The 72,089-nt window shown below is 49.8% G+C and overlaps 2 protein-coding genes across 2 annotated transcripts in view; both read left to right on the plus strand.

Annotated features, from left to right (window-relative positions):
* The first annotated feature begins 793 nt into the window (after nucleotides 1-793).
* On the plus strand, nucleotides 794-59,763 carry LOC144737222 (pregnancy zone protein-like). Its single transcript, XM_078619943.1, has 36 exons — nucleotides 794-982; nucleotides 2,809-3,037; nucleotides 5,995-6,151; nucleotides 8,625-8,677; nucleotides 9,533-9,553; nucleotides 11,191-11,365; nucleotides 12,153-12,237; nucleotides 15,956-16,076; nucleotides 18,558-18,672; nucleotides 19,355-19,464; nucleotides 19,993-20,166; nucleotides 20,632-20,871; nucleotides 22,348-22,408; nucleotides 22,851-22,993; nucleotides 25,728-25,877; nucleotides 26,653-26,802; nucleotides 28,629-28,746; nucleotides 31,085-31,169; nucleotides 33,161-33,386; nucleotides 35,841-35,967; nucleotides 36,485-36,606; nucleotides 37,032-37,083; nucleotides 37,588-37,674; nucleotides 38,640-38,816; nucleotides 39,600-39,681; nucleotides 40,733-40,892; nucleotides 42,526-42,594; nucleotides 43,861-44,023; nucleotides 45,239-45,498; nucleotides 46,656-46,901; nucleotides 47,674-47,798; nucleotides 48,951-49,041; nucleotides 49,373-49,444; nucleotides 51,562-51,664; nucleotides 52,958-53,040; nucleotides 59,021-59,763. Exons 1-35 carry the CDS (start codon nucleotides 906-908, stop codon nucleotides 53,005-53,007), a joined length of 4,476 nt encoding a protein of 1,491 aa, XP_078476069.1. The 5' UTR covers nucleotides 794-905; the 3' UTR covers nucleotides 53,008-53,040; nucleotides 59,021-59,763.
* Nucleotides 59,764-63,700: 3,937 nt separating this feature from the next.
* The window catches only part of LOC144737260 (uncharacterized), a 9,731-nt gene continuing 1,342 nt past the window's right edge, over nucleotides 63,701-72,089 (plus strand). The window contains exon 1 of the mRNA XM_078619980.1: nucleotides 63,701-64,771. Within this exon, the coding sequence (XP_078476106.1) occupies nucleotides 63,992-64,771 (780 nt within the window). The 5' untranslated portion in view covers nucleotides 63,701-63,991. The remainder of the gene's footprint in view (nucleotides 64,772-72,089) is intronic.

A 72,089-nucleotide genomic window follows, 5' to 3' on the forward strand; every position in this document is an offset into this window, starting at 1 on the left:
GCAGCAGCGTCACAGACTGTAGGGACAAGTGCTGTTAGCGAGCACCTATAAAGGTCGGCATGGCACGTGAGGGGGCGATGTTTACACACCACACCATAGCACTCATTTGAGGCTGAGTCGACCTAGGGGAGGCCCAGGACACGGTTCAGATAATCGTCACCGGTGTTGGCCGTGAGCGGGAATCGAGCACCGGGTTCAAGTTCAAGTTTATTTATGAGGTGTAGCCGTGAGCCATTCGGCTCTTGAATCGGGTGCAACCGCAACAAACAAAAAACAAAAACATGAACAAGAAAACATCTTAAAGTGACTTTGTGCAAACAGAAAATCCAAGAAAAGACAGCAAAATATTGCAGAAAAAGAACCGTACACCAACACTGTGTGCAAAAATCCCAGTGGGATGCAAGTCAAACAACAACAACAACAACCACAAGACAACTTAGATTAAGGCCACCAGTCTAACTCTGTACTACAACAAACAAACATGGCCAAACCAAAAACTTTTCGAAAATCACCAAAATAAAGCCGAGTTTGGAGCGCAGAGAGAGGCTGCCGCTCCCTCCACCTTCCACTCCAGCATCACCACGCCCTGACCCCAGCACCACCCCTCTCTCAGCATCACCATGCCCCCCACCCCAACCACAGCACCACCCCTCTCTCAGCATCACCATGCCCCCCACCCCAACCCCACATCTCTCCAGACTCTCCCCGCTTCTCCCTCCACCCTCCCTTCACCCCGAACTCCCCACGTATAAAAGCCTCTCGCCCTCTCCCAAATTTACGTCTCGACCGATCAACTGGACCGAGGTTCGCGCTCGAGACACGCGCCGACTCACAACCCACCCACGGCAACCCAACCCAACACACTGACCCACTGACCCACTCACCCACTCACCCACGCAAGAGCCATGGGTATGGCTGGGCACGCGTTCCTACTCCTCTGTGCCCTGGCCGCTGTCGTGAGCGCGGATGAGGAGACCTCCGGGTGAGTTGAGGGATGGAGTGACGTTGCTGCTGCTGCGGCAGTAGGTCAAGCTGTGTGTGTCTGTGTGTGTTTTGTGTTGTATGTGGGGAGCGGTGGTGCAGCGGTTAGCGCGCTGCGCTATGAACCTGGCGACCCGGGTTCGATTCCCGCTCACGGCTAACACCAGTGACGATTATCTGAACCGGTCCTGGGCCTCCCCTAGGTCGACTCAGCCTTAAATGAGTACCCTGTGCGGTGTGTAAACATCGCCACTGATGGAGACAAAGGCGGTCGGGCGTGGTGTTGGCCACCCACCCCCTCGTGTGCCGTGCCGGCCTTCATAGGTGCTCGCTAACAGCACTTGCCCCTACAGTCTGTTAAGGCTATACGGGGGATCTTTGTCTTTGTGTTGTACGGGGGAGCGGTAGTGTAGTAGCGGTCAGCGCTACGCTGCACTATGAACCCGGCGACCCGAGTTCGATTCCCGCTCACGGCCAACACCAGTGGCGATTTTATCTCGACTCAGCCTCAAATGAGCACCTGGTGCATTGTCTAAACATCGCCACGAGCGAGACAAAGGCGGCCGGGCGTGGTGCTGGCCACCCACCTCCTCGCGTGCCGTGTCGGCCTTCATAGGTGCTCACTAACAGCACTTGCCCCAACAGTCTGTTCAGGCTATACGGGGGATATTTGTCTTGTGTTGTGCGGGCAGTGTGGAGCGCCGGGTGGCTAAAGCACAGCAAGTTGGCATGGTAGGGGGCACAGGTGGTGCCATCGGCCACTCATCTCAGTCAGTCGACCCCGTGGCACCTGCTGGGTCTGCCCCGTGACCTCTTGGTGCACCTAGCCTGGCACAGTAGGGGGGCACAGGTGGTGCATTGGCCACTCATCTCAGTCAGTCGACCCCGTGGCACCTGCTGGGTCTGCACCGTGAACTCCTGGTGCACCTAGCCTGGCACAGTAGGGGGGCACAGGTGGTGCATTGGCCACTCATCTCAGTCAGTCGACCCGGTGGCACCTCCTGGGTCTGTCCCGTGACCTCCTGCCAGCGGGCGTTCGACACTTTACGTGGCCTCAACGTGCACCTAGCCTGGCACATGCGCCTTGGTGATGTAACCGTAATTTCAGATTTTAGTTCCTTGTCCTTCGGCGCCCCTCTGATTAGCACAGTTGGCTACTCATGGTGTGACAGAAGCTCAACACACGTTAGCACAATCAAATCGTCTATGGTTGGTCCGCTAGGCACTAGCTGGTGTCTGTGTAAGTGGCAATAGCCGGTGTCTGTGTGAGTGGCGCTAGGCACTAGCCGGTGTCTGTGTGAGTGGCGCTAGGCACTAGCTGGTGTCTGTGTGAGTGGCGCTAGGCACTAGCTGGTGTCTGTGTGAGTGATGCTAGGCACTAGCTGGTGTCTGTGTGAGTGACGCTAGCTGGTGTCTGTGTGAGTGACGCTAATCACTAGCCGTTGTCCGTGCGCGTGACGCTAGGCACTATCTGGTGTCTGTGTGAGTGATGCTAGGCACTAGCTGGTGTCTGTGTGAGTGACGCTAGCTGGTGTCTGTGTGAGTGACGCTAGGCACTAGCTGGTGTCTGTGTGAGTGACGCTAGCTGGTGTCTGTGTGAGTGACGCTAGGCACTAGCTGGTGTCTGTGTGAGTGACGCTAGCTGGTGTCTGTGTGAGTGACGCTAGGCACTAGCTGGTGTCTGTGTGAGTGACGCTAGGCACTAGCTGGTGTCTGTGTGAGTGACGCTAGGCACTAGCTGGTGTCTGTGTGAGTGGCGCTAGGCACTAGCTGGTGTCTGTGTGAGTGACGCTAATCACCAGCCGTTGTCCGTGCGCGTGGCGCTAGGCACTATCTGGTGTTCGTGCCGTCCGAGCTGCACGCGCTCTCATCGGAGCGGCTCTGCGTCTCGCTGCTGGGCGTGACCGGGGAGGTGACGTTTCGGGCGACGCTCCACTACAAGGAATCGTATTACACGAGACGGGTGGTGCAGAGGCACACCGTTGTGGGAAGGGGCAAGACGGGTGTGCTCTATCCGAGCGACGGAGGTGACCTCCACCACTGCTTCTCCATCACGGTGAGGACACCCACTATGCGACGCCCCTCTTCATTTCTTAATATCTGCATTTTCAATAAATATGCTAATTTCTTGATATGCAAATTCTTACTCTGTGATATCTGTCTGCTAATATGTCTGTCTATAGTTTTCTGGTTAGATTTTATGTCGCTATTTCATTATACCTGATGATGATTGCTTGTGTTGCAATCGAAACGTCGTATTCTATTATTTAATTTAATTTATTATTTTAGTTTTAGACGTGACTTAACCGAAAGAAACAAATATTAATTTTGATGTTTTACCTACGTGACTTTACCCAAAAAACCTAAGAATATGATTCCTTGCAGTCACGAAAGCTTCAAATCTAGAACTTTGTTTCAAAAGTCGTTGTCAGAAAGAAAAAAATGTGAAATCTGGAAAAGCGATCAGAGATAACCCTACAACGTCACAACGGGTCCCTGACGATAGCTCCACATCTCTGTTATGATTAACAGCTGCTTATCGCGACTTAACATCATTTAACATGATTATTATTATTTGACAAACATTTAACAGGAAACATTTTAATACGTAACATCAAACATCCGTGGCGCCTCCCACAGCTCCTGCTAATACTGCATGAATGAGACAATATGTGCTTATACAATTAATAATGAAATAAATCATATATTAACAATATGCAAACGACAGAAGTAATGTTTAACACGTAGGTTTTTTCGACCAATATTATTCATGATAAACGTTTTTGGATTAGATCGCGTTATTTATGAATGTGTCGTAACCCTCCACCACCCAACACGGCCAATCAGCAAAGAAGTGTTACGTTGACAAAAAACAAATAGTTCACTACTTTAGCCCACCGGTGTGTTGAAGAGTGAATCCACAACATTTACAAACACAACTGTCGGAAGTGGCAGAACATGCTTGCCAACACGGACACTCAATTGATTTCCATTGAAATTGAGAGAAAAAGAAATAACTTTAATCGCTCTGACAGCTACAGGCTTAGTGAGCGGCCTGGAAGCGTATTATTAAATAATACATATTACAATTCCTTACAGGGGAAACACATACTAATTAACTGATTACTAACGTAGCATATAATTACAAAAACACACATTACAACTCATTACTAATCAGAACAACTGACTGATTACCAATCTCTTATATAATTGCAATACCCCCCAACCCGCCTAAAATCGTTGCATCCTGAATGAGTTAAATGATGACGTCACCTTGCTGCTCTATTTAAGAACGGGAGCAAGTGAGGGCTTCACCATTCTGGCAAATTGCCCGATGATGCCGGATGTAATTACCAGCGAAACGTCGTGCTACTCAAAAACTGTAAATCACAACGGTCGGATGGCTGCTAGACTTCTGTGCAGCCTATGGGCTTGTGATTACTAACACTCCGTTCCGGTGTAACAGGCTAAAATAACCCCTGTCCTAGGCTAAACTATACCCGGGGGTTTAAATTAGACTGGGCCAGACCATATCCCTCCAGGCCAGACTATGCCCCATGTGAATGTTCAAAGGCAATTATCCATACAGAGAACAGCCGACAACGAACTTCAATTGATATCTAAAAAGCGTATAAATGGAAGTAAGAATCTCAATTTGATCAATTGAAGCATTTTTAGAAACAGTCGAAGCCAGTGAAGTCGAATACGCGCGCAGTTCCATTGTGGTGTTGTCGGAAGTCACGGAATAAGGTTAGGAACTAAGAACTACAGGACTAACTTGGACCAAGATGTCAATGAATATGTAAACACCTCTGGCATCTCTCGTGATAGAGTCTGGGCAACAGATGCCGAGATCATGGCCACAGCGAATTCATGTGTATATCGCTCAACACGATTACTATCATGGGGGTATGATTTGGCCTAGAGGGGCATAATTTGGCCTAGGCCATAATATACCCCAGAGTGTAAATTGGCCTAGGCCATAATATACCCGGGTATAATCTAGCCGAGGCCGTTTTAACCCCGGGTATACTACGGACTGTGGGTATACTACGGCCTGTTACACCGGCAACGGAGCATCCACACAACATCATGGATGCACTCCGGGTCCAACCAAGAACATCTGCTGGACTATATAGTGACGGAACAGCAGACGCGGGCCCATTTCCTTGAGAATAGAACCTACCGTGGAGCTGATATGCCCACTGACTATCCGCTTGTCATATGTAAGATGCGCCTGTCATTCTTTCACTCCGGTGGTGGGTGTACACCCAGGACCCCATTCTAACCCACAGTGGCCTGGTCTCAGCTAGCTGATGAAAGTTGCAAGTGGGAATTTCATCATCGCTTGCGGCTGGGGTTGGCATCGTCCCCCACGCATCCTGATGTCGAGAGGAAATGGGTGAGGTTTAGGGCAGTGGCTCATACAGCTGCAATGGCTGCTGTGGGTACACAGTCTAAGCCTCGCCAGAGACCCTGGCTGATGGAGGAGGTGTTTCGGCTAGCTGAGAAAAATTGACAGGCCCACTCACAACGTCTACAGCATCCCACATTGGAGAATGCGGAGGTTTGCCGCGGCCTTCACTTGGCGCTGCAAGGATGAGTGGTGGTCGTGTGTTGCTGAGGACCGCAGTGCCAAGAGGGAAGAATGAGTAGATCAGCAGCAGGTCACGTGGTTGACGACGGCTATGACGGTGACGACGACGATCGCCATGACGACGACGATGATGACGACGATCGCCATGACGACGACGATGACGATCGCTATGACGACAACGATGATGACGACAATGGCCGCGACGACGACGATGACGATGACGACGACGACGACGATGATGACGACGATCGCCATGACGACGACGATGACGACGACAATCGCCATGACAACGACGGTGACGACGACGATCGCCGCGACGACGACGATCGCTGCGACGACAACGGCCGCCTGCAAGTCGAACGGCGAGGGACGACCCCCTTGACGTCGATGCCTCCGGCGCTCGCGGCGCCGCGCAGGTCCCCGACGTCCAGGGGACGACGTACGCCAACCTCGTGGTGCGGGCGGCCGGCGAGGGGCTCAACTTCACCAAGACGCACTCGGTGGTGGTGAAGAAGGCCAAGGACGTCGTCTTCGTGCAGACGGACAAGCCCGTCTACAAGCCCGGCCAGAGCGGTGAGCGGGAAGGCCGCCCTCCACCCTTCTTTCCCGAACAGTCTGTTCAGGCTATACGGGGGGCCTTTGTCTGTGTATAGGTACTGCTACTCGCTACTGACAGCACTTGCCCCAACAGTCTGTTCGAGGCTACACAGTGTTTAATAATGAAGTGTATATTGTAGTGTCTAGTGGAGTGTATAATAGTGTGGTGTATAGTGTAGTGTACAATAGTGTGGTGTATAGTGTAGTGTACAATAGTGTGGGGTATAGTGTAGTGTATAATAGAGTAGATAATAGTGTAGTGTATACTACAGTAGTGTATGCTACTGTAGTATATAATAGTGTTTAGCAGTGTAGTGTATAGTAGTGTAGTGTATTATAGTAGAGTGTTGTGTATAGTGCATAATAGTGTAGTGTATATTATAGTGTATAGTTTAGTGTATTATAGTGTAGTGTCTAGTGTAGTGTAGAATAGTGTAGTGTATTGTGCAGTGTATAGTAGTGTAGTGTATAAAGTGTAGTGGATAATAGTGTAGTGTATAGTGCTGTGTATAGTAGTGTAGTGTATAAAGTGTAGTGGATAATAGTATAGTGTATAGCACAGTGTATAATAGTGTAGTGTATACTACTGTAGTGTATACTGCTGAAGTGTATAATAGTGTTTAGTAGTGTATAGTAGTGTAGTGTATAGTGTAGTGTATTACAGTGGAGTGTAGTGTAGAGTGTAGTGTAGAGTATAGTGTATAATAGGGTAGCGGAGTGTATAATAGTGTAGTGGCTCTTAACCCCACAGATGCGCGTACAAAGGGGGTCACCATCGTCATTTAATCTGGCAGGGAGGCGGGGGGCGTTATCCGGTACGTCTCACGAACGCTCGGTTCGCGATGAAAAAAAAGTAACAACCCCCACACAGCGTGGACGCGCAATGTCCAGCGGGTCGATGACATTTCGGAATTTTTTGCGTGCGCCAAGAAAAAATTGTCACGTCGGCACGCGCCACGCGAGGTCGTCACAGAGACCCGCACAGAGACCCACAGACTCACACAGAGACTCACACAGAGACCCACAGACTCTCAGAGACTCTCACAGAGACTCACACAGAGACCCACAGACTCACACAGAGACTCACACAGAGACCCACAGACTCCCACACAGACCCACAGACTCACGCAAAGACTCACACAGAGACCCACAGACTCCCACACAGACCCACAAACTCACGCAGAGACTCACACAGAGACCCACAGACTCACACAGAGACCCACAGACTCACACAGAGACCCACAGACTCACACAGAGACTCACACAGAGACCCACAGACTCTCAGAGACTCTCACAGAGACTCACACAGAGACCCACAGACTCACACAGAGACTCACACAGAGACCCACAGACTCCCACACAGACCCACAGACTCACGCAAAGACTCACACAGAGACCCACAGACTCCCACACAGACCCACAAACTCACGCAGAGACTCACACAGAGACCCACAGACTCACACAGAGACCCACAGACTCACACAGAGACTCACACAGAGACCCACAGACTCCCACACAGATCCACAGACTCACGCAGAGACTCACACAGAGACCCACAGACTCACACAGAGACCCACAGACTCACACAGAGACCCACAGACTCACACAGAGACTCACACAGAGACCCACAGACTCCCACACAGACCCACAGACCCACACAGAGACTCACACAGAGACCCACAGACTCCCACACAGACCCACAGACTCACGCAGAGACTCACACAGAGACCCACAGACTCACACAGAGACCCACAGACTCACACAGAGACTCACACAGAGACCCACAGACTCCCACACAGACCCACAGACCCACACAGAGACTCGCACAGAGACCCACAGACTCCCACACAGACCCACAGACCCACACAGAGACTCGCACAGAGACCCACAGACTCCCACACAGACCCACAGACTCACGCAGAGACTCACACAGAGACCCACAGACTCACACAGAGACCCACAGACTCACACAGAGACTCACACAGAGACCCACAGACTCCCACACAGACCCACAGACTCACGCATACTCGCACAGAGACCCACAGACTCCCACACAGACCCACAGACCCACACAGAGACTCGCACAGAGACCCACAGACTCACGCAGAGACGACTCACAGAGACCCACAGACTCACACAGAGACCCATAGACTCGCACACAAAACCCACAGACTCACACAGAGACCCATATACTATTCACACAGAGACCCACATACTCACATAGGGACCCATAGACTCACACAGAGACTCACACCGAGACCCATATACTCGCACAGAGACCCATAGACTCGCACAAAGACCCACAGACTCACACAGAAACCCACAAACTCGCACAGAGACTCACACAGAGGTCTTCATATGTGCTGCTCGCTAACAGCACTTGCCCCAACAGTCTGTTCACTCTATACGGGGGATCTTTGTCGTTGTTTGTGTGTCTCTGTGTGTGCAGTTAAATTCAGAGTGGTCACCTTGGATGAGAATTTTGGAACCGTCTTTAAAACGGTAAGAAACCGTCTCTAAGAGTATCTAAGCCAAGTGGTTCTTATAACCTTGACTGCGCATTGTATCCATTTGGTTCACAATTGTAAATGTGAGCGGGAATCGAACTCGGGTCGCCAGGTTCGTAGCACAGTGCGTTCGCTAACTGCTATACCACCGCTCCCCACACACACACAGATACACAAAGATCCAAAGACAAAGATCCCCCGTATAGCCTTAACAGACTTTAGGGGCAAGTGCTGTTAGCGTGCACCTATGAAGGCCGTAACGGTACACGAGGGGGTGGGTGGCCAGCACCACGCCCGACCGCCAGATACACACACACAGATACACAGACACAGACAGACGCACACAGAAACACACACGCAGACACACACACAGACAGACAGATACACGCTAACACACACGCCGATCACACAGCATCACACACACGCAGACACACACAAAGTCACAGACAGACACACAGATGCACGCTAACACACATGCTGACACACATGCAAATACACATACACCTACACACACACATACACACAGACACACAAACACACACCCATGACGACTCGAGGCCACGTGTGTAGATAACGCCTTGTAATATTTAACCGAGCATTGCCGTTTTAAAGTAACTCGCCATTTCCACGCCTGACCCAGGGGTGGGTTCTGTAAACACCTGGGGGAAGATCCACCAGCTTTGGATCAAGCAGAGCCCGCCCCTGCTGGTGATGATGCTGATGAGGAATTGAATGTTGAAACCGGACCTTGTGTGTAACCATCTGGGAGCACTTCCACCAGCGTTGGTTCGAGTAAAATATGTGTGACCGTTACTAACCAATCGTGCTATGTTTTTCGTTTCTTTTGCAGTACGCTCTCATATATATCGAGGTAAGATGCCACAATGGATACCAATGTAATGTGAGGACATATCCGGCTCACTGACGTATCACAACTCGTCATGATGATTGGCTCTGCCGGTCCTGGTCCATAGCCAATGGGGGGAAGCCTAGGGGCGTGGCCCTGACGTAATGGGAAGGTGACAGCTGTAAGTAGAGGATTGGTTCTGCTGGCTTTGGCCACAGCCAATGGGGAATGAGTCGGGGGCGTGGTCCCGGGAGCCTACGAAGGAGCCTGGAATATTCCATGGAGGCTACCCATGATTGGTGGAAACGTACCACGTGACCCGGGTATTAAATAGGGGTGGAGACGAACGACACGTGGTCAGAACGGGGACGAACAGAGAAAGGGGGCCACGCGGGAACGGGGCTCCGGGTTGCCATGTGGCGGTGTGTCTCTCTCTCTATCTATCCCTCTCACGCTGCCTGTCAGCAGCGTGAAGGAAAGCTGTAATGCAAGTTGAATAAAAGACTGGATTCCAGAAGTCGCCTCAACGACCTTTATTACACCTATATTACTATTATAGTTTATTATTATTATCTGTGAAAGCGCTGTGCAGGGACTCATTTACTTAAGAACGAGGTAGGTTCCAGATGTTTGTTCGTAACTACATTTGTTCATAAGTCCCACATTACTCCTGTCGATTGGAAACATGGTGTACAGCATTTACACTCAACACGATGAATGGCTTTAAAAGTTGTATAATCTCCTGTAGATGTAGATGCCACTGGTGTCTTCACTTTATGCGGATGTAGATGCCTTCATGTTCTGCAGATGTAGATGCCACTGGTTCTTCACCTTCTGCAGATGTAGATGCCACTGGTTCTTCACAATCTGTAGATATAGATGCCACTGCTGTCGTCACGTTATGCAGATGTAGATGCCACTGGTTCTTCACATTATGCAGATGTAGATGCCACTGGTTCTTCATGTTCTACAGATGTAGATGCCACTGGTTCTTCACGTTCTGCAGATGTACTGTAGATGCCACTGGTTCTTAAGGTTCTGCAGACGTAGATGCCACTGGTTCTTCACGTTCAACTACTATCATCCCAACCACCGTCACCACCACCACCACCACCACCGTCACCACCACCATAACCCCAACCGGCAACCGCCACCACCACCACCAGCACCACCATCACCCCAACCGACACCAACACCACCACCACCACCACCACCCCAACCACCATTACCATCACCCCAACCGCCACCACCACCACCCCCACCATCACTCCAACTGCCACCACCCCAACCACCCCAACCACCACCACAACCACCACCACCATCACCCCAACCGCCAACCGCCACCACCACCACCATCACCCCAACCGCCACCACCACCACCATCACCACAACCACCACCACAACCACCACCAACACCACCACCCCAACCGCCACCACCAGCACCACAAACACCACCACCATCACCCCAACCGACACCAACACCACCACCACCACCACCACCCCAACCACCACCACCACCATAACCCCAACCACCAACCACCACCACCCCAACCGCCACCACCACCACCGCCACCCCAACCACCAACCCCAGCCACCACCACCACCATCACCACAACCATCACCACCACCAGCACCACCTGAGTGTGTGCACGTCACCGCAGGACCCGCAGAGGAACCGCATCGCGCAGTGGAGGGACGCGAGCGGCCGGGCGGGCATCGTGCAGCTGGAGCTGGGCATGCCCTCCGAGCCGCCGCTGGGCACCTACAACGTGGCGGTGGTGGAGCAGCGCGGCGGAGACTCCGTCGCCTCGCACACCTTCACCGTGGAGGAGTACGGTAGGGAGAAAGGGGGAGGGGAGGCGGACGGTGGGCAGGAGGTCGATGTACGTTCAGTCAAAATGTCACATGGGGGCGGATAGGGGGTTGCCTCTGTGTGAGGAGTCTGTGGGTGTCTGTGCGTCTGTGGGTGTCTGTGTGTGTCTGTGGGCCTCCGTGTGAGTCTGTGGGTGTCTCTGTGGTGAGTCTGTGGGTCTCTGTATGAGGAGTCTGTGGGTCTCTGTATGAGGAGTCTGTGGGTGTCTGTGTGAGGAGGCTGTGAGTGTCTGCGTGAGTCTGTGGGTCTCCGTATGAGGAGTTTGTCTGTCTATGTGTGAGAAGTCTGTGGGTGTTTTTGTGAGGAGTCTGTGGGTCTCTGTGTGAGGAGTCTGTGGGTCTCTGTGTGAGTCTGTGGGTGTCTGTATGAGGAGGATGTGGGTCTCTGTATGATGAGTCTGTGGGTCTCCGTATGAGGAGTTTGTCTGTCTATGTGTGAGGAGTCTGTGGGTCTCTGTGTCATGAGTCTGTGGGTCTCTGTGTGAGTCTGTGGGTGTCTATGTGAGGAGTCTGTGTGATTCTATGGGTCTCTGTGTGAGTCTGTGGGTCTCTGTGTGAGTCTGTGGGTGTCTGTATGAGGAGGATGTGGGTCTCTGTGTGAATCCGTGAGTCTCTGTGTGGCAACGGGGAGGCCATCATCCAGCAGTGGATTGACAAGAGAGATGTACGTGTGCACAGTGTATTTTATTGCACCATGTACATGATGATGATGATCGCTACGTGATTATTGTTGTTTCCATTCTGATTGCAGTGCTCCCAACTTTCGAGGTCTCCATTCAGACGCCATCCTACCTGAACTATCTGGATGAGAGTGTCACTCTGAAAGTTTGTGGCAGGTATGCACTGAGCTGAGTTTCTCTCTGGGTTGGTTCACAATGGCAGTGTCAGAGACATTGAGCAAATATTCACGAAAACCTGAGTTTGAGCCCTGGGTCTGGGTGTTTTTCAGGGTTGGTTCACAATGGCTTTGTTAGAGACATTGGGCCAGTATGTATGATAACTTGCGTTTGATCCCTGCATCTGGGTGTCTCTCTCTCTGGGTTGGTTTACATTGACCATGTTTGAGACATTGAGCCAGTATTTATGAGATCCTGGGTTTGTGCCCTTGGTCTGGGTGTCTTTTTATGGGGGTTCATAATGTCCATGTTAGAGACATTTAGCCAGTAATAGGAGATCCTGGGTTTGAGCCGTGGGTCTGAGTGGGTTCATAATGGCCATGTTAGAGGTATTGAGCCAGTACTTATGAGTTGCTGCGTGAGACACTTGAGTATTTTATTAAATGAATGTAGATTTTGTGTGACCCTGGTGAGAATTCACGAGGCCAAGACGAGAACCGCATTAGGCTGAGTAGTCACCAACGTGACAACACAAAACTCCCTCCCTCCCTCCCTCCTTCCTTCCCTCCCTCCTTTTTTTTAACGATCAGACGAGAAAGATGCTCGGTCTTTCGGCACTTTTCTTCGTTCATCATCTCGTTTTTTTGCTTGCTTATGTGCCCCCTTTTTTAAAATCAAAGATATAACGCGGGTTTCCCGTGTAACATAAGTCCCATTATGTGCTATTGTGTCCATAGACACCAACAAGAAAAATAAATCACCCTCAAAAACCCATTACCAGATCCCCTGCTTTCGTCACATTAGACAAAGCACCCTTGGTAGCACAACGCTTCGAGAAAGATGCGACACACCCCGTCAACTGAGCGTACCGAAATTCCAGCCAAATTCTGGCAGAAACCAGGGCCTTGAAGATGCGGCAGTGGCTGGGAAAGCCGCTCCTTTCGATTGCGCATTTCCTGGCCCTATAGATGGCCAGATTGGCGTTGTTCATGATAAAGTTTGTCAACCCCTCTATATCCTTGGTTCCCTCGTTCCCCCTATATCCAAAAATAAGAATTGTGGGTGAGAAATGAAGATTGAATTTCAGTAGAATATTGCGTAACAGCTTATTGAGTGATTCTAGGCTTTTGCAGTTGACGTATTGGTGCGCTACTGTTTCGAGCTCACCACAGAATCCGCATTCAGGATTTGTGTCTGTGAAAAGTGCCAGAAATGTGTTCGTGGTCACAGTCCCATGGGCAATGCTCCAGCTAAGATCACCATGGCGCTTGTATGACGGATTTGCATAAAACAGCTCCCAATGAGGCCTCAACCGATCACTGCAGTGCATCGTGTCCCTCCAAGCGTAGCCTTTGGGTAACGTTATTATTTGTCGGTGGTGGAAATCGACCATTTGGGCATACAGCTTTTTCCGGTCTACACCTGAGAAGCACCCCTCCTGGTCATTCCCCGAGGTGTGCCCCCCCGTGCTGCTGTGAGGAAGAGCGGTGAGTGTGCTCCTGTGCTGGGACGACGGTCAGTGTTGGTGGCACTGGGCCACTGCCGGCCGACTCGTCACCAACACTCACGGCAGGCACGCTGCTCCCCACTGTTGTTGAGAAGGACCTCCGTACCCCATTCACAAGTTTTGCGGCGAGTCTCACCGAGTGCATTTTGGTCATAGCAGTTATCTCGGTGGGGAGAAGCCACCGTCCCCTCGTGCCTGGTCTCACCAAATCGCCCACCCTCGTGGGACGTGCGTCCACCATGCGTTTTTCCATGGCAGGGCCCACAAGAGAGGGTAGTGCCATGTTGGGGTTACGTAACAGCGGCTCGTGAGCGAATTCTGATGCTGACCGGTGTGTATTCAGCCGGGCGGTGACAAGGAAACCTCAAGTATGTAGGATACTCCTGTAGAAGTGGGGAATCTGTGCGAGTGGAATACCTATAATGCCCATGAAGAAAAGCTGCTTGCTGCACTGATGGCCCCCGAGGTTGTTGAGAAGAAAAGATGCTGTGGAACACCACATGGGTGATGGGGTCATGTGGAGAAACCTCAGTACGGCTTGTAGGCGAAATTAAGAAAGTTGGCTCCGTACACACACCAGACCTTGCCCGCCCTCCCGCAGTGGCAAGGCCAAGATACCAGCAGCCACACGGTGCTTCCTCTACGACCAGAAGAAGGCAGCTATCAGTCTCTGAAGTTTTGCTATCAGGTATGCGGGTGGAGTGAGTGAAAAGAAGCGGTGCCACAAGGTGGACGCAACCAACTGGTTCACCACCAGGGATTTTCCCTTTAAACGTGAGAGATTTGCACAGGCGCCTCCAAGGCTCCAGTCATTTCCTCACCTTCTCTTCCAGGAAATCCCAATTTTCCTGCAGTGGTTTTTCTCCAGGCCCAAGGAGCACGCTGAGATGGTGCAGACACTCTTTGCTCCACGTTATTGTTTTGGCCAACTCGGGGTGCTGGGCTTCATCCCACTTCCCAACAAGCAGCCCACTGCACTTCTCCCAGTTCATCCTGGAGGAGGACGCACGAGAGAAAAAACAAAAGAACGAAAAAAAACGGAATAAGTATAACCCGTAAAAACAAAGTTTTTCACTATAAATCCTTTATATGCGTGGCAGCGAACTTAATATAAAGGATTTAAAAATATATTCGCCTGTGGAGGACGCGGGGATCGATCCCGCGACCTTTGGCATGGGAAGCGAGGGCGCTACCAACTGCGCTACTCCGCCACGGCCTGTGGAGGGGTTACGCTCTGGGCTCTTATACTGTGACGTTCAGCCAAAGCGATGAATGAGTTCTATTTGAATATATGTAAAATATTTTTTTTTTGCCTAAAAAGTGTAAATTTTTGGGAATTTTTTTTCACGAACATTAATTGTCTGTCACAACGGGTCTGTGTGGAAAATGTCAGCTCGATTGGATCACGGAAAGTGGGTTAAAAAACGAGCGAAAGATTTGCACGGTTCTAAGCAAGCAAGCAAGCACGCAAGCACGCAAGCACGCAAGCAAGCAAGCAAGCACGCAAGCACGCAAGCGAACTTAATATAAAGGATTTAAAAAAGACAATTCTTTTTTACAAAACTCAAAGATTGTTTGAGGAAGAAAGGAATTCAAATTCGAAATGACAACAAAGAAAAGCGTGATTATGAAATCAACTATCAAATAAAAGTGGAGAATTGTGTGGAGAACAAAGACACCAATACACTGCAGTTTGCGCAGCTGCGCCCTGAACAGTGAAAACAACAGAAAGAACAAATAAGGAAAAAAAAGGATTTCTAATGGTAGGTTTTTACCCTTTTAACTGGTACAAAACTGACACCTTTATTCAAGGCATCATGCTTGCAATGACTAAAGGTGTCAGTTTTGTACCAGTTAAAAGGGTAAAAACCTACCATTATATTTTGCCACTGGTAAAAGAGATCTCATAGTGTAAAGGATTTCTAAATTAACAAACAAACTGATCACAAATGTGTACGAAGAAAGACATTGTTGGTGGAAATAAATCTCGAAAAAAATTGTGAGAAAAATAAAGTTTTAGAGATAAGGCCAGGAGCTCTGGGTTAAACAAGTCTCTCTCCCTCCCTCCCTCCCTCCTCCTCCCCCAGTGTAAAATAAAGATTCCGCACCTCAATATATAATCGGAACCATTTCATTTAAGCTGCCGTGCCGGGTGCGGGAATTGTTTTTTTTTTACAATTTTGTCATTTAGGCTTTTCTACATTTCCACAGATACACGTATGGGAAGCCAGTGCACGGTGCTGTGAATGCAAGCGTGTGCATTGAGGGTCAGTCCAGGATGTGGTTTCGGGAAAGGTGCATCGCTCCAGTCTGCAACGAGTTCTTCATGAAAGTAAGCGAGTTGGGGGTGCGGAGGAGGTTGGCTGTGTCTTGCTGTCGAGTAGCGTTTAGCCCGCGACGAACCCGGCGACCCAAGTTTGATTCCCGCTAACGGCAACTAATCAATGGAGACCGGTTTCTCCTGGAATCAATTATATAAAAATAAAAAAATCTTGAAAAATGTCACTGATTAATCCATTTCGGCCACTGGACAATGGTGGGAAGAAAAAAAAACTACTGGCACATCCGGTAGAAGAAAAGAGCTTCATAGCTTCTCAGATTTCCTCCGGTAGAAAATTAATGCGGGGCACTCCTTAACGTTCGCGGATAGATACGCTCCTGGAAAGGGATGCGCGTGGCTCCAATGTCGCGTTACGTCAAAAGCAATTTTCCCATAAAAAAATTGATGGTGAAGGGTTTAGGGGATTTCACTAACAACTCGCACACATTTTCGCCGATATTATCCTAACCTATATCAATACAGCACATATGCAATATAACACTCGGTCCTTCATTCTTAACAACTTGCTACAGCACCCTCTCATTCATTATCCCTCCACCACCTGCCGACTTTTGCTACAGCTCCCTCTCATTATTTATCCCTTCACAACCTGTACTCTCTCTCATTTATCTTGGCACCTATTTTTTATTTATAAATCTGCAGCATCTCCGCGAAATGCCCTTTCCTCCATCGATTAGCCCCCCGGCTTGTAACTCCGCCCGACTTGCGTTGTAGAGACGAAGGAGGTGTAGACACGGCGAGGTCGCCGTACGGTGGCGCAGCGGCACTTGCAATACCGCTGGCAATGCCGCTGGCAATGCCCCTGGCAATGCCACTGGCAATGCCCTGGCAATGCCACTGGCAATGCCGCTGGCAATGCCGCTGGCAATGCCCCTGGCAATGCCGCTGGCAATGCCGCTGGCAATGCCGCTGGCAATGCCACTGGCAATACCACTGGAAATGCCGCTGGCAATGCCGCTGGCAATGCCGCTGGCAATGCCATTGGCAATGCCCCTGGCAATGCCCCTGGCAATGCCGCTGGCAATGCCGCTGGCAATGCCGCTGGCAATGCCCCTGGCAATGCCCTGGCAATGCCACTGGCAATGCCGCTGGCAATGCCACTGGCAATGCCCCTGGCAATGCCCTGGCAATGCCCCTGGCAATGCCCCTGGCAATGCCGCTGGCAATGCTATTGGCAATGCCCCTGGCAATGCCACTGGCAATGCCCCTGGCAATGCCGCTGGCAATGCCGCTGGCAATGCCGCTGGAAATGCTATTGGCAATGCCCCTGGCAATGCCCCTGGCAATGCCGCTGGCAATGCCGCTGGCAATGCCCCTGGCAATGCCCTGGCAATGCCACTGGCAATGCCGCTGGCAATGCCACTGGCAATGCCCCTGGCAATGCCCTGGCAATGCCCCTGGCAATGCCCCTGGCAATGCCCCTGGCAATGCCGCTGGCAATGCTATTGGCAATGCCCCTGGCAATGCCACTGGCAATGCCCCTGGCAATGCCGCTGGCAATGCCGCTGGCAATGCCGCTGGCAATGCCCCTGGCAATGCCGCTGGCAATGCCGCTGGCAATGCCGCTGGCAATGCCGCTGGCAATGCCGCTGGCAATGCCCCTGGCAATGCCCCTGGCAATGCCACTGGCAATGCCAGTGGCAATACCACTGGCAATGCCACTGGCAATGCCTCTGGCAATGCTATTGGCAATGCTATTGGCAATGCTATTGGCAATGCCACTGGCAATGCCACTGGCAATGCCGCTGGAAATGCCACTGGCAATGCCACTGGGACGCGGCGATTGGCTCGGCTGGTGCCTACGTCGCGTTGCCACGGGTCACGTTACTCCCGACAATTTCTCCGCTTAAATTTCGATCGAAAGCTTTTGTGACTGCAGCATGGATTCATCTTCTCGGTTCTTTCGGTGAAGTCACGTAGAAGGGAAATAATAAAATAATAAAAATAAAACCTAATAAAATACAATTCTCACGACATTTCGGCCACAACGCAAGCAGCCGTCCTCAGGTGAAAAACAGCTCTGTTAGAAATAAATAAAATGGAGAAGAAACGTTACCCGGAGCCACTGAAAGACGTTTGCAATGGAGAGAACACAGCCGCTGAGAGAAGGCGGTTAAGGGATGATCAATGAGAGGGTACCGTAGGAGGAGAGGACAGACGGTTGATATTTCAGGACGTGGAGGCAGATATAAATGTGGAGCGTCACCTGCCATAGATGCGCTTGCCTGGGACAAAGACAGCTACGCTGGAGCTCTTACTCGTCAAGAGTTGCGAAACACCCCCCCCCCCTCCGGTAAACTGTTAATGAAAGGGTCTTACCGTCCTCTTCAACACCTCGTCGGGGCTTCTTTACAAAAAGGTCTCAACGCAAAGCGAAGCATTATTCGAAAGTGGGCGCGCCGCAGAAGCGCGTGAAACCGCGGATCGCCTTGCATTCTGTATCTGACCCATTGCGAACTTCCGATACGCCAGGTGGGGAAGGATGGATGCGTGGAGTGGCAAGTGGACAATGCCAAGCCAAGCAACGCCTCCTGTCAAAGGAGGCACACTTTGAAAGTCGTGGCTGTGCTGGAGGAGGAGGGAACAGGTATCTTTCTTTTTGCCGATCTTATTTTGTTTGCATGATATTTTTCCTCGGTGGCTAGGAGATGTTGACTAACCTCGCCTGCTATGCAAAGGAGGCCGTCGGTTCGATCCGCCGACCCTGAAGATGCCTGTTGTATATTTGGAGTTTGGCACATCTGTCTCTCTCCCCACAGTGGTCGCATGGATTGTGTGAGTGAGTGGGTGGGTTAGTGTGTGAGATTGGTGGGTGAATGAGTGAGCGGCTTGGTGAGTGAGTGGACGGATGAGTGAGTGGGTAACTCAGGTTTTTCTTAGACTGAGAATAGGTTTCCCCTTTTTTTCTGGCAACAAAACAGGTGTTAAGATGTTAAAACACCAAACTGAAACCTTTTACAAGGAATCATGTCTGCATTAACCACAATACTTGTCTCAAACGGTGTTAGACTGGAGGACGCCTCCTCTGGTCTAACACCATATGAGACTAGGCTTGAAAGAAAGCTGTCTCTGGTGTGGACCAATCAGTTTCAAAGACAATGCATATATTATCAGAGTATGTTTTTTTATTTGCATTCTGACCACAAGTATTGTGGTTAATGCAGACATTGATTCCTTGTGAAAGGTTTCAGTTTGGTGTTTTAACATCTTAACACCTGTTTTGTTGCTCTTTTTTTGCACCCCCCCCCCCCCCACCACCGCCTGCACAGGAATGAAAATGCAACAGAAGGCAGAGAAGAACTTTGAGACGGACATAACCCGGATTTCGTTCGTCGACATGCCCTCGTCTTACCGATACGGGCTTCCATTTGTGGGAAAGGTAACCTGAGCAGAGCACATCCCAGCAGAACTGCGGTGTATTATGACCCATCATTACGCCTTCATCCCCCTCATTGTCGTTAGAAGTCGCCCTACGAGCTTGTAAACAACCGGGCCCCCAATATTGCATTTGCAAAGGGAATCTTTCTCTGTCTCTCCCTGAGTTGTTAGTTTACCTTTAAAATTACTCGTGTAACTACTGCCTGTCGTCGCGTGATGGGTTCGTTTGAAAATTAAATTTGGTGACGGAAATGTAAATATTGGGTTTGAATTGTAAGACAATTTGACAGTCATCTACACGAAAAGTTTCACTCGAGATTTTATTTGTTGTTGATGAATCCGCACTTTGGTGTCGTTGGTCGGAAATTTTTGTTGCTTCTGAAAAAGAGCTACATATGTCAGTGGGCCTTACCTGGTAAAATAGTAAAAGAAAAATCCTAAAATAAAAATTGGCCTCGTTTTAGTGGTACCACGTCAGATAATCGCCACCTTTGCCGGGAGTCGAACTCGTCCATCCATGTTTCCACAGGTGAAGGTGGAGAGGCCTGATGGCAGTCCGGTCCCACACAAACTCGTCAGCCTGACTGTGAAGCAAAACAACGCCGGTCCTCCCGGAAGCCAGCACCACACCGGGGCAGACGGAACGTTCACTTTCACCATAGACACGGGCGACTTCAATAGGTCCGACACGATCTACCTGGAGGTGAATCACGGACCCACGGTGTTTCCAGTAGGACGTCGATCTGAAGATCGACGTCCTCTAAGAACTCCGAGAGGTCAAGGCTCTGTTCCTGGGGTGATGGGGCTATTGCCACTGTGCAGCTCCCAGGCATTGTAACCTGAAGGCCTGGATTTCACTGAGGCCTAGGTTACTTGAAAGCCTTAGTTACATAAGGCATGGGTTTCATTAATGCCTGGGTTATATGAAGGCCTTAATTACATAAGGCCTGAGTTTAATTAAGTCATGGGAAACATGAAAGCCTTAGGTACATAAGTACTGGGTTTCGTTAATGCCTCTGTTACATAAAGGACTTAGTTACATGAAGGCATTAATGATACATTCTGTAGAATTTTCCCAATTTGTGTTGTATTGCTTGAAGAGACACATCCGTATGTGTCACCCCCACCCCACCAACCCCACCCCACCCCACCACAATGAACCCCGCAGGCCACAGACCCCGAGTTCAACTCGGGTGCCCATCCGGGTGTGACATACCAGCACGGTTACAGAACCATCAGGGCGTTCTTCTCGCCCAGCGACAGCTTCCTCCAGCTGGACCGCGTCGCTCACACGCTCGAGTGCGGCTCTGCCGTCTCTCTGCGCCTGCTTTTGGTGCTGAAAGAGAACAGGAACAGCGCCGGTGACGGCCACGGGGGAGGAGTTGTGCATCCTGTTATTAATGTTCTGGTGAGCGCCGTCGCTTCCGTCTCTCTGCCTGCGAATCTCTTTTTTCACCGTCGTAATGGCGGAGGTCACTCGCGCGCTCACCCGCAGAAGCAGCGAATCACCCACAGAGTAGCTCGCTTACTAACCCACTCACCCACACAGTGACTCCCTCACTAACCCACTCACTCACTCACCCCCTCACTCACCCACACATCGACTCACTCACTCACCTATGGACTCACTGACACGTGACCAATGGACGAGTTTTTTCAAGACAGGTAGCTTTGTTATCATGGGGGCAATTTGGACAAATGATGAGCGGCACGCCACGGCCTTGTCATTTCGAATCACGTCCGGTGGGGATCTTTAACATCCGCCATGAACCGCGCACCACGTGGTATTCCACGGTCAAAGCACCCAACACTGTCAAAATTAGGACGGCCACTGGATTCCTATGTCATCTTTAACTTGAAGTCCTTCCACCACCGCCGCCCCGCACCTTCGATGAACACGGTTGGCTACGTACGGTGCAAAATAAGTTCAACATACACACAGAATGGTTGGCTACGTACGGTGCAAAGGAAGTTCAACATACACATATAGCACAGTTGGCTACGTATGGTGCAAAGGAAGTTCAACGTACATATGTAATGATGCCTTGACACACTCCTCTTAAGATGGCACTTTATTGAAGACGCGTTCACTTAACATCAGGCGGAGATCCCACTGCAACGGCCCCTAGTCTCCCTAAAATATCAACATGAGGCCACGCTCCCCTTCTCGATCATTCCTGTCATTACCTCCCGTGGCCACCAGTCCATTCGTACTGCAGGCTGATTCCCCTGTCATTACCTCCCGTTGCCACCAGTCAATTCGCACTGCAGGCTGACTCTGCTGTCATTACCTCCCGTGGCCACCAGTCCATTCGCACTGCAGGCTGATTCCCCTGTCATTACTTCCCGTTGCCACCAGTCCATTCGCACTGCAGGCTGATTCCCCTGTCATTACTTCCCGTTGCCACCAGTCCATTTGCACTGCAGGCTGATTCCCCTGTCATTACCTCCCGTTGCCATCAATCAATTTGCACGGCAGGCTGACTCCGCTGTCATTACCTCTCGTGGCCACTAGTCCATTTATACCGCAGGCTGACTCCCCTGTCATTACCTCTCGTGGCCACTAGTCCATTTATACCGCAGGCTGACTCCCCTGTCATTACCTCCCGTGGCCACTAGTCCATTTATACCGCAGGCTGACTCCCCTGTCATTACCTCCCGTGGCCACTAGTCCCCTCACACCACATACAGGCACTATTGTCATTACACATACATGGCACGGTTGGCTACGTACAGTGCAAAAACAGTTCAACATACACACGCAAGTGCCGAAATACAGGTGTGCTTTGATAACCCATCTCTTTAAAGTAAAAAAATAGTTAAAATAGTAGTAAGTATGCATTGAGGTGATATTGTTGGCATTGTTGTTTCTATTGTTGTTCAGGTCATGTCAAGAGGAAATATCCTGCACACGGAGTCCTTCACCATGGACAACGTGTACCTGGGTACGATAATTAATGACACCACCTGCATTCTGATACACTGTGGATTACACAGGGAGGTGGCAAGGGTTAACAATGGCCATCTATGTGTATCTGTGTAAGTCTGTGTGTGTCTGTGTGTCTGTGTAAGTCTGTGTATGTCTGTGTATGTATTCCAAACTGGAGCTAGACATATGTGCACTGAGCAGGTACAAAAACTTCTCCACTTTCTTTCTCTTTCCACAACTTATGGGCGAGTACACGGGATGGAGTATTTTGATGGCGTAAGATACCCAGGCAGGTACTTTTATGGGGCTGACGGTGAATCCCAACCCTCTTAGTGGACCTGCCAGGGAGCATTCGAAACTTCACGCAATAGACTTAACGCGCATAGCGGTTGTTGTTGGTGCGTGTGTACGTGCGTGTTTGTGTGTGTGTGTACGTGCGTGTTTGTGTGCGCGCGCAGGCAAAGCGCATTCCCATCACTTTCAGCTCAAGGTTAAACACAGCTTCGCACCGACGGCCCGACTCCTCGCCTGGATGGTCTTCAACAACGAGACGGTGGCTGACACGCTCGCCCTGTCCGTGCACAAGTGCTTCCTCAACAAGGTACGCCACACTGGCGGCCATGATGGCGAGGAGTTGTTGACCACCTCGCCTAGTATGCAGGAGGTCATGGGTTCGATGCCGACCCCGAAGATGCCTGCTGCTGTATGCTGGGAGTCCGCGTGTCTCTCTCGCATCATTAACATGGTGGCTAGGAGATGTTGACCACCTCGCCTGGTATATAGGAGGTCGTAGGTCACATGACGGCCTTAGTTACACGAAGGCCTTAATCACATAACGCCTGGGTTTCATTAAGGTCTGAGTTACATAAAGGCCTTAGTTACATGAAAGCCTTAGTTACATAAGGCCCGGGTTACATGAAGTTCTGGTTTTCATTAAGGGCTGGGTTACATAAAGGCTTTAATTACATTATACCTGGGGTATATGTAGGGGTTGTGTCTCTCTCACCGTGGTCACGTGAATTTTTCTACGGGCTCCTCCGTTTTTTTCCCCCTCCACATTCAAAAAGTAACGTCATGCGTTTAGAAGCAGCTGCCGTAACATTTGCACGTGGTGACAATAAGCCGTCAACTTCGCTGAAGCTATCATTTGTGATAGCTTCAACCGTCGCTTCTGAAAAAGAGGCTCCATGGCAGCTCAGTAGTTGGAGCTTTCCACCCGGTAGACAGAGACGACCCGGTTTCCCACGTGACTTTAGCTCGCGCTAGTCTGCTCAGAATGACTCTTGAGCTGGGGCGGTTTCTTCATTAGGGCGATTGGGCGACGCACCACCAATCTCAGCCGTTACTGTGCCTCTGGATATAGTCCAATCAGCGTCATGTCACGTTCTGTGGAGTACCGCCTCTTTTTGGGCGATTTTACTCTGGCTGAGAATCGCCCCGAGTGGCCCTATAGACTTACATTCAAAGATGTTTTTTTTCGAACGGCGGGCGCTGCAATGCATTCTCTATGGCTTCCGGGAGGGCTCGCACTAACGTGCTTACGTCATCATACGTGCTACCGTCATCATACGTAAGCACGTTTCAGTCAACAATATTATTTGTCGCCACCTAGTGGAATGTTTAATAAAAGAAACTGAGTGGATTGTAATAATAGTGAGATAGAAACAAACAAGATGTATTGTAATAGTCACTTTATTTTTCATTAATATTAAAGAAGTGAAGTTGCCTTTACATGCTTAAGCTGTTAATTTATCCATTGCATGGGTGGACCTTATCCTTATCAATCATCCAGACATTTGCCCCCCCTGAGAGATTTTGCAGGAGCCGCCACTGCTCTTGAGTGGACGATGTTTAGCGCTTCAAAACCCGAGCTCGGCATGGCCGATGAAAGGTCGGCACAACGCATCCGGCGCAAGTGACGTTTCTACTCTAGCCTGTGGGGAGTTTCCAGGAACGCTTTGCGATGTCGTGAAACTAAACTGTTTCTATTTTGCCAGGTATGAAGCCCCACCTGCATCTATGTATAACATACCAGTCAACCCAAACGGTTCACCCCGTATTATTGTACACGGAATTGAGTTTTCAGGTCTATACGGCGTACAGCCGTTTCAATACGGGCACTATATTTTAGTTTGGCTGTTTATGTTGGTCCCTTGTGATGGGACTTTGTAGGCTAAACGTTGGTATTTATACGGGCACAGGGTGATCAACAATGTCTAAATTGGTCTTTAACAAGGTAGGGCACTGATCAGGGGTTGGCAGGTATGTAGTAGTGTAGTGTATAGTAGTGTAGAGTTTATTGTTTATGGTAGTCTGAATTGGTCTGTAATAATGTAGGCATTGATAAGGGGTTGACAGGTATGTGTAGAGGTCTTTTCCAGGAGCGACCTGGCCATCACAAATTTACAGCAGCAACCAAATACCTCTAAACACGTAGAGACGTTGATTCTAAATGTTGAGGGAAAAACTGGAGGACCCGGAGAAAAATCCACGCGGCCACGGGGAAAGACTGCAATCCAGGATCTCCTGTATACCAGGCGAGGTAGTTAACATCTCCTAGCCACCGTAATGGTGATGATGAGAGAGTGAGAGACACGCAAACTCCAAATATACAGCAGCAGGCATTGTCACGGTCAGGTTCGAACCCACGACCTCCTGCGTACCAGGCGAGGTAGTTAACATCTCATAGCCACAGTGGCTAAATACGGCCGATGAAAGGGAAAAAAAAACATCGGCAAGTGACGTTGCTACCGATTCTACTCGTAGTCTATGGGGAAAACAGGGGGTGGGGGGTTCCCAGGAACAGCATTGTGACGTCATAAAGGCGGGGGGGGGGGGGGGTAGGGGAGGGGGAGGGGCCTCCCATTCTGCTGCAGTGGATTGGACGTGTTACCGAGTGGCGAGCGGTGGTGCAGCGGTTAGCGGTACGCTGCGCTACGAACTCCGGCGACTCGAGTTCGATTTCCTCTCACGGCCAACGCCAATGACGATTATCTGAACTGGTCCTGGGCCTCCCCTAGGTCGACTCAGCCCAAAATTAGTACCTGGTACGGTGTGTAGTAAACATTGCAAATGGGGGAGACAAAGGCGGCCGGACGTGGTGCTGGCCACCCACGCCCTCGAGTGCCGTGCCGGCCTTCATCAGTGCTCGCGAACAGCACTTGCCCCTACAGTCTGTTAAGCTGTTAAGGCTATACGGGGGGGGGGATCTCTGTCTTTGTGTGTGTGCGTGCGTGTGCATGCATGTGTGTGCGTGTGCGTACGTGCGTGCGTGTGTGTGTGTGTGCGCGTGTGCGTGCGTGTGCGTACGTGTGTGCGTGTGTCCGCGTGCGCAGGTGTCTGTGGGATTTGAGCACGAGCAGGAACTTCCGGGAGCCATGTCCACTCTGTCGATCCGTGCGTCTCCCGGCTCTCTGTGCGCGCTGCGCGTCGTCGACAAGAGCGTCCTCCTCCTCAAGCCCGAAGCTCAGCTGTCGGCCGAGTCGGTAAGGCGGGCAACACTAACAACCATAATAACAACAATAACAACTAAAACAATATAATAACAACGGTAATAATAAAAACAACAACAACAAAAAAATAACAACAAAATAAGAATAATAACAACAATAACAACAACAATAATAATTTTCGATGTAAAGCTTTCGTGACTGCAGGGATTCATCTTCTTGGTTCTTTCGGTAATGTCACGTAGAAGGGAAGTAATAAAATTCAAACAATAAATAAATATGCAAATACAAAAAATATAAAAAAAATAAAGTAAAAATACATAAAAATAAAATATTGTATTATGTTTTATTTTTATTTTTTTATTATTTCCCTTCTACGTGACTTTGCCGAAAGAACCAAGAAGAACAACAATAATAATAACAGTAAAAACAATAACAATTTTAACAACAATAACAATAATGACAATGATAGTAACAACAATGACAACAATACAAACCTAGTAAACTTAGAAATATAATCCAATACAACAAAGAGAGTCGGCTAACATAACAGTCAACACTCCTACCTGGTTGATTACGTTCTTCCAAAGATTGCTAAATTTGAGAGAGAGACAAAACACAGACACGGAGACACAGCCAGACACACAAGTAGAGAGAGATAACACAGAGATACATAGAAAGAGACACACACAAAGGCACACAGAGAAACAATGCCTCTGTGTCGAGGCTGCAAATATTACGGGGACAAAGAAAGTCAACTCTGTCTTCTCGCCGCATCTCTGTCTGCTCTCGCGGCGATTTGTCCCGACAGATTTTCCAAAGGCTTCAGGTGCAGGACCTCACTTACTACTTCGACGGAATCGAGGGGTGGGATTGCAGCTCGGAACATGATCGACGGCGCAAACGATCGTACGGTGCATGGATGGATGATTTCCAAAATAGCGTGCATCGGCTGTTCAAGGTGTGTGCTCCACAACGCCCACAACACCACCACCAACAAGAACAATAACTACAGCGTGACCACCAGTAACATCATAACCACCACCAACATCAGAATCACCACTATCATCATCTCCACCACTACCACCATTTCCACCACCACCACCACCAACACCATCACCACTACCACCATCTCCACCACCACCACCACCACTATCTTCATCTCTACCACCACCACAATCCTCACCTCCACCACCAGTGCTGTACCCTGGATGTGGTACAGCAAAGTGTCTGTGTGTGTCAATGGGTGAGTGTGTGTCACTTGCAGCTGGGGTTGGCATCGTCCCCCACTCCTCCTGATGTTGAGGGTAAATGTGCGAGGTTTAGGAGTGTTACTCATGCAGCTGCATTGGCTGCTTTGGGTACACGGTCCAGACCTCCCCAGAGACCCTGGCTGACAGAGGAGGTGTTCAGGATGGTTGAGAAAATGCGACAGGCCCACTCTCATCGTCTACAGCATCCCACGTCAGAGAATGAGGAGGCTTACCGCAGCCTTCGCTCGGAGGTTCGGAGAGCCGTGAGGCCCTGCAAGGATGGGAGGTGGTCGGGGGTTGCTGAGGAGATGGAGTCTGCCTCAGTGGCCCGCGATCACAAATCCCTATTTAACTCCATCATGATCATTAAGGACTTTCATGAAGGTGAGCGGGCCCGGGTAAAACTACGTGGTCGGGAGTCGGAGCATTTCCCTGTACACCTTGGGGTGCGACAGGGATGTCCTCTGGCTCCCATATTATTTAACATCTATTTTGACCACGTAGTTCGTGAAGCCTTCAATAGCTGTACCAGGTGAATTTCCATTTGGTACAGATATGATGGGAGGCTGATCGATGCCCGGGTGCGGTCAAGGGATGGCTCCCTATTGGTCAACCACGTTATGTATGCTGATGATTTTGTAATTGCTGCTCATTCAGAGGAGGAGTTAGAGACGCTTCTGCTTAAACTGGAGCATGCCACCAAAACTAAGCACCTGCCTCGGTATTTTTTACCATCGGACACTCCGCCCCCACAACTCCCAATCGGTGATGGGGCAGTTGTGTCGAGAGTGGAGAGTTTCCCATACCTGGGCAGTGTGCTCATGACCGGCTCCGGTTTGGCAGCGGAGGTTTCACTCCGAATCAGTCGAGCGGCAATATCTTTTCATCGGTTGCGTAATGCTGTGTGGAAGCTGCCTGGTCTGTCGCTCCGCAGGAAGCTTCAGGTCTTCTCGGCCACAGTCATTCCCTCCCTTCTCTACGCTTGCGAAACGTGTACCCCCCTAACAGAGCATCTTCGCCAGTTAGAAACATTTAGGCTGGCCTGCCTTCGATCCATCTTGGGTTTAACCTGGCTGGATTGTGTGAGGAGCTCACAAATCCTTGAAAGATCTGGGCCAAGTCCCATCAGTGAGCTTCTCTGGCATGCCTAAACAGCTTTTGTTTGGCTGGATCGAGGGGGATAAATGGGCGCAGCACGGGCTAGAGATGAGATGGAGTGATGTGGTACATGAGGACGTGGAGCTGAGTGGACTTGCCGATGACTGGTACCAGCGGTGTCAAGATCAGCCTCAGTGGAGGAGGCTCGTGAAGGACGCTACTGGGCAGTTGGAGGCAGTCGTCCTCCAATAACAACAGAGGGTGGAGGTGCGACACTCCCAAAAGTGAGTGGAGCGCCGGGTGGCTAAAGCACAGCATCTTGGCACAGTAGGGGGCACAGGTGGTGCATCGCCCAGTCATCTCAGTCAGTCGACTGATAATAATCATGATTATAATTACCATCACTACCGCAACCGTTATCTTCTTCAACTCACAGGGCATGGGCCTGGTGGTTCTGACCGACACTACCGTGAAGGGGTCGATGGATTGCCTACAGCGGGTGTACACTCAACATTCCATCGTCTATAACACAAAGGATGAGCTCATGGAGCAAGGTACCAATCTCAGATGTCCACCACCCACCACGACCACCGCCGCCACCACCACCACCATCACCGTCTCCACCACCACCACTATCATTGTCTCCACCACCACCACCACTATCACCACCATTATCACCATTATCACCATCACCACTACCACCACTAATCTCCACCACCACCATGTTGTATTTATTGTTATTAAAATAAATATTAAATAAGAAATTTGATTAAAAAAAATAAAAATGTACAAATTGCAACAAAAAATATGTTCATGTGTGTAAATAAGTGTGATTAACAACAAATGTGTGTTAAGTGTAATTAATGACACGTGTCTTAACAAAAAGTTACGTGTGTGTGTGTGTGATTATGTGTGTGTGATTATGTGTGTGCGTGTGTGTGTCATCTCGTGTTCAATTAGTATGTGGTGCGATTATCATTATTGTCTCTCTCGTTGCCTAGGAGCATGCTTCACCAATTGTGATAATATCAATGATTCTCGCTTTCATCTCAACATTTATGATTCTCTGCCTCTACATTCATGATTTTTTGCTTTCACAATTATGATGTATAACTGTGTCAGGTTTTGGGATTCAGATCTCACCGCGGGATACAGTTCATCATTACGACGATGAGCACTCGTAAACCTATACTCTTAGTTTTTTCGGTAAAGTCACGTAGGTAAAAAAATGAAATGAAAATTTATAAAAAATAAAATAATAAAAATCACGACGTTTCGGAGGCAACACAAGTCTCCGTCATCAGGTGGGACCGTCACAGCCAGATTAATTTCAATCTCATTTTTTTTACCTACGTGACTTTACCGAAAAAACTAAGAGTATGAATCCTTGCAGTCACGAAAGCTTCAAATCTACTCGTAAACCTGTTTTATTTATCTCAGCAACTTTAATCTCAACCTACCCCAACATCAAACTCTTATCATCGGGATAGGGACGGCGGAGCCCGTGCAAAAATACGCACCAAGTCAATCCATACTTGACGATCACAAAAGCATCAATGGTCAAACCTCGCGATCACGTGGCTAAACCATAACAATGGGCAGCACCTCAGAGTGGCGATATCCACGCAGAATGCGTTCTCGTCGAATGCGTTTCGAATAGTTCGAAAGCGTCGACGGTCTGACCTCGCGAGCACGCGGTTCAAATGAAACAATGGGGTCGTCTCGTGACTTAAAAGCTTTCGTGACTGTAGGAATTCATATTCTTTGGGTCTTTCGGTAAAGTCACGTAGATAGCGTAAATATAGAAATGCTGTGTCGTTAAAACCCGCCACCACCCGACACAGCCAACTAGTAAGGGTTGTCACGTGAACTGAGCGTGCCAATTCGTCACTAGTACAGCACTCGTGTATAGTAGTGTAGTGTATAGTAGTGTAGTGTATGGTAGTGTATAGTGTAGTGTATGGTAGTGTATAGTAGTGTAGTGTATAGTAGTGTAGTGTATAGTAGTGTAGTGTATAGTAGTGTAGTGTATAGTAGTGTAGTGTATAGTAGTGTAGTGTATAGTAGTGTATAGTAGTGTAGTGTATAGTAGTGTAGTGTATGGTAGTGTATAGTGTAGTGTATAGTAGTGTAGTGTATAGTGTAGTGTTCTAGTACAGCACACCGGTGTGTTGGAGAGCCCAGCCTCAACATTTACAAACTGAGTACGACGTTTCGCCAGTATTTACAACTAGCTTCTTCAGGCGACAGCCAGATTTGTGTCGGGTGGTGGTGGGTTTTAACGACACATTTATATATTTACGCGATCGAACCCAAAACAAACTCTATTATGGATGATATTGGTCGCTAAAAACCCGCGTGTTAAACTCACGTAGATAGGTTCAAAGAAAATAAATTAAAACTACGACATTTCGAACCTATCTACGTGACGTTACTGAAAGACCCAAACAATAGGCCGTCTCGTTCATATCCGGCCGGGTACGGGTACCCGTTTGTGACCCTGGTGCGGCCGGGTACGGGTATCAAAACCCGTTCGCGACCTCTGATCACGGCCTGTCACCAACGTGTTCCTTCTTTTGCTGCTGCATGAGTTGGGTTCATTCCTGGGAAGCGAAATATGTGGCGGCTTCAAGGCCCTCCCCGGCTCCGGTTATATAAATCAGGGAAGGGGGGAATGATTCGGGATAGGAGGGAAGGAAGGGAGGGAATGAAGGAAGGAGGAAAAGAATGAGGGAAGGAATAAAGGAAGTGTAGCCGGTGTTCCTTCTGTGAATCGTGTTCCTTATGTGACTTGTGTTTTTATGTAACTTGTGTTCCTCATGTAAATCGTGTAGCTTGTCTACCTTATGTACCATGGTGTTGCTTGCGTTGCCTGTCGGTTAAACTGCACAGATGACATAGAGGGTTCCAAGATGGTGAAGGAGATCGTCAGAGAATATTTCCCAGAAACGTGGATCTGGGATCTCTACCCAGTCAGGTGAGACCAGGATCACCACCACCACTAACCACCATCGCCAACACCACCCCCACCACCACCATCGCCGCCGCCACCACCACCACCATCAATCACCATCGCTCACACCACCACCACCATCGCCGCCACCATCACCACCATCAACCACCATCGCCACCAATGACACCATCACCACCACCATCGCCGCCGCCACCACCACCACCACCATCAATCACCATCGCCCACACCACCACCACCATCGCCGCCACCATCACCACCATCAACCACCATCGCCACCAATGACACCACCATCACCACCAATGCCACCTCCACCAACCACCATTGCCACCACCACCACCGCCACTATCTCCACCAATGACATCACCATTGCCACCAATGACATCACCATCGCCACCAATGACACCACCATCACCACCAACGCCACCTCCACCAACCGCCATCACCACCACCTTTGTCGTCCCCCATCAATGCCAACAACCGTCGTCGTTGCCACCACCAACATTGCCACCACCGCCACCACTACCATCGCTACCACCACCATCACCACCATCACCACCACCAATACCATCGCTACCACCACCATCACCACCACTACCACCGCTACCACCACTACCACCACCGCCACCATCGCCGCCACCAGACCAGGTTCCGCCACTCGCTCGCCCCGCCAACCCTCACCGCCTCCGCTTTGACGAACGCTCGGTGTAGTGACACCAAGACACGGGAGTCTTCAGCAGGAGGCAGGGGTCCTGATTATCCTGGAGGCCCACTCATTCACCCATCCACTCACTCACCCACTCACTCATTCACCTACTCACACCCACTCATTCACCCATCCACTCACTCACTCACTCACCCATCCACTCACTCACTCACCCACTCACTCACTCACTCACCCACTCACTCATTCACCTACTCACACCCACTCATTCACCCATCCACTCACTCACTCACTCACCCACTCACTCACTCACTCACTCACTCACTCACTCACTCACTCACTCACTCACTCACTCACCCAACCACTCACTCACTCACCCACTCACTCACTCATTCACCCACTCACTCACTCACTCACTCACTCACTCACCCACTCTCTCACCCACTCATTCACCTACTCGCCCACTCACTCGCTCATTCACCTACTCACCCACTCACTCACTCACTCACCCACTCACTCATCCACTCACTCACTCACTCACTCACCTACTCACCCACTCACTCACTCACCCACTCACTCACTCACTCACCCACTCACTCACCCACTCACTCACCTACCCACCCACCCACCCACTCACTCACCCACTCACTCACCCATCCACTCACTCACTCACCCATCCACTCACTCACTCACCCACTCACTCATTCACCTACTCACACCCACTCATTCACCCATCCACTCACTCACTCACTCACCCACTCAATCACTCACTCACTCACCCAACCACTCACTCACTCACCCACTCACTCATTCACCCACTCACTCACTCACTCACTCACCCACTCTCTCACCCACTCATTCACCTACTCGCCCACTCACTCGCTCATTCACCTACTCACCCACTAACTCACTCACCCACTCACTCATCCACTCACTCACTCACCCACTCACTCATTCACTCACTCACTCACTCACCCACCCACTACCTCACCCACTCACTCCCTCACTCACCCACTTACTCAACCACTGACTCATCCATCCACTCACCCAGCCACCCCTCACTCACTCATTCACCTTCTCACTCACCTACCCACCCACCCACTCACTCACCTGCTGACCCACTCACTGACTCATTCATCCACTCACTCAGCCAAGCCCCCGCACTCTCATTCACCCACCCAATCTCTGGCCAGGAGCTTTGCCCCCAGCTGATGGTTAACTGGCCAGCCTCCCCCGAGTCTCCGAACACCTCATATTAATGTCACCATCACCCCCCCCCCCATCCTAACGCTGCCACCCTCCGCCGCCCCCCCTCCCCGCCCGCCCCCCCAAGTGAATCTGGCTTGGAGCAGGTGGCGGTAAAGGTGCCAGACTCCATCACCGAGTGGAAGGCCTCGGCATTCTGCTCGTCGCCGGCGGGCTTCGGCCTCTCCGAGGTCTCCTCGCTCCGAGTCTTCACCCCGTTCTTCGTCGAACCCGTGCTGCCCTACTCTGTGGTGCGCGGCGAGACCTTCCCGCTCGCCATCAGCGTCCACAACTACTTGCACAGCTGCCTCAAGGTGACCGGCACCTCTCCTGCTGCTGCTGCTGCTGGTGGTGGTGGTGGTGATATTCCACTCCGGTGGTGGGTGTCCATCTAGGACCCCCATTCAAACGCACAGTGGCCTGGTCTCAGCTTGCCGATGAAAGTTGCAAGCGAAAAATTCATCATCGCAGGCCTGAGATCTCGTTTGTTCTTCGTGCTTTCAGAGTCCCTGATCCTCTGCTCACGATCATTAAGTACCTTCATGATGGTGATAATAACAGTCTGGACCACTGGATGGGTTCCGCAGGATTGTAAGGATGCCCTGGTGGTCCCCCTCTTTAAGAAGGGGAACCCCACATACTGTAACAACTACAGGGACATCTCACTCCTCAGTGTACCCAGAACGGTCCTGGCAAGAATTATCCAACATCGCCTTGCCAGGAATGCTGAGGAGAGCCTTGTGGAGTCCCAATGCGGTTCCAGGAAAGGGCGGTCCTGCACAGATGCCATATTTTCTGTCCATTTGCTACAGCAGAGGTGTAGGTAATTCCAACAAGACCTACATCTCTGCTTTATTGACCTGGTCAAGCCTATGATACCATCAGTAGGCCTGAGATCTGGTTTGTTCTTCGTGCTTTCAGAGTCCCTGATCCTCTGCTCACGATCGTTAAGGACCTTCATGATAGTGAGCGGGCCCGGGTAAAACTATGTGCCCTGGAGTCAGAGCCATTCCCTGTACACCTTGGGGTGCGACAGGGATTTGAACTGGCTCCAACATTAATTAGCATCTATTTTGACCGCGTAGTTCGTGAAGCCTTCAATAGCTGTACCGGAGGAATTTCCATCTGGTACAGATACAATGGGAGGCTGGTCGATGCCTGGGTGCGGTCAAGGGATGGCTCCCTATTGCTCAACCAGGTTATATATGCTGATGATCTGGTAATTGCTACTCACTCAGAGGAGGAGTTGGAGGCGCTGCTGCTGAACCTGGAGCTTTGCACCAAGAGGGTGGGGCCTTACCATCGGCCCCACCAAAACGAAGCACATGCCTGGGTATTTCGTACCATCGGACACATTATCCCCACAACTCCCAATTGGTGATGGGGCAGTTGTGGAGAGAGTGGAGAGTTTCCAATACCTTGGCAGTGTGCTCATGACCGGCTCCAGTTTAACAGCAGAGGTCTCACTCCGAATCAGTTGAGCGGCATTATCTTTTCATCGGTTGCGTAACGCTGTGTGGAAGCTACCTGGTCTCTCAATCCACACGAAGCTTCAGGGCTTCTCGGCCACAGTCATTCCCTCCCTTTTCTACGCTTGCGAAACGTGGACCCCCCTAATGGAACATCTTCGCCGGTTAGAAATATTTAGGCTGGCCTGTCTACGATCTATGCTGGGTTTAACCAGGCTGGACTGTGTGAGGAGCTCACAAATCCTTGAAAGATATGGACAAAGTCCCATCGGTGAGCTCCTCCGGCAGGCAAGGCTGCGTTGGCTGGGTCATGTAGCCCGGCCCGCATGCCCAGCAACCGCATACCTAAACATCTTTTGTTCGGCCAAATCGATGGGGCTAAACGGGCATGGCACGGGCTAGAGAAAAGATGAAGTGATGTGGTACAGGAGGACGTGGAGCTGAGTGGACTTGCTGATGATCGGTACCAGCGGTGTCAAGATCGGCCTCTGTGGAGGAGGCTCGTGAAGGACGCTACTGGGCAGTTGGAGGCAGTCGCCCTCCAACAACAACGGAGGGCAGAGGAGCGTTGCTCACAACAATTAGCGGAGCGCCGGGTGGCTAAAGTACAGCAACTTGGCAGAGTAGGGGACACAGGTGGTGCATCAGATAGTCGTCTCAGTCAGTCGACCCGTGGCATCTGGGTTTGCCCCGTGACCTCCTGCCAGCGGGCGTTCGACACTTCACGTGGCCTCAAGGTGCACATGGCCTGGCACATGCGTCGTGGTGACGTGACCGCCACTTAGTGGCGAATGGCGGTTGTTGTTGTTGGTGATGGAGATGGTGGAAGTGGTGGTGGAGGTAATGGTGGAGGTGGTGATGGTGACAGTGAAATTGATGGTGGAGGTGGTGATGCTGGCGGTGGCGGTGATGTTGGTGTATTTCGATTCTCAACCAACATCGGTTTAGGTCGAGGTACACCGATTGTGTTCTTGCACAGGTCGACGTTGACCAATTTCTCTTGTAGCCCCGCCCACCACCCCCACGTTCCATTCCCTGGTTACCACATTCAGATAAGCCCCTCCCCCCTTAACTTGTATTTAAGGGCTGGTCTTTTGGAATTTGTCCTCACTTGATGCAGTAAATTCAGCTGTGACGGTCCCACCTGATGACGGAGACTCGTGTTGCCTCCGAAACGTCGTCGTGATTTATTTTGCTATTTTATTTCCATTATTACTTTTATCAACTTAAAATTTTTTTTACCTACGTGACCTTAGCGAAAAAACCTAAGAGTAGGCGTGGATATTGTTGCTGCTACAGATCGAGGTGACGCTGCTGGACTCGGAGCACTTTGCGGTGTCCGCGGGAGGCCCCCGTGGCGCCGCGAGCTGCGTGTGTCCCGACAGGAAGGGCCTCTTCAGCTTCCTCATCGAGCCGCTCGCCCTGGGTGAGGCCCCAACTCGCACACTCTATCTCTACCCCTACCTCTACCACTACCCCTTCCGCGACTACTACCACTTCTCCTACCTCTACCACTACCTCTACCACTACCCCTACCACTACCACTACCCTGGGTGAGGCCCCAACTCGCACCCTCTACCCCTACCACGACTCCTACCCCTACCCCTGCCACTACCACTACCACTACTCTTACCACGACTACTACCACTACCTCTACCCCTACCTCTACCACTACCCCTACCACGACTCCTACCACTACCCCTGCCACTACCACTACCTCTACTCCTAACTCTACCCCTACCACTACCCTGGGTGAGCCCCCAACTCTCTACCTCTACTCCGTGCTGGGGTATCGATGGAGCCAGTGGCACTGAGTTGAGCTCCCTCCCTCTCCTCCCTCCCTCCCTGCCCCCTTGTCCTCCCCCCTCTTCTCCTCCTCCACCCCTCCCCTCCACCCTTCCCCACCTCGCCTGTCTCTCGTCCCACTGGGGGCGCGGTGCCAGGCACGGTGAACGTGAGCGTGAGGGCGGCGGCGGTGCGCAGCGCTGAGCCCTGCGGGAACGAGGTGGTGGTGGTGCCGGAAGAGCGGGCCGTGGACACGGTGGTGCGGAGCGTCATCGTCGAGGTGATTTCGTCATCGTCACCATCGTCACCATCGTCATCATCGTCGCCATCGTCGCCATCATCCCCGTCGTCACCATCATCATCGCCATCATCATCGCCATTGTCATCATCATCGTCATCACCATCGTCATCACCATCGTCACCATCACCACCATCGTCACCATAGTCACTATCGTCGTCATCACCATCGTCATCATCACCACCATCATCACCATCACCACCATCGTCACCATAGTCACTATCGTCGTCATCACCATCGTCATCATTGTCCAGGTGACATCACCGCCACCACCATCAGTGACGTCATCAGGAGCATTGTTTTCGTTATCAATGTGGTTGTTGATGTGGTTGTTGTTGATGATGTTGTTGTTGTTGATGTGGTTGTTGACACGGTTGTTGTTGTGGTGGTTGTTGTTGTTGTTTCAGCCGGAGGGGATTCCAAAAGAGCTTGCATACAGCTCTCTCCTGTGCCCCAAATGTGAGTCTCCTGTGGGACCACTCACACATCCCACTCATGGAGCTCCTCCCTGAGACCACTCACACAGTCCCACTCATGGAGCTCCTCCCTGGGACCACTCCAACAGTCCAACTCATGGAGCTCCTCCCTGGGACCACTCACACAGTCCCACTCATGGAGCTCCTCCCTGGGACCACTCCAACAGTCCAACTCATGGAGCTCCTCCCTGGGACCACTCACACAGTCCCACTCATGGAGCTCCCCCTGCAACCACTACCACCACTGCCACCGTCACCACCACTACCGCCACTACCGCCACCACCGTCACCACCACCGTCACCGCCACCACCACTGTCAACGCCACCCCCACTACCGCAACCACCGTCACCACCACCACCGTCACCACCACTGTCACCACCACCTCTGTCACCGCCACCGCCACCGCCACTACCGCCACCACCGCCACCACCGCCACCACCGCCACTTTTGTTTTGATTTGTCTCTGCCGCGTCGTCTCCTTCCCAGCGCCAGCGTCCGAGCGCTTCGTCTTCAACATGTCCCTGCCGGCCAACGTGATCCTGGGCTCTGCCCGGGCGTACGCCACGATCGCCGGTGAGTCTCACACTCGGCCCCGGTCTGGCGCTGCCATCAGCGATTTAAACACTCCGGCCCCTGGCAGAAGTCAGGGGCCGGATTTATCCAATAGGGCACAGCAGGGCCCATTCACTCACCCACTCACCCACTCACTCATTTACTCACGCACTCATGCACTCACCCACTCACTCACTCATTCACTCACCCACTCACTCACTTACTCATTCACTCACCCACCAACTAACTTACTCCCTCACTCACTCACCCACCAACTAACTTACCCCCCCACTAATTCACCCACTCACTCACTCACTCACCCACTCACCCACTCACTCATTTACTCACGCACTCATGCACTCACCCACTCACTCACTCATTCACTCACCCACTCACTCACTTACTCATTCACTCACCCACCAACTAACTTACTCCCTCACTCACTCACCCACCAACTAACTTACCCCCGCACTCACTCACCCACGCAATCACTCACTAACCCACTCACCCACTCACTCGCTCACCCACTACGGCTAGGATATGTTAACTTTCTCACCTTGTATGCAGGAGGTCGTGGGTTCGATCCCGAACCTGACGCCTGCTGCTGTATATTTGTAGCTGGCCTTCCTCTCTCTCCCCCACGTGGTCGCGTGGACTTTTTCTTCGGGTCCCCCGGTTTTCTTTTCCATCCACATTTAGTATCAGCAGCACACGCTGAGACCATTTGGCTGCTGCTGCTGCTGCTGTAAATTTTGACGTAATGACGACTGATAGAGGCCCCCTCTTCATTGGGCTATCATTTGTGACAGCCACGTCGCTCATGAAAAAGCAGCCCACATAGCGACTCAGTGGGGCCTTGGCTGTTAAATAAAAACTTCGTACGTTTTACGTTTATAATAGCGCGGTTGGCTACGTACGGTGCGAAAGAAGTTCAACACACACACAGGGTAGCAAGGATGACTTGAGCCTTCCTCGTCGCCCTCCAGGGGACATCATGGGCTCGGCGCTTCAGAACTTGGACAAGCTCCTCACCCTACCGACGGGATGCGGAGAGCAGAACATGGTCAAGTTCGCGCCCAACATTTACATCCAGGAGTACCTGCAGAACTCCGGGCAGCTGACCGACGCGGTCCGAGAAAAGGCGCTCAACTTTCTACGAGTTGGTAAGTGTCAGATCAGTGTGTCTGTCTGTCACTTTCTAGAGATCCCATCAGAGACCAGTCAGTCTGTCAGTGTCTAGACACCCATCAGAGACCAGTCAGTCTGTCAGTGTCTAGAGTTACCCATCAGAGACCAGTCTGTCAGTGTCTAGAGATACCCATCAGAGACCACTCTGTCTGTCACTTTCTAGAGACTCATCAGAGACCACTCTCTGTCACTCTCTAGAGACACATCAGAGACCACTCTGTCTGTTACTCTCTAGAGACGCATCAGAGATCACTCTGTCGATCACTGTCTAGAGATCCCATCAGAGACCGGTCTTTCACCTGCAAAGCACAAAATCGGATAATTCATAAAAAAAGTTTTTACTTTCGTTAATCAATGGATACGTTCCGCTACTGAGCGCGTCGCTATTATTTTCCATTGTACTCGTTCGCGTGAACATGCCAATCTCTCACTTCGACGCAGCTGGTGTGCGTGCGTGCGGCGACGGGACTCCTTTCCATCTCTGACCCCGCCTACTTACCGTTGGGTGACACCCACCTCAAATCTATATATAACCTCTTGTTGCAGCAGGTCTCTCCTGTTCATCAGTTCTACTGCTGTATCTTTCCACCTGATGACGATTGCTTGTGTTGCGATCGACACGTCGTGACCTATTATTTATTTTTCTACCCACGTGACTTTATCGAAAGAACCAAAGAGTATGGATTCCAGCCGTCACGCAAAACTTCAAATCAAGATTGTTGCTTTTATTGTTGCCTCTGCGCTGTTCAACTTCGCAGGGTACCAACGGCAGCTGACCTACAAACGTGACGACCATTCCTACAGCGCGTTCGGAAAGAGCGACGATGATGGAAACACATGGTACGGTGTCATCGGTCACCAAGGAGACATTGCTAAATCATCTCTAATCGATTCACGCGTTATCAGGGGCAGATGTGGTAATTGTACTCACCCCTAGCATCGTTATTCTACTCACCCCTAGCGTCGTTACTCTACTCACCCCTAGCATCGTTACTCTACTCACCCCTAGCGTCGTTATTCTACTCACCCCTAGCATCGTCATTCTACTCACCCCTAGCGTCGTTACTCTACTCACCCCTAGCGTCGTTATTCTACTCACCCCTAGCATCGTCATTCTACTCAGCCCTAGCGTCGTTACTCTACTCACCCCTAGCATCGTTACTTTACTCACCCCTAGCGTCGTTATTCTACTCACCCCTAGCATCGTCATTCTACTCACCCCTAGCGTCGTTACTCTACTCACCCCTAGCATCGTCATTCTACTCACCCCTAGCATCGTCATTCTACTCACCCCTAGCATCGTCATTCTACTCACCCCTAGCATCGTCATTCTACTCACCCCTAGCGTCGTCATTCTACTCACCCCTAGTGTCGTCATTCTACTCACCCCTAGCATCGTTATTCTACTCACCCCTAGCATCGTCATTCTACTCACCCCTAGCGTCGTCATTCTACTCACCCCTAGCATCGTTATTCTACTCACCCCTAGCGTCGTTATTCTACTCACCCCTAGCGTCGTTATTCTACTCACCCCTAGCATCGTCATTCTACTCACCCCTAGCGTCGTTATTCTACTCACCCCTAGCATCGTCATTCTACTCACCCCTAGCGTCGTAATTCTACTCACCCCTAGCATCGTTATTCTACTCACCCCTAGTGTCGTCATTCTACTCACCCCTAGCATCGTTATTCTACTCACCCTTAGCATCGTCATTCTACTCACCCCTAGCATCGTCATTCTACTCACCCCTAGCATCGTCATTCTACTCACCCCTAGTGTCGTCATTTTACTCACCCCTAGCGTCGTCATTCTACTCACCCCTAGCATCGTTATTCTACTCACCCCTAGCATCGTTATTCTACTCACCCCCTTCGCTATTTGTGCCCCCAGGCTCACGGCGTTTGTGCTCAAGTCCTTTGTGAGAGCCTCCAAGCACATCGCCGTATCCGAGGGCCACATCACCGGGCCGTTTTCCTGGCTCGTAGAGCACCAAAACGCCTCCACTGGCTGCTTCATCAGCGTCGGACGGCTCTTCAACAACGCCATGAAGGTGCCGCTTTTGACACCAGAATCGGAATGCTCGTTGTTCCCACTGGAGCTGTAGAGATGTCCAGATTCCGGGGGCCAACGGGGTCAGAACATCACAATGATGAGCGCAATACACAAATGTAAGAAGTAGTACAAATTCTTTGGGTCTTTCGGTAAAGTCACGTAGATAGGTTCAAATTTATAAAAATTAAATGAACAAAAACCACGACGTTTCGATCACAACACAAGCGATCGTGATCCGGAGGAAAAAAGAGGGGGAAAGCTGCTGAAGCAGGCTGTTTTAAAGGTTTAAAATGGGTGCAGCTCAAGGGTCATAAACAAAGTGGGCGGAGCTAGTGATGTTAATGTGAGAAATGTGCATGTTAATGTAAGATCGGAGAGTGGCCTGCACGATGTGGACGTGGAGGTAGCTATGTTAATGTCAGAGATTAGCATGTTAATATGAGATGGGAGATATTACGGTGGCCATCTTGCATTAGTGAATTCACGGTGGCCATCTTGCATGAGTGACTTCACGGTGGCCATCTTGCATGAGTGACTTCACGGTGGCCATCTTGCATGAGTGACTTCACGGTGGCCATATTTCATTAGTGACTTCACGGTGGCCATCTTGCATGAGTGACTTCACGATGGCCATCTTGCATTAGTGACTTCAAGGTCGCCATCTATCAAAGGTGACTTCACGGTGGCCATCTTGAATGGGTGACATCACGGTGGCCATCTTGCATTAGTGACATCACCTTAGCCATCTTGCATTAGTGATTTCACGGTGGCCATCTTGCATTAGTGACATCACCGTGGCCATCTTGCATGAGTGACGTCACGGTGGCCATCTTGCATGAGTGATATCACGGCGGCCATGTTGCATGGGTGACGTCGCGGCGGCCATCTTGCAGGTGAATTGTCTTCCTGGCAGCTGATTGTTTCCTGCACACTCTTTAGAGTTGTGTGGCCTGGGGAAGGGGGGGATGTTCCTATTTGTAGTCCCAATTGAGTAATGTGGAGATGTTTTTATCTTCAGTAATACCAGTTACATTTTATGCACGGGGGTTTCGTTGTTGTTATCTATGGGAATAAACTGTAGAACGTGGAGGAAACTCGTGTTGAACAGGGGTGGGAGGGGAGACTTTGAGACTCCTGAGTTGTTATTCAAACCCAGACACCTTTCACTGTGAAGCACACAAGCTCTACCACTGCATCACCCCTACCGAGCCAACACTCTACCCCTACCGCTAACACTCTACCCCTACCACTACCACTCTACCCCTACCACTAACACTATACCCCTACCACTCACACTCTACCCCTACCACTACCGCTCTACCCCTACCACTAACACTATACCCCTACCACTCACACTCTACCCCTACCACTACCGCTCTACCCCTACCACTAACACTCTACCCCTAACACTCTACCCCGAACACTCTACCCCTGACACTGACACTCTACCCCTAACACTCTTCCCCTAACACTCTACCCCGACCACTAACTACCCTACACCTAACACTCTACCCTTTCCCCTCTACCCCTTTCCCTACCCCTCCGTCTCTACCCCTAACACACTACACCGAGCACTCTGCCAAAACAGTCTGTTAAGGCTTCGCGGGGCATTTTTGTCTTTGTCTTGCCAGGGAGGAGTGTCGGACGATGTCTCGCTCACGGCCTACGTCACCGCCGCTCTCCTCGAGTCCAACATCTCCGTGAGTTCCTCGACAGAGGAGAAAACCACGTGCACGCCTCGAGCGTCATCGCTCTCTCTACACGAAGGGGTCTCAGTGGTAGCTCTGTGATATCCGCTTCTGCGGGTTCCGTTCTGCGTGGAGCAGAGACGTCACTTGAATGAGAGGAAGGGAACTCAGAGGTAGCTCTTTGAAATCCGCTTCTGCGGGTTCCGTTCTGCGCGGAGCAGATACGTCACTTGAATGAGAGGAAGGGAACTCAGAGGTAGCTCTTTGAAATCCGCTTCTGCGGGTTCCGTTCTGCGCGGAGCAGATACGTCACTTGAATGAGAGGAAGGGAACTCAGAGGTAGCTCTTTGAAATCCGCTTCTGCGGGTTCCGTTCTGCGCGGAGCAGATACGTCACTTGAATGAGAGGAAGGGAACTCAGAGGTAGCTCTTTGAAATCCGCTTCTGCGGGTTCCGTTCTGCGTGGAGCAGAGACGTCACGTGAATTAGAGGAAGGGAACTCAGAGGTAGCTCTTTGAAATCCGCTTCTGCGGGTTCCGTTCTGCGCGGAGCAGATACGTCACTTGAATGAGAGGAAGGGACCTCAGAGGTAGCTTTGTGATATCTGCTTCCGCGGGTTCCGTTATGGGAAATGTAATTTTTTCCTGGATGGGCTCTTCTCTGGAACTGGAGGCCACCGAAAGCATTGGAGGGAATTTAAACTACTTTTATTTCACCAGGTAAGGCCCCAACTGACCTCGTTCCCAGAAGCAACCTGGTCATCACAAATGATAGATCAACGAAGTGGCTTATCACGTGGACATTTATGAGCAACCAAGTACTCTGAACGTGTCATGTCGATTCTAAATGTGGATGGAAACACCGGGGGACCCAAAGAAATGCTCACGCAACCACGGAGAGCGAGAGAGAGACACACAAACTCCAATTATAAAGCAGGAGTAAAGTTTCAGGGATCGAACCCACGACCTCCTGTAGACCAGGCGAGCTAGTCAACATCTCCTTGCCACCGTGATGGTGATGAGAGAGAGAGAAGCAAACTCCAAATATACAGCAGCAGGCATCAGGGTTGGGGATCGAACCCACGACCTCCTGTATACCAGGCGAGGTAGTTAACATCTCCCAGGCACTGTGTAATGAGAGGCTACACGGTGGTGGTGGTGGTGGGGCCACTGGGCCCCCCCCACCCCCCCTTTAACCCTTCATCTCCCGTACCCCCCTTCATCCCCACCCCCACCCCCCGCCCACCCCCCTCTATTTATCCCCCCCGTCCCCTTGGCAGGGCCCTGTCGTGGAGCGAGCTCTGGGCTGTCTCCGTCCCCACCTGCTCGAGTCCAGCAACCCGCACCTGCTGGCGCTCGCCTCCTACGCCTTCAGCCTGTCCGCAGACGGCGCCACGGCACAGGCGCTGCGAGACGCCCTGCAGTCACGCGCCGTCACCAAAGGCAAGTTGGGGGTGGTGCGGGGGGAGTAGAGATACAGGGGCAGTGATGGTAGGGGTTGGGTAGTGATACAGGGGCAGTGATGGTAGGGGTTGGGGTAGGGGTAGTGATAGGGATGGTGATAGGGGTAGAGATATAGGGGCAGTGATGTAGGGTTTGGAGTTAGGGTAGTGATAGGGATAGTGATAGGGGTAGAGATATAGGGGGAGTGATGATAGGGGTTGGGGTAGGGGTAGTGATAGGGGTAGAGATGCAGGGGCAGTGATGGTAGGGGTTGTGGTAGGGGTAGTGATAGGGGTAGAGATGCAGGGGCAGTAATGGTAGGGTTTGGAGTAAGGGTAGTGATAGGGATAGTGATAGGGGTAGAGATATAGGGGGAGTGATGGTAGGGGTTGGGGTAGGGGTAGTGATAGGGGTAGAGATGCAGGGGCAGTGATGGTAGGGGTAGTGATAGGGGTAGAGATGCAGGGGCAGTGATGGTAGGGTTTGGAGTAAGGGTAGTGATAGGGATAGTGATAGGGGTAGAGATATAGGGGGAGTGATGGTAGGGGTTGGGGTAGGGGTAGTGATAGGAGTAGAGATTCAGGGGCAGTGATGGTAGGGGTTGGGGTAGGGGTAGTGATAGGGGTAGAGATGCAGGGGCAGTGATGGTAGGGGTTGGGGTAGTGATAGTGATAGGGGTAGAGATGCAGGGGCAGTGATGGTAAATGTGGAGGGGAAAACAGGAGGATCTGGAGACACATCCATTGTCAGGGTCGGGATCAAACCCACGACTTCCTGCATATCCGGCGAGGTAGTTAACATCTCACGACAGGGAGATAGACAGAACATGCAAACTGCAAATATACAGCAGGCGTCAGGAACGGGATCGAGCCCATGACCTCCTCCATACCCTGCGAGGTAGTTATCATCTTCTAGCCACCATGGTGATGATGATGAGAGAGAGAGAGAGAGAGAGACGCAAACTCCAAATATTACAACAGGCATCGTCAGGTTCGAGATCGAACCCACGACCTCCTGTATACCCGGCGAGAGAGTTAACATCTCCTAGCCACCGTGATGATGATGCGAGAGAGATACGCAAACTCCAAATATACAGCAGCAGCAGGCATCGTCAGGTTCGGGATCAAACCCCCCACGACCTCCCGCATACCAAGGCGAGGTATTCAACATCTCCGAGCCGACTGACCTGACGATCGTCGTCGCCCCCTGCGCCAGGTGGACTCATGCACTGGAAAGAGGCCAATAAGAAAGACGACAAGGACGACGAGGACGAGCAGGACGAAGAGTGGGGCTTCAATTTCCGACGGTCCTATCGCGGGGCCACGTCGGCCGCCGTGGAAACGACGGCGTACGCGCTGCTGAGCCGCCTGGCGGTGCCCGGGCAACTCGCCTCCTCGGCGATGAGCTCCAACATCGGCATCGTGCAGTGGCTGAGCAAGCAGCGGAACGCCTACGGGGGGTTCTCATCCACGCAGGCGAGAGGCGGTCGCCACGCTGCTCGTCGTCCTCACGCTCATTGTCACGCCCTCCACCGCGGCCGTCACAGCGCTTGTCACCGTGCCCATCACCGCACCCGTCACCGCACCCGTCACCGCACCCGTCACCGCACCCGTCACCGTGCCCATCACCGCGGCCGTCACCGCGCTTGTCACTCCGCCCGTCATCATCACGCTTGTCGTGGTGTTCATGGCCACGGTGGAGGTGGTGGTGGTGGTGATGGTTGATGATGACGACGGTGATGGTGATGGTGATTGATGGCGATCATGTTTGATGATAATTGATCTTCATGATTGATGATGGTGGTAATCGATGGTGATGATTGATAATGATGATCATGATGATGATGATCACCAAGACAGGGTAAGATCTGCTTATATGCTGGTGTCCTTGCATGTAAGCAGATCTTTCTGTCCTCTGACCCCATTGGTCACCTCCTGAATCAGATCCTCCTACTGCTGGTGGGTCTACAGATCTTGAGTTAGATCTTCTTGCTGCTGGTGGGTCTACAGATCTTGAGTTAGATTTTCTTGCTACTGGTGGGTCTACAGATCTTGAGTTAGATCTCCTTGCTGCTGGTGGGTCTATAGATCTTGAGTTAGATCTCCTTGCTGCTGGTGGGTCTATAGATCTTGAGTTAGATCTTCTTGCTACTGGTGGGTCTACAGATCTTGAGTTAGATCTCCTTGCTGTTGGTGGGTCTACAGATCTTGAGTTAGATCTCCTTGCTACTGGTGGGTCTACAGATCTTGAGTTAGATCTTCTTGCTACTGGTGGGTCTACAGACCTTGAGTTAGATCTTCTTGCTGCTGGTGGGTCTATAGATCTTGAGTTAGATCTCCTTGCTACTGGTGGGTCTACAGACCTTGAGTTAGATCTCCTTGCTACTGGTGGGTCTATAGATCTTGAGTTAGATCTTCTTGCTGCTGGTGGGTCTACAGACATTGAGTTAGATAACCTTGCTACTGGTGGGTCTATAGATCTTGAGTTAGATAACCTTGCTACTGGTGGGTCTACAGACATTGAGTTAGATAACCTTGCTACTGGTGGGTCTACAGACCTGGAGTTAGATCTTCTTGCCATCGTGTTGAGCTCTTGGCCCTCCCTCCCTCCGTCTTTGCCCAACCCCAAGCAGGACACAGTAGTTGGCCTGCAAGCCCTGTCAGCCTTTGCCGCCCTGATGCACGGTGGTGGTGGCGGTGGTGGTGGCGGTATCAAGGCGGTCGTGCTGGACTCAGCTCACACTTTGCTCCGGGAGGTCTCCATCGACTCCACCAACGCCCTCATCCTGCACCAGGTGCAGCTGCCTCCTCCTGTTCCTGCTCCCGTGGTGTCCTCCTGCACCGTGGAGGCCACAGGCCAGGGCTGCGTGCTCTTCCAGGTGAGGGGGCGGGTGGGGCCCACACCACGGGGGCTAGGAGATGTTAACTACCTCGCCTGGTCTGCAGGAGGTCGCGGGCTCGATCACGACCCTGACGATGCCTGTATTTGATGAGTTGTTAACTCGGAATCCGATGAGCAATAAAAAATGCAGTTTTTTCACAGATGTCCCAGTAAGGGGCACACGGGGGTAAGAACGTTAACAACAACAACAACAACACAGTGCAAAGTACAAACAAGTTAAACGCATCACCCAATCGCACACAAATACAACGCTAAATCATCCCCATCCTACCAGGCAGAGCCCACTGAGGTTTTCACTTATTGTTCAAAAGCGACCAGGCCACTAATTATATCTCGACAAAAGTGGCTCATCCTTTGGACATTTATAGCAGCAAAATAATCAAAATAATCTCAATGCATGTTTCTAAATGTGGAGGGAAGGACCTGGAGAAAAAAAATCCACATGACCATGGGGAAAGAGAGAGAGAGACACGCACACTCTAATTTTCCAGCAGTCGTCAGGGTTGGGATCGAACCCCCGACCTCCTGTGTATACCAGGCGAGAGGCGGGTTCGACCGAGGGGCACAGTTAGTCTGGTATAGGCATTGCTACTCGCTACTACTAACAGCACTTGCCCCAACAGTCTGTTAGAGGCTACACGGGGGATCTTTGTCTGTGTATAGGCGCTGCTACTCGCTACTACTAACAGCACTTGCCCCAACAGTCTGTTAGAGGCTACACGGGGGATCTTTGTCTGTTGTCGCTGCAGGTCTCTCTAAAGTACAACGAACCCCCTAAAGATTCGAAGCCCAAGTTCAGTCTCTCCGTGGCCACCAACCCGGCAAATTGCTCCAAGGCAGCACGCAAGGGCTTCCAAATCAACGTGGAAGTCAGGTGGTCATTGCATGGGGTTCACGATGGCCGTGTCAGGGGACACTGCACCCAGCATAGCTTAGAGCCGGGATTCAAGCAACGCTGAGTCTATGGGCAGTGTTGAGTCTATGGGCAGTGCTGAGTCTATAGGCAGTGCTGAGTCTATGAGCAATGCAGAGTATATGAGTCTATAGGCAGTGCTTAGTCTATGGTCAGTGCTGAGTTTATGAGTCTATGAGCAGTGCTGAGTTTATGAGTCTATAGGCAGTGCTTAGTCTATGGTCAGTGCTGAGTTTATGAGTCTATGAGCAGTGCTGAGTCCATGAGTCTATAGGCAGTGCAGAGTCTATGGGTAGTGCTGAGTCTATGAGACTCTAGGTAGTGCAGAGTCTATGAGTCTATAGGTAGTGCTGAGTCTATGAGTCTATAGGTAGTGCTGAGTCTATGAGTCTATAGGCAGTGCTGAGTCTATGAGTCTATAGGTAGTGCTGAGTCTATGAGTCTATGGGCAGTGCTGAGTCTGTGAGTCTATAGGCAGTGCTGAGTCTATGAGTCTATAGGTAGTGCAGAGTCTCTGAGTCTATAGGCAGTGCTGAGTCTATGAGTCTATAGGCAGTGCTGAGTCTCTGAGTCTATAGGCAGTGCTGAGTCTATGAGTCTATAGGTAGTGCTGAGTCTCTGAGTCTATAGGCAGTGCTGAGTCTCTGAGTCTATAGGCAGTGCTGAGTCTATGAGTCTATGGGTAGTGCAGAGTCTCTGAGTCTGCTGGCACTGCTGCTTAATGCACCGCGGACGTCGATCCGAGAGATGGAGGCCTAAAAAGCGCGGGAGCCAAACATCGCCGGCAATGAGCGTCGCCAGGTGATGCTCATCCCCCTCCTTCCTCCCCCCCCTCCCCCCCTGCCTCCCTGCGTTCCTCCCTCCTCCTCCCTCCTCCTCCCTCCTCCTCCCTCCTCCTCCTCATTCTCTCTCCTCCTCATTCTCTCTCCTCCTCCTCCCTCCTCCTCCCTCCTCCTCCCTCCTCCTCCCTCCCTCCCTCCTCCTCCCTACTCCTCCCTCCTCCTCCTCCCTCCTCCTCATTCTCTCTCCTCCTCCTCCTCCTCCTCATTCTCTCTCCTCCTCCTCCTCCTCTCTCCTCCTCATGATTTGTATTCTCCCTCCCTCCTCCTCCAGCTACCACGGCGAGCGAGGCGAGTCGAACATGGCCCTCGTGGAGGTGAAGATGATCTCCGGGTACAGCGCGGTGAAGTCTTCTCTTAAAGAGGTTGGTGTGTCTCCATCGTCGTCATCATCGTCATCGTCGTCGTCATCATTGGCCATCAGCAGCCGTGGTCAATCTGCTTCTGGATGAAAGCTCTTCCACTAACTGTCAGCCACCACCACTTGCGGTGGAACAATCCACCGGCTCCGATCTTACATCACATCACCACTCCAATGTCACATGACATCACACCACTCCAATGTTACATGACATCACCCTCTCAATGTCACATCACATCACCACTCCAATGTTACATCACATCACATCACCGCTCCAATGTCACATCACATCACTGCTCCAATGTCTCCTGCCCCGCGTGTTGTCTCTAACACAGCTGCAGAGTCTCTACGACTTCGTGAAGAAGGTCGAGGTGGATGCAAGCCGCGTGGTCATTTACCTGGACAAGGTGAGCGGCTGGGGAACTCCAGCTCGAGTGGTGGTGCTGGTGGTGTCTTGGTGTGGTCTGGGAGCCCTCCCCACCTCATCCCACCTCCTCCCCCTCATCCCCCCTCCCCCTCATCCCCCTTCCTACCTCTCCTCCCCCTCCTTCTGCCCCCTCCCTCTTCCCCCCCTCATCCCCCTCCTCTCTCCCCCCCCTCCTCCTCCCCCCCTCCTCCCCCTCCTCCCCCCTCCTCCCCCTCCTCCCCCTCCTCCTCCCCCTCCTCCCCCTCCTCCCCCTCCTCCTCCCCCTCCTCCCCCTCCTCCCCCTCCTCCTCCCCCTCCTCCTCGCCCCCTCTTCCCTCTCCTCCTCCTCCCCCCCACCTCCTCCTCCTCCCCCCCCTCCTTCCCTTCCTCCCTTTCCCCCACCTCCTCCCTCTCCCCCTCCCTCCTCCTCCCCCTCCTCCTCCCTCCTCCTCCTCCTCCTCCCCCTCCTCCTCCTCCTCCAGTCTAAATACAGATTCTGAGTCGTCATCCCCTAACAAGGGATGCGAACCTTCTGATTGGCAGCCACCAAGAATCAGAATCTTGGTTTCGTCCCTGGAGAAATCCGATGAGCTGTGAAGCTCTTTGTCTCACATGTCCAGCAGGGTCCTATAAGAAACTATGAAACTATAAAACTTATTTTCATTTCACCAGTTGTAAGGCCCCATTGGGCTGCTCTTTTGTCAGAAGCTACCCCTGGCTATTACGAATTATAGCCGATCAAGTAGGTGGCGGCGTTATCGTCATCATCATCGTCGTCGTCGTCGTTCTCATCGTGTGCAAATGTATAGCGGCAGACAAATACTCTAAACGCGTGGCGATGTTCATTCGAAATGTGGAGGGGAAAAAACCGGAGGACCCGGAGAAAAATCTCACGACCACGGGGAGGGAGAGAGAGACAGAGACAGACAAGCAGACTCAGCAGCAGGCGTTAAGGTCGGAATCGCACCCACGACCTCTTGTATACAAGGCGAGGTAGTTAACATCTCCTAGCCACCGTGATGATGATGATACTGAGAGAGAGAGAGACACGCAAACTGCAAATATACAGCAGGCATCGTCAGGGTGGGGATTAAACCCACGACCTTATGTACACCAGGCGAGGTAGTTAACATCTCCTAGCCACCGTGATGATGATGATACTGAGAGAGAGAGAGACGCAAACTCCAAACATACAGCAGGCATCGTCAGGGTGGGGATTAAACCCACGACCTCCTGTACACCAGGCGAGGTAGTTAACATCTCCTAGCCACCGTGATGTCCAGTAGAGGGCGCTGTAGTGCTGAGCCATCTGAATCGATACTATTCCAAACCTTCACTGCAACGCTACCACACAACAACATTACTACAACAACGTTGCCACAACAACGTTGCCACAACAACATTGCCACACAACGTTGCCACAACAACGCTGCCACACAACAACGTTGCAACACACCAACGTTGCCACAACAACATTGCCACAACAACGCTACCACACAACAACGTTACTACAACAACGTTGACACAACAACATTGCCACAACAACATTGCCACAACGCTGCCACAACAACGCTGCCACACAACAACGTTACTACAACAACGTTGCCACAACAATGTTGCAACACAACAACATTGCCACACAACAACGTTGCCACACAACAACATTGCCACAACAACGTTGCCACAACAACGTTGCCACAACAACGTTGCAACACAACAACATTGCCACAACAACGTTGCCACAACAATGTTGCAACACAACAACATTGCCACACAACAACGTTGCCACAACAACGTTGCCACAACAACGTTGCCACAACAACGTTGCAACACAACAACATTGCCACACAACAACATTGCCACACAACAACATTGCCACACAACAACGCTACCACACAACAACATTGCCACACAAGAACGCTACCACACAACAACATTGCCACACAACAACGCTGCCACAACAACATTGCCACAACAACAACATCGGTCTACCACGTGTTTCTCCCCCTGTGTTCACACTAAGTTTCCCTTTTCTTATTTTTCTCTTGTCGAGCGAGCGATGGTTGTCCACCTTGTTGTCGGATGCCGTTCGCAAATCTTTAATCCACCCTCTCCTAGGTCGACAAGAAGCCAATTGCAGTCAGGCTGTCCGTCACTCAAGACATTGCCGTGGACAACCTGCAACCTGCCACCGTCAGAGTCTACGATTACTATGCCACAGGTTAGTAGGGTCAACTGTGTCAGAGTGTACGATTACTATGCCACAGGTTAGTAGGGTCAACTGTGTCAGAGTGTACGATTACTATGCCACAGGTGAGTAGGGTCAACTGTGTCAGAGTGTACGATTACTATGCCACAGGTTAGTAGGGTCAACTGTGTCAGAGTGTACGATTACTATGCCACAGGTTAGTAGGGTCAACTGTGTCAGAGTCTACGATTACTTTGCCACAGGTTAGTAGGGTCAACTGTGTCAGAGTGTACGATTACTATGCCACAGGTGAGTAGGGTCAACTGTGTCAGAGTCTACGATTACTATGCCACAGGTGAGTAGGGTCAACTGTGTCAGAGTCTACGATTACTATGCCACAGGTTAGTAGGGTCAACTGTGTCAGAGTCTACGATTACTTTGCCACAGGTTAGTAGGGTCAACTGTGTCAGAGTGTACGATTACTTTGCCACAGGTTAGTAGGGTCAACTGTGTCAGAGTCTACGATTACTTTGCCACAGGTTAGTAGGGTCAACTGTGTCAGAGTGTACGATTACTATGCCACAGGTTAGTAGGGTCAACTGTGTCAGAGTGTACGATTACTTTGCCACAGGTTAGTAGGGTCAACTGTGTCAGAGTCTACGATTACTTTGCCACAGGTTAGTAGGGTCAACTGTGTCAGAGTCTACGATTACTATGCCACAGGTTAGTAGGGTCACCTGTGTCAGAGTGTACGATTACTATGCCACAGGTTAGTAGGGTCAACTGTGTCAGAGTCTACGATTACTTTGCCACAGGTTAGTAGGGTCAACTGTGTCAGAGTCTACGATTACTATGCCACAGGTTAGTAGGGTCACCTGTGTCAGAGTGTACGATTACTATGCCACAGGTGAGTAGGGTCAACTGTGTCGGAGTGTACGATTACTATGCCACAGGTGAGTAGGCCATCGCCCCTCTCTCCGTGGGTTCATTGACGCATGTTCAACTTATTTCGCAACATACGTAGTCAACTGTGCTGTGTGTCGCTAACGGCACTTGCCCCCTGCAACGCTACGCAGGCTACCTGGGTGACCTTTGTTTGTGTCTCTCTCCCTACATTGTCTTGTCTCTCTGTCTCTACCTTGTCTCTCTACCTTTGTTTGTGTCTCTCTGTCTCTTTCTTCGTCTTGACTCTCTACCTGGTCGTGTCTCTCTACCTGGTCTTGTCTCTGATCTTGTCTCTCTGTCTCTCTACCTTGTTTTGTCTCTCTACCTTGTCTTGTCTCTGATCTTGTCTCTCTACCTGGTCTCGTCTCTCCACTTCCACAGAGGATGCAGCCACGTCCATGTACAGCGCTCCGTGCACTCACAGCCAGTGAGACAGCAGCGGTCGCTAGGCAACCAGAGCACAGGTAACCTGGGGGGGGGGGTGGGATTGGGGGTAACCTGGGGATGGGGTTGGTTTCAACCTTGGGTTGTGCTGTATGCGTGAGTGGTGTGTGTGCTGTATGTGAGTGCTGTATGTATGTATGTGAGTGCTGTGTGTATGTATGTATGTGAGTGCTGTATGTATGTATGTGAGTGCTGTGTGTATGTATGTGAGTGCTGTGTGTATGTATGTGAGTGCTGTGTGTATGTATGTGAGTGCGGTGTGTATGTATGTGAGTGCTGTGTGTATATATGTGAGTGCTGTGTGTATGTATGTGAGTGCTGTGTGTATGTATGTGAGTGCTGTGTGTATGTATGTGAGTGCTGTGTGTATGTATGTGAGTGCTGTGTGTATGTATGTGAGTGCTGTGTGTATGTATGTGAGTGCTGTGTGTATGTATGTGAGTGCTGTATGTATGTATGTGAGTGCTGTGTGTATGTATGTGAGTGCTGTGTGTATGTATGTGAGTGCTGTGTGTATGTATGTGAGTGCTGTGTGTATGTATGTGAGTGCGGTGTGTATGTATGTGAGTGCTGTGTGTATGTATGTGTGCTGTGTGTATGTATGTGAGTGCTGTGTGTATGTATGTGAGTGCTGTGTGTATGTATGTGAGTGCTGTGTGTATGTATGTGAGTGCGGTGTGTATGTATGTGAGTGCTGTATGTATGTATGTGAGTGCTGTATGTATGTATGTGAGTGCTGTGTGTATGTATGTGAGTGCTGTGTGTATGTATGTGAGTGCTGTGTGTATGTATGTGAGTGCTGTGTGTATGTATGTGAGTGCTGTGTGTATGTATGTGAGTGCTGTATGTATGTATGTGAGTGCTGTGTGTATGTATGTGAGTGCTGTGTGTATGTATGTGAGTGCTGTATGTATGCATGTGAGTGCGGTGTGTATGTATGTGAGTGCTGTGTGTATGTATGTGAGTGCTGTGTGTATGTATGTGAGTGCTGTGTGTATGTATGTGAGTGCTGTGTGTATGTATGTGAGTGCTGTGTGTATGTATGTGAGTGCTGTATGTATGCATGTGAGTGCGGTGTGTATGTATGTGAGTGCTGTGTGTATGTATGTGAGTGCTGTGTGTATGTATGTGAGTGCTGTATGTATGCATGTGAGTGCGGTGTGTATGCATGTGAGTGCTGTGTGTATGTATGTGAGTGCTGTGTGTATGTATGTGAGTGCTGTGTGTATGTATGTGAGTGCTGTGTGTATGTATGTGAGTGCTGTGTGTATGTATGTGAGTGCTGTGTGTATGTATGTGAGTGCTGTGTGTATGTATGTGAGTGCTGTGTGTATGTATGTGAGTGCTGTATGTATGCATGTGAGTGCTGTATGTAGGTATGTGAGTGCTGTGTGTATGTATGTGAGTGCTGTGTGTATGTATGTGAGTGCTGTGTGTATGTATGTGAGTGCTGTGTGTATGTATGTGAGTGCTGTGTGTATGTATGTGAGTGCTGTGTGTATGTATGTGAGTGCTGTGTGTATGTATGTGAGTGCTGTGTGTATGTATGTGAGTGCTGTGTGTATGTATGTGAGTGCTGTGTGTATGTATGTGAGTGCTGTGTGTATGTATGTGAGTGCTGTGTGTATGTATGTGAGTGCTGTGTGTATGTATGTGAGTGCTGTGTGTATGTATGTGAGTGCTGTGTGTATGTATGTGAGTGCTGTGTGTATGTATGTGAGTGCTGTGTGTATGTATGTGAGTGCTGTATGTATGTATGTGAGTGCGGTGTGTATGTATGTGAGTGCTGTGTGTATGTATGTGAGTGCTGTGTGTATGTATGTGAGTGCTGTGTGTATGTATGTGAGTGCTGTGTGTATGTATGTGAGTGCTGTGTGTATGTATGTGAGTGCTGTGTGTATGTATGTGAGTGCTGTGTGTATGTATGTGAGTGCTGTGTGTATGTATGTGAGTGCTGTGTGTATGTATGTGAGTGCTGTGTGTATGTATGTGAGTGCTGTGTGTATGTATGTGAGTGCTGTATGTATGTATGTGAGTGCTGTGTGTATGTATGTGAGTGCTGTGTGTATGTATGTGAGTGCTGTGTGTATGTATGTGAGTGCTGTGTGTATGTATGTGAGTGCTGTATGTATGTATGTGAGTGCTGTGTGTATGTATGTGAGTGCTGTGTGTATGTATGTGAGTGCTGTGTGTATGTATGTGAGTGCTGTGTGTATGTATGTGAGTGCTGTGTGTATGTATGTGAGTGCTGTGTGTATGTATGTGAGTGCTGTATGTATGTATGTGAGTGCTGTGTGTATGTATGTGAGTGCTGTGTGTATATATGTGAGTGCTGTATGTATGTATGTGAGTGCTGTATCTATGTATGTGAGTGCTGTGTGTATGTATGTGAGTGCTGTGTGTATGTATGTGAGTGCTGTGTGTATGTATGTATGTATGTGAGTGCTGTGTGTATATATGTGAGTGCTGTATGTATGTATGTGAGTGCTGTATGTATGTATGTGAGTGCTGTATGTATGTATGTGAGTGCTGTGTGTATGTATGTGAGTGCTGTGTGTATGTATGTGAGTGCTGTATGTATGTATGTGAGTGCTGTATCTATGTATGTGAGTGCTGTGTGTATGTATGTGAGTGCTGTGTGTATGTATGTATGTATGTGAGTGCTGTGTGTATATATGTGAGTGCTGTATGTATGTATGTGAGTGCTGTGTGTATGTATGTGAGTGCTGTGTGTATGTATGTGAGTGCTGTATCTATGTATGTGAGTGCGGTGTGTATGTATGTGAGTGCTGTGTGTATGTATGTGAGTGCTGTGTGTATGTATGTGAGTGCTGTGTGTATGTATGTGAGTGCTGTGTGTATGTATGTGAGTGCTGTGTGTATGTATGTGAGTGCTGTGTGTATGTATGTGAGTGCTGTGTGTATGTGAGTGCTGTGTGTATGTATGTGAGTGCTGTGTGTATGTATGTGAGTGCTGTGTGTATGTATGTGAGTGCTGTATCTATGTATGTGAGTGCTGTATGTATGTATGTGAGTGCTGTGTGTATGTATGTGTGCTGTGTGTATGTATGTGAGTGCTGTGTGTATGTATGTGAGTGCTGTGTGTATGTATGTGAGTGCTGTATGTAGGTATGTGAGTGCTGTGTGTATGTATGTGAGTGCTGTGTGTATGTATGTGAGTGCTGTATCTATGTATGTGAGTGCTGTGTGTATATATGTGAGTGCTGTATGTAGGTATGTGAGTGCTGTGTGTATGTATGTGAGTGCTGTGTGTATGTATGTGAGTGCTGTGTGTATGTATGTGAGTGCTGTGTGTATGTATGTGAGTGCGGTGTGTATGTATGTGAGTGCTGTGTGTATGTATGTGAGTGCTGTATGTATGTATGTGAGTGCTGTGTGTATGTATGTGAGTGCTGTGTGTATGTATGTGAGTGCTGTGTGTATGTATGTGAGTGCTGTGTGTATGTATGTGAGTGCTGTGTGTATGTATGTGAGTGCTGTGTGTATGTATGTGAGTGCTGTGTGTATGTATGTATGTGTGCTGTGTGTATGTATGTGAGTGCTGTATGTATGCATGTGAGTGCGGTGTGTATGTATGTGAGTGCGGTGTGTATGTATGTGAGTGCTGTGTGTATGTATGTGAGTGCTGTATGTATGTATGTGAGTGCTGTGTGTATGTATGTGAGTGCTGTGTGTATGTATGTGTGCTGTGTGTATGTATGTGAGTGCTGTATGTATGTATGTGAGTGCTGTATGTATGCATGTGAGTGCTGTATGTATGTATGTGTGCTGTGTGTATGTATGTGAGTGCTGTGTGTATGTATGTGAGTGCTGTGTGTATGTATGTGAGTGCTGTATGTATGTATGTGTGCTGTGTGTATGTATGTGAGTGCGGTGTGTATGTATGTGAGTGCTGTGTGTATGTATGTGAGTGCTGTATGTATGTATGTGAGTGCTGTGTGTATGTATGTGAGTGCTGTGTGTATGTATGTGAGTGCTGTATGTATGCATGTGAGTGCGGTGTGTATGTATGTGAGTGCTGTGTGTATGTATGTGAGTGCTGTGTGTATGTATGTGAGTGCTGTGTGTATGTATGTGAGTGCTGTGTGTATGTATGTGAGTGCTGTATGTATGCATGTGAGTGCTGTATGTAGGTATGTGAGTGCTGTGTGTATGTATGTGAGTGCTGTGTGTATGTATGTGAGTGCTGTGTGTATGTATGTGAGTGCTGTATGTATGTATGTGAGTGCTGTGTGTATGTATGTGAGTGCTGTGTGTATGTATGTGAGTGCTGTGTGTATGTATGTGAGTGCTGTGTGTATGTATGTGAGTGCTGTATGTATGTATGTATGTGAGTGCTGTATGTATGTATGTGAGTGCTGTATGTATGTATGTATGTGAGTGCTGTATGTATGTATGTGTGCTGTGTGTATGAGCCCGGCAAAAAACAATCCCTTACCTCCTCGTGGTGGCGGATGGCAACGCTGTGATGGGCAGTGCCGCGGGGGGAGGGCCAATTTAGATTGACCATTCCTCTCATGGCATTTGTAACCACCATAGCGGCCAATTGGGGGCTCTGGACGGGTGCGAGGGGCTGGTAACCCCTCCACCTTCAATTGATCACCACAAACCACTTAAATATATCTACTTGATAAGCTTATTCTGGAGTCCCCGAGGGGACCGGCGTTTATGACGTCTCCTGGTCAAACCCCATTTGCCGGAGCCAGGAGATTGAATCTTTACCCTCGGGGCTCCTCCAGAAACAACAGAAAGCCACTTTGGATGGCCACGTGTAATGTTCGAATGGCCACTGAGGAGGAGAGGCTGCCACTCCTTCGTCGGGAGCTGGACCGGTACCGCCTGGATCTCTGTGGATTTCAGGAGGTCCGGTGGACTGGCTCTGGCTCCTGCCATCATTAGGGGTGGACAGTCCTCTACTCGAGGCAGGAGACTGACAAACAACAGGGAGTAGCTCTTCTTCTGAACAAAATAATGAATGGGGCATGGGAGCGTGGTGGTGAGGTGTGGGATGCGGTAAGCCCCAGACTACTTTGGGCTCGCCTTCCCATAAGCCGGAGGCGAGGAGTGGTGATCGTGGTTACTTATGCCCCCACCGAAGACGAACATCCATGGAGGGATGCAGGCAAGGCCGATGAGTCAGGTGGCTTCTATGACCTGTCACAGGTGCTAGCTAAAGTGGCCCCTCGGGATAGAGTCATCTTGTTGGGTGACTTCAATTCCCGAGTTGGTCATGATGCTGGCACCTGGTCTGGAGTGATTGGAAGGCATGGGCCAGATAAGCTCAATAACAACGGTAGGAAGCTGCTAGATTTTTGTGCAGCCCATGGGCTTGTAATTACCAACACGCTGTCCTGGCATCGGCACATCCACACAACATCATGGATGCATGCCGGGTCCAAGCAAGAACATCTGCTGGACTACATTGTGACAGAACAGCGGATGCGGGCCCATGTCCTTGACACCAGGACCTACCGTGGAGCTGATCTGCCCACTGACCATCGACTTGTCATCCGTAAGTCACCCACCAACAACAACGGAGGGGGGAGGAGCGATGCTCACAATAAAGAGCGGAGCGCCGGGTGGCTAAAGCACAGCAAGTTGGCACAGTAGGGGGCACAGGTGGTGCATCAGCCAGTCATCTCAGTCATCCAGTCAGTCGACCCGTGGCACCTGGGTCTGCCCCGTGACCTCCTGCCAGCGGGCATTCGACACTTCACGTGGCCTCAAGGTGCACATAGCCTGGCACAAGCGTCGTGGTGTCGTCACCACCACTTAGTGGCGAATGGCGGTTGTTGTTGTTGTGTGTATGAGTAGTGTCCCTGTGCCGTATGTGAGTGCTATATGTATGAGTGAGTGGTGTATATTTGCTGTGTGTGAGTGAGTGAGTGCTATATGTGAGCGCTGTACGCGATTGCTGCGCGTATGCGTCTTGTGCGAGTCCCATCTCGCCCCAGCTCACCCTCCGGTGTGCTCCGACAGGAAGCCTCAGCACGCGGCCAGCCAACTCAACGCTGCCACCGCTCTGCGGCTTCTTCCTAGTGTAATAAAGCTCGTTGAGGCGACTTCTGGAATCCGTCTTTTATTCAACTTATATTACAGTTTGCTTCACGCTGCTGACAGACAGCGTGAGAGGGACAGATATTGAGAGAGAGAGACGCACTGCCACGTGGCAACTCGGAGCCCCGCTCCCGCGTGGCCCCCTTCCTCTGTTCGTTACCGTTCTGACCACGTGTCGTTCGTCTCCACCCCTATTTAGTACCCGGATCACGTGGTACGTTTCCGCCAATCCTCGTTAGCCTGCATGGAAACTTCCAGGCTCCCTCGTCAGCTCCCGGGACCACGCCCCTGACTCATCTCCCCATTGGCTGTGGCCAAAGCCAGCAGAACCAATCCTTACAGCTGTCACCTTTCCATCACGTCAGGGCCATGCCCCTAGGCTTCCCCCCATTGGCTGTAAACCAGGACCGGCAGAGCCAATCACCATGACGAGTTGTGATGCGTCAGTGAGCCGGATGTATCCTCATATTACACTAGTGTTGCCTCCGAACATCGCTTGTGTATTGAACGTCGCTTGTGTATTGAACGTCGCTTGTGTATCGAACGTCGCTTGTGTATTGAACGTCGCTTGTGTATTGAACGTCGCTTGCGCATCGATGTGGCAGGACGTGCAGCTACCCAATAAAAAAAAACTTTCGGTGCGGCATGGCCGTAGACCTCCGGGACCTGGTGCTTGGCGTGTGTGTTTTTTTGGTTGTTTTTTTACAGCCTCCGTTTGCTTTGTAAACTCACGAGGCTCGTGTTGATGTTGTCGTCATTGTTGTTTACTTGAACGAGGTACATTCCCACCCGCTGACTGTCGCGATAATGATAGCTTGCTCGACGGAGTGGCGGGCTCGTCGTCGTCATCGTCGTCTGGAAATTTGTAGCGGACAAATAACTCTGGACGCGTGTTTATAGAGACTCGTAGAGACCCATAGACCCACAGACACCCATAAAGACTCATACTCAGAGACCGATAGACCCATAGACAGCCATAGAGACTCATACTCATAGAGACCCATAGACCCACGGACAGCCATATAGACTCATACTCATAGAGACCCATAGACCCACAGACAGCCATATAGACTCATACTCATAGAGAGTTGCATTTTTATTTTATGTTTTTAGTTTTCTATTTTATTTTTTATATTTTATTTTTCTATCTACGTCACTTTACCGAAAGAACCAATTGTATTGCTACTCGAATGTATCCATCATTTCACGAGGGTCGTGTTCACATTTGTGCACAAGGGGGCGATGCTGCTGCAGCTGCTGCTGCTGCTGCTACTGCGACTGCCATGTGATTTGTAAACACGATATGTTGAACTTCTTTCACACCGTACGTAGCCAACCGTGCTGAATAGGAGATTATTCCGAATGAGTGTGCTGTTGAACAGGGGGATCATACAAACTCCACTCACTCTCACTCTGTAGAACAGGGGGAGATCACACAAACTCCACTCACTCTCACTGTAGAACAGGGGGAGATCATACAAACTCCACTCACTCTCACTGTAGAACAGGGGGAGATCACACAAACTCCACTCACTCACTCTGTAGAACAGGGGGAGATCATACAAACTCCACTCACTCTGTAGAACAGGGGGAGATCATACAAACTCCACTCACTCACTCTGTAGAACATCGGGAGATCATACAAACTCCACTCACTCTGTAGAACATGGGGAGATCATACAAACTCCACTCAATCTCGCTCTGTAGAACATGGGGCAATCGTACAAACTCCACTCGCTCTGTTGAACAGTGGGATCAGACAAACTCCACTCACTCACTCTGTAGAACAGGGGGAGATCACACAAACTCCACTCACTCACTCTGTAGAACAGGGGGAGATCACACAAACTCCCCTCACTCACTCTGTAGAACAGGGGGAGATCACACAAACTCCACTCACTCTGTAGAACAGGGGGAGATCACACAAACTCCACTCACTCACTCTGTAGAACAGGGGGAGATCACACAAACTCCACTCACTCTGTAGAACAGGGGGAGATCGTACAAACTCCACTCACTCACTCTGTAGAACAGGGGGAGATCACACAAACTCCACTCACTCACTCTGTAGAACAGGGGGAGATCACACAAACTCCACTCACTCTGTAGAACAGGGGGAGATCACACAAACTCCACTCACTATCGCTCTGTAGAACAAGGGAGATCATACAATCTCCACTCACTCTGTAAAACATGGGGATATCATACAAACTCCACTCACTCTCGCTCTGTAGAACAGGGGGAGATCATACAAACTCCACTCACTCTGAAAAACAGGGGGAGATCATACAAACTCCACTCACTCTCACTCCGTAGAACATGGGGAGATTATACAAACTCCACTCACTCTCACTCTGTAGAACAGGGGGAGATCATACAAACTCCACTCACTCTGAAAAGCAGGGGGAGATCATACAAACTCCACTCACTCTCACTCCGTAGAACATGGGGAGATTATACAAACTCCACTCACTCTGTAGAACAGGGGGAGATCATACAAACTCCACTCACTCTGAAGAACGGGGGGAGATCATACAAACTCCACTCACTCTCACTCTGTAGAACAGGGGGAGATCATACAAACTCCACTCGCTCTGTAGAACAGGGGGAGATCATACAAACTCCACTCACTCTGAAGAACGGGGGGAGATCATTCAAACTCCACTCACTCTGTAGAACAGGGGAGAGGTCATACAAACTCCACTCACTCTGTAAAACAGAGGGAGATCATACAAACTCCACTCACTCTCGCTCTGTAGAACAGGGAGATATCAAATAAACTCCACTCACTAAATCGGGGTGTCTGTGTGTGTGTCTGTGTCTATGTGTGTGTGGGTGTGTGTGTGGGTGTGTGTGTGTGGGTGTCTGTGTGTGTGGGGAGCGGTTAGGGGAGGGTGTGGGTGGGGTTGTTGGACATTCACTTCTCTTAAAACAATTAGCAACAAACCACACCCGGCACGGCCATTGTGTATATCTGCATACCTATAGACAAACAAAGACAGAGACAAAGATCACCCGTGTAGCCTCTAACAGACCGCTGGGGCAAGTGCTGTGAGTAACGAGTAGCAGCGCCTATACACAGACAAAGATCCCCCGTGTAGCCTCCAGCAGACTGCAGGGGCAAGTGCTGTTAGCAGTAGCGAGTAGCAGCGCCTATACACAGACAAAGATCCCCGTGGGGAGATTTGCTGTTAGCGATCAGCACCTATGAAGGCTACCTGCACTGTGGCACACGAGGGGGTGGGTGGCCAGCACCACGCCCGGCCGCCTTTGTCTCCCCCACCAGCGGTGCTATTTACTACACACCAAGTGTCGGTGACGTCCCCACGGCGCTCGTGCCAGGCTAGGTGCACTCTGAAGCAACGCGAAGTCTCGAAGGCTCGCTTCTGGCAAGGAGGTCACAGAACCGACCGTGTTGAAGTTTGTGTGTTGAACCTCTTTCGCACCGAACGTAGCCAACGGTGATGTGTGTGTGTGTGTGTTGAACTTCTTTCGCACCGTACGTAGCCAACCGTGATAACGAACCAAATCCGAGCGATATGAGTGGCCGATGCACCACCACCTTTCGTTTTATCCGCCCGGCGCTCCGCCCGTTGTTGTGAGCGTCGCTCCACCGCCCTCCGCCGTTGGAGGCAGTCGAGGGGTCGACTGCCTCCAAGTGGCCAAGCAGTAGCCTCGTCGACGTGCACCTAGCCTGGCACTGCCCAGTAGCCTCCCCCCCATTCCAACGGAGGCCGATCTTGACACCGCTGGCATCGGGCATCGGGCATCGTCAGGTCCACTCAGCCCCACGAGCAAAAGACAAAGGTCCCCCGTGTAGCCTCTAACAGGCTGTAGGGGCAAGTGCTGTTAGCGAGTAGGAGCAGCAGCAGCACCTATGAAGGCTACCGACGCTGTGGTTACACGAGGGGGGGGGGGGTGGGTGGCCAGCACCACGCCCGGCCGCCTTTGTCTCCCCAGTGGCGATGCTCACTCTGCGCTACCGCACCGGGTACTCGTCTGAGTAGGCCGAGTCGACCTAGGGGAGGCCCAGGACGGGTTCAAATATTCGCCACTGGTATTGGTGGTGTGCGGGAATCACAACACACACGTCGACAAAGATCCCCCGTATAGCCTTAACAGACTGTTGGGGCAGGTGCTGTTAACAAGCATCTATAAAGGCCAGACCGGCACACGAGGGGGTGGGTGGCCAGCACCACGTCCGGCCGCCTTAATCTCCCCCAGTGTCGATGTTTGCTGCACACCGCCACCAGGCCACTCATTTGAGGCCGAGTCGACCTAGGGGAGGGCTCTGGACGACTCGGGTCTCCGCTAACAGCTGCACCACCGCTCCCAATTCACGGTGATCACACAAAGACAAAGATTCCCCCCCTTATATTATAGTCTTAAGGGACTATAGGGGCAAGTGCCGTTAGCGAGTAGCAACAGCACGTGTGGAAGGCCATCTGCACTGTGGCACACGAGGGGCGCGGCCGTCTTTGTCTTCCCCCAGTGGCGATGTTTCCTGCAAACCGCTCAGGACCAGTTCAGACGATCGCTATCGCTGGCGACGTGGCCGTGAGCCGAACTCGATCTCGAGTACAGCGGCTTTGTAGACGCACACACACACACAGACACATATACACAGACACACACACATACACACACAGACAAACACACACACAGACACACACAGACACACAGACACACACAGACACACATACCGACACATATATACAGACACATACACACAGACATACAGACACACACACACTGACACATATACACACCGACACATACACACAGACACACACAGACACACACACAGACACCGACACATATACACACCGACATACACACACACCGACACACACACACAGACACACACAGACACACACACAGACACCGACACATATGCACACCGACATACACACACACCGACACACACACACAGACACACACAGACACACAGACACACACAGACACACATACCGACACATATATACAGACACATACACACAGACATACAGACACACACACACTGACACATATACACACCGACACATACACACAGACACACACAGACACACACACAGACACACACACACCGACACACACACACCGACACACACACCGACACATATACACACACCCACACGCACCGACACACACACACTGACATACACAGACACCGACACACACAGACACCGAAACACACATCGACACACAGACACACACAGACACACATACACACCGACACACACACACACCGACAGACACACACCGACAAACACACACCGAAATACAGACACACATACACACCGACACACACACACCGACACACACACATACACACACACACAGACACACACACCGACACACACACCGACACACAGACACCCCGCGCAGGCATTAACATCGCCTCGAGTCTCAATTTCCATTTGTCCCCATTGTTGCCACCCATTCCAGTTCCAGCGAGATCAGGGTAGTCAGCGTAAGAGGTCAATCACCCTTCCCGTGGTGCGGGTACCTCTTGTCCCCTACCTACGCATACCACCCCCACCACCACCACCATACTCCCACGCCCTGGCCAGGTATATATACACACACACGCACTCACACGCCTACCTATCTAGACATCATATTCTGCGCGCGCGTCCCCCAGATCCGAGGCTTCTGAACTCCGCGCCACAGGTAATGATTAGGGTGAATCACGTGGGTCTGGGTGTCTCTCATAGTGTGGGGGAGATCATAGTGGCCGTGTCAGATATGTTGAGCCAGTCCTGCTGAATCACCTGGGGTCTGGGTGTCTCTCATAGTGTGGGGGAGATCATAGTGGCCGTGTCAGATATGTTGAGCCAGTCCTGCTGAATCACCTGGGGTCTGGGTGTCTCTCATAGTGTGGGGGAGATCATAGCTGCCGTGTGAGATATTTTGAGACAGTACTGCTGAATTACCTGGGTTCGAGCCCTGGGTCTGGGTATCTCTCATAGTGTGGGGGAGATAGTAGTGACCGTGTCAGATATGCTGAGCCAGTCCTGCTGAATCACCTGGGTTCTGGGTGGCCCTTATAGTGTGGGGGAGATCATAGTGGCCGTGTCAGATATTTTGAGACAGGCCTGTTGAATCACCTGGGTCTGGGTGTCTCTTATAGTGTTGGAGAGATCATAGTGGCCGTGTGAGATATGTTGAAACAGTCCTGCTGAATCACCTGGGTTCTGGGTGGCCCTTATAGTGTGGGGGAGATCATAGTGGCCGTGTCAGATATTTAGAGACAGGCCTGTTGAATCACCTGGGTCTGGGTGTCTCTTATAGTGTTGGAGAGATCATAGTGGCCGTGTGAGATATGTTGAGACAGTACTGCTGAATCACCTGGGTTCGAGCCCCTGGGTCAGGGTGTTCCTCTATAATCTACACAATCAACTCAGCTACATTCTAGAACAACGTTATGAATTACATCACTCGCTCTCTCACTCTCTCTCCATCTCTTTCGCCCTTCCATGAGATGAATCAGAATATGTTTTTTTGTTGTACTTACATCCTACAACAGGAAAAATCCGATGAGCCAGCGGATTTCCAGCAAGGGGCGGGAGGGTGTTAGCGAGTTACATTATACCGCTATGTAACACGGTTTTTGTTCCTGGGTAGCAAGTGTTATTTTCTAATTTCTTATGCCTAAAACGTATAGAAAACGGCTGTTATTCCCTGCAAACTTTGCTTTTGTGACCAGGACTTACGTGAAGGAATTACACGAATGCACACGTTTTCCCATTGACAATAGGTACATTTCAAAAATGATCACTGGCCTGGTCACAAAGCCAAAGTTTGTGGGCAATAATAGCCACTTTCTGTACTTTTGAGGCATACGCAATTAGAAAATAACACTCACTACCCAGGAACAAAAAAGAAAGATTGTTTTTGTTACGCAGTGAATTATGAACAGAGCGGTTCAACGCCGGGTGCAAGAGAACGATTAGAGCGGTCGTTCTTAACCTGGGTGTAGTGTATAGTGGTGTAGTGTATAGCGTAGTGTATAGTAGTGTAGTGTATAGTAGTGTAGTCTATAGTAGTATAGTATAGAGTAGTGTAGTGTATAGAGTAGTGTATAGTGGTGTAGTGTATAGTGTAGTGTATAGTAGTGTAGTGTATAGTAGTGTAGTCTATAGTAGTATAGTATAGAGTAGTGTAGTGTATAGAGTAGTGTATAGTAGTGTAGTGTATAGTAGTGTATAGTAGTGTAGTGTATAGTAGTGTAGTGTATAGTAGTGTAGTGTATAGTAGTGTAGTGTATAGTGTAGTGTATAGTAGTGTAGTGTATAGTAGTGTAGTGTATAGTGTAGTGTATAGTTGTGTAGTGTATAGTGAAGTGTATAGTAGTGTAGTGTATAGTAGTGTAGTGTATAGTGTAGTGTAAAGTGTAGTGTATAGTGTAATGTAAAGTAGTGTAGTATATAGTGTAGTGTATAGTAGTGTAGTGTATAGTAGTGTAGTGTATACTGTAGTGTATAGTGTAGTGTATAGTAGTGTATAGTGTAGTGTATAGTGTAGTGTATAGTAGTGTATAGTGTAGTGTATAGTAGTGTAGTGTATAGTGTAGTGTATAGTGTAGTGTATAGTGTAATGTAAAGTAGTGTATAGTAGTGTAGTGTATAGTGTAGTGTATAGTATAGTGTATAGTAGTGTATAGTGTAGTGTATAGTGTAGTGTATAGTAGTGTAGTGTATAGTGTAGTGTATAGTGTAGTGTATACTAGTGTCGTGTATAGTAGTGTATGGTAGTGTAGTGTATAGTAGTGTCGTGTATAGTAGTGTATAGTAGTGTAGTATATTGTGTAGTGTAGTGTATAGTAATGTAGTATATAGTGTAGTGTATAGTAGTGTAGTGTATAGTAGTATAGTATATAGTAGTGTAGTGTATAGTAGTGTAGTGCATAGTGCAGTGTATTATAGTGCAGTGTAGAGTACGATATAGTGTAGTGCATAGTGTATGGGAGTGTATAGTAGTGTATAGTGTAGTGTATAGTGTAATGTTTGGTATGTAGTAGTGTATAGTAGTGTAGTGTATAGTATAGTGTATAGTAGTGTAGTGTTTAGTGTAGAGTAGTCTTTAGTGTTTAGAAGGTAAATCATCGAAAACACAAATTAAGCCACGTGGCAACGTAACTCACAGTTCACTTTGTCTGCATAAAACCTCCTTTGTACTCATTGTTAACATTACTATCAACATGATTAACATTACTATTTACATGATTAACATCACCATGCCTTTGTTTTGTCAACGATTTGGGGTGCAGCAACGCTGGTTAAGTGAAAGCTGAACACAAAGCCTGTTTTTACTGCGCTCGGGTGCTACAAAGCTATCCTTAGTTTTCGTGAGTTTTTTTTGTTTTTAGATCGCGTCAATGATATCAATGCTGTGAGTCGTTCCATCACCACCACACAGACAATTGGCAAAGTCGATGGTTCGCTGTTGCGTCAACAAGTCGTGACAGGTTCTTTTAATCAAGGCCGTAGCCATTGAGTCAACATTGGGGGGGACCAAATCTTCCAGGGGGTCTGGGGTCCCCCCCCAGAAAAAAAAACATCTAAATTTGAAAACGAATTTTCTGTCTAAAATATTAAAAAAATTCACTAACATAGGATGGAATTTTTTTTATTTTTTAACAATAATGTCTAATAGTGTATTGTATTACATTTCTCTGTTTTTTTTTTACCTTTTTTTGTTTCATCGTATGTAATGGCAGAGATTAGGCATTAATAAAGTACAACCATAACCACAATCACATTAACAGAAATCTATTTTATAGCAATATATTGGTGGGGACATTAAGAGCATCTTTGAATATTATATTTACGGCCGTGTCTTTACTTATCTATGCACTAGAATCGGCTGCGTGCGTTGGAGAGTTTTTTTTTAAATAACAAAAAACTCCACAACAACTTTTACAAATCAACGTATCGAGTAGTGGTGGTGGGTGGGTGGGTTTGGGGAGCGGTGGCGCAGCGGTTAGCGCCACGCTTCGCTAGCTGGCGACCCGGGTTTGATTCCCGCTCGCGGATCCAACACCGGTGACGATTCCCTGAACCCGGTCCTGGGGGTGCTCCCCTAGGTCGACTCAGCCTCAAATGAGTACCCGGTGCGATGTGTAGCAAACATCGCCACTGGGGAGACAAAGGCGGTCGGGCGTGGTGATGACCACCAAACCCCTCGTGTGCCGATCCGGCATTCATAGGCGCTGCTCGCTAACAGCACTTGCCCCAACAGTCTATTAGATGCTACACGGGGGATCTTTGTCTGTGTATAGGCGCTGCTACTCGCTACTCACAGCACTTGCCCCAACAGTCTGTTAGAGGCTACCCGGGGGATCTTTGTCCTGTTGTGATTCGGTTATCGACACATTCATATATTTGAACGCGATCTAACCCAAGCAAACCTCGATTCATGGAAAACATTGGGTCCAGAGAGCCCGACCACGATCACTACTTCGCAAACCTATCAACCCCTTATCAGTGCTCTCCAGAGGTGTGGACTCGAGTCATGTGACTTGGACTCGAGTCAGACTCGAGTCATGAATTTGATGACTTGCGACTCGACTTGGACTTGCATAACAATGACTTTGTCCCACCTATGAGATGTGGACTCGAGTCATGTGACTTGGACTCGAGTCAGACTCGAGTCATGAATTTGATGACTTGCGACTCGACTTGGACTTGCATAACAATGACTTTGTCCCACCTATGAGATGTGGACTCGAGTCATGTGACTTGGACTCGAGTCAGACTCGAGTCATGAATTTGATGACTTGCGACTCGACTTGGACTTGCATAACAATGACTTTGTCCCACCTATGAGATGTGGACTCGAGTCATGTGACTTGGACTCGAGTCAGACTCGAGTCATGAATTTGATGACTTGCGACTCGACTTGGACTTGCATAACAATGACTTTGTCCCACCTATGAGATGTGGACTCGAGTCATGTGACTTGGACTCGAGTCAGACTCGAGTCATGAATTTGATGACTTGCGACTCGACTTGGACTTGCATAACAATGACTTTGTCCCACCTATGAGATGTGGACTCGAGTCATGTGACTTGGACTCGAGTCAGACTCGAGTCATGAATTTGATGACTTGCGACTCGACTTGGACTTGCATAACAATGACTTTGTCCCACCTATGAGATGTGGACTCGAGTCATGTGACTTGGACTCGAGTCAGACTCGAGTCATGAATTTGATGACTTGCGACTCGACTTGGACTTGCATAACAATGACTTTGTCCCACCTATGAGATGTGGACTCGAGTCATGTGACTTGGACTCGAGTCAGACTCGAGTCATGAATTTGATGACTTGCGACTCGACTTGGACTTGCATAACAATGACTTTGTCCCACCTATGAGATGTGGACTCGAGTCATGTGACTTGGACTCGAGTCAGACTCGAGTCATGAATTTGATGACTTGCGACTCGACTTGGACTTGCATAACAATGACTTTGTCCCACCTATGAGATGTGGACTCGAGTCATGTGACTTGGACTCGAGTCAGACTCGAGTCATGAATTTGATGACTTGCGACTCGACTTGGACTTGCATAACAATGACTTTGTCCCACCTATGAGATGTGGACTCGAGTCATGTGACTTGGACTCGAGTCAGACTCGAGTCATGAATTTGATGACTTGCGACTCGACTTGGACTTGCATAACAATGACTTTGTCCCACCTATGAGATGTGGACTCGAGTCATGTGACTTGGACTCGAGTCAGACTCGAGTCATGAATTTGATGACTTGCGACTCGACTTGGACTTGCATAACAATGACTTTGTCCCACCTATGAGATGTGGACTCGAGTCATGTGACTTGGACTCGAGTCAGACTCGAGTCATGAATTTGATGACTTGCGACTCGACTTGGACTTGCATAACAATGACTTTGTCCCACCTCTGGTGCTCTCCCTTATTACAGACCTATTCAGACTACTATATATAAAACACGAGTATACACTACACTATACACTACACTACTATACACTACACCAGTATACACTACACTACTATACACTACACTATACACTACATTATTATACACTACACTACCACAAACCTGTCAACCCCTTATCAGTGCCCTAACTTATTACAGACCAATTCAGACAACTATACACTCTACACTACACTATACACTACACTACTATACACTACACTATACATTACACTATTATACACTACACTACTACACACTACACTATACATTACACTACTATACACTACACTATACACTACACTACTATACACTACACTATACACTACATTATTATACACTACACTACCACAAACCTGTAAACCCCTTATCAGTGCCTACCTTACTACAGACCTATTCAAATTACTATATATAATACACGACTACACACTACACTATACACTACACTACTATACACTACACTATACACTACACTATTATACACTACACTATTGAACACTACTATATACTGCTATACACTACACTACTATCCACTACACTACAATCCGCAGACTACCTGCTGGATCTCCTCACTGTTTCGAAGAACAAATGTGACCTAAGGTCTTCGCTCAATTAGCAGCTTCACATTCCTTATTGCCGTACAAATACTGGAGGAAGGGCCTTTGCTATTGATGCCCCCAGGGTCTGGAATGCTATCGCCAATAAACTGCAACTTGGATCACTACCTGTGAGAGATCTTCACTCAAAACTGCTCTAGAGGATTTAAAGCTTTCGTGACTGCAGGGATTCATCTTCTTGGTTCTTTCGGTAAAGTCACGTAGAAGGGAAGTAATAAAATAAAAAAAATATTATGTGTTATTTTTATTATTTTATTACTTCCCTTCTACGTGACTTTACCGAAAGAACCAAGAAGATGCTCTAGAGGAGTTGTACACCCCTAACTGCCACTGCTATTCAGAATGGCCTGAAATCAAATGCATCGCTCCTGATGACCACTGCAAAGTATGATCTTGAGTTTTGATGATAGTGTGCTGATGTTTAAAGGTGCATTGAAAAATTGTTGATACTCCTACTGATACTCCTGCTGTTATGGAGTGACTCATGCTGCCAGCTATGGCTGCAAAGTTTGGTCGTACATGTTAATGTATATGTCGTTTATTGTTAAATTTGAATCACAGTTCCTATGATCACTCTTCTTGGTTCTTTCGGTAAAGTCACGTAGAAGGGAAGTAATAAAATAATTGTTTTATTATGTTTTATTTTTATTATTTTATTACTTCCCTTCTACGTGACTTTACCGAAAGAACCAAGAAGATGAATCCCTGCAGTCACGAAAGCTTTAAATCGAAACCTATGATCACTGTTATATTGTTTTTATAACTTTATTTTGGTGATTTCGAAATCGTTTTGGTTTAGCCATATTTGTTTGTTGTTGTGCAGAGTTATACTGATAACTTTAATCTAAATTATCTCATGGTTGTTATTGTTTGACTTGCATCCCACTGGGATTTTTGCGCACAGCGTTGATATACAATGCTTTTTCTGGAAGACTTTGCTGTTTTTTTCCTAAATTTTTCTGTTGCGTGCGGTCGCTTTAAGATGTTTTCATGTTCACGTTTTTTATTTGGTGCGTTTGCACCCGATTCAAGAGCCGAATGGCTCACAGGGCTCTACCTAATAAATGAACTGAAAATGAACTGAACTGAAAATACACTACTATACACTACATTATTATATATATCTGTCAACCACTTATCAGTGACGTAGCTTATTACAGACCAATTTGGACCGTATTGGTCACCCTGTGACCTTTACAAATCTCAACGTTCATCCTACAAAGTTACATCACGTGGGTGAAACACTAACAAATAGACAAACAATTATCTAAATACATATTTTTATCCGTATTGGACTTGAAAACTCAATTTCCCGTGCAAGAATATGGGGTAAACCGTATGGGTTGACAAGCATGGTATAGTAGTGTAATGTATAGTAGTGGTGTATAGAAGTGCAGTGTAAAGTGGTGTTGTA

The sequence above is a fragment of the Lampetra planeri genome, chromosome 66 (genome assembly GCF_965212315.1).
Source record: "Lampetra planeri chromosome 66, kcLamPlan1.2.h2, whole genome shotgun sequence".
NCBI lineage: Eukaryota > Metazoa > Chordata > Hyperoartia > Petromyzontiformes > Petromyzontidae > Lampetra > Lampetra planeri.

Coding starts and splice junctions, on each gene's coding strand:
- LOC144737222 (XM_078619943.1), top strand. CDS start 906: ATGGGTATGGCTGGGCACGCGTTCCTACTCCTCTGTGCCCTGGCCGCT. Junction 39,682..40,732: donor GACGATGATGGAAACACATG/GTACGGTGTCAT, acceptor TTGTGCCCCCAG/GCTCACGGCGTTTGTGCTCA. Junction 42,595..43,860: donor TCCTCGAGTCCAACATCTCC/GTGAGTTCCTCG, acceptor TCCCCTTGGCAG/GGCCCTGTCGTGGAGCGAGC.